We start from the raw sequence: 56,778 nt of genomic DNA, 5'->3' as shown, positions 1-56,778 counted from the left end.
GATTATTTTTCTAGCAGTTCTGGAAAAGTTTTAAATTTGTGGTCAATGTAGTTTATCTCAAAATGAAAAATAATTATTTGGTCAAATCTCTTTTCATTAATATTATGTGTTTATATAAAATTATGTGACTTGGTACAACATACCAAAATCGTTGAACATATAATTTTTGAAATTCTGGCCCTCATTTTAAAAATGATTGCATACATGTTTTCTTATCGCTGAAATAATATTCCTTTTTAAGAAATCAGACATTATTGAAAGATTTTTTTATCGACGATTGATTCTATTTCTTTTTCAAATAAAAAAAATCATTCATTTAATTGCATGATTAGATATGTTGAAGTTATACATAAAATATAATAATACCTCGGGTTATTCTTGTAATATCTCACAATTTTCTACTCTTATATCCGTTGTCGTAAGAATATCAACTTAGGCCCGGTGATATAATACTTGTTCGTATTTATTAAGGCCCATTCTTAAGTAGTAGAAGTGTTTTAGATTTGAGTTAAAGTCATAATGAATCTTTAGCACAAAGTCGAGTTGAAAGGTTCCGTAACGACTAATTTTTTTAAAATTACTAAATTATTCAAAATAGTAAAATGAAAATAGTTCAATAAAAAAAATTCTTACATGTTTCCAATTGTCCTCTAGAAAAATAAAATTTTAAGTCACTATCCTATTAAAGTAATACATTTTTATTAAAAAGGTGAATTTTTTTATAAATTTTATTTTCGGAAAAGGGTCAAAGTACCCTTTGGACTATTTGAAAATGTTTAAATATACCCTTTCTCCATTTATTGGGATAAATATACCTCTCCGTCTTACTCCACCTATTTGGTCCATTTCTACCTTAAAACTAACCCCTTTTTTTATTAAAAAAATTTATTATTATTATTATTATTTATTATGTGTTAATTTCTTATTAGATAAATTAGGAAACAAACCATTTAATTGTCTCGACCCGCTCCGACCTATTCCAATACCCACAACCCCAAACCCAATTAAAGACCCATGAATTGATCGCTCTTTCTTTCTCCCTTTAATCCGAATAATAGCCATTTCTTCTTCCCTCTTTTCTTCTTTAACAATTTCAACACTAATATCAATAAATGATAAATTTTCTAGTGCAACACTAACGGTAAGGCAGCAATGACTTCGAATAAGTTGGTTGTAGAGAAGAAACAAAGAGTTGGAAAATTAAAGGCTAAGATGGGCAAGCATTAGACAAATAACTTATCTCGAAATAACTTGTTCATATCCAAATGAATCTCATCAAACAATAGTTTAATTTCATTTTTTAGAAGAGATCAAACCATATGACACAAAGGTCAAGCTTTAGCATATTTGAGTATCATGTTGATAAGATAAAGACCATTCGAGTTAATATCTCAGATTGTTACTAAACTATGCACTATTCTTTCAGAAAGTCACTCAACTTTCAATTTTAACTCAAAAGTCACTCAATTATGCATTTCTCTTTCAGATTGTCACTCAATTTTGAATTTTAACTCAAAAGTCGCTCAACTATCTCCTCTTTCCTCAAAATATACTTAATCTATTTAATTATTTCTTTTAATTAAAATTGGTTGATATTAATTGTTTATATAACAAATCAAAATTTTAAAAAAACAAAAATATCATTTAAACCATTTAGTGATCCACCCACCTAACCCGACCAATTAAAAAAAATATGACCTATTTTATTCTGCCTTTAATCCTAAATTATTTCCCTCTTTGTAATGCGGAGAGGATACAGAGATAGAGATTTTCTCAATCTGAACTTCCTTTTACTCCTTTGCAACTATATCTTTTGTGCTTTTGTTATCCGACCCACAATCACTTCACTTCCTATTACTTGTGTGCCTATATCCCTTGCTTCCAAAACTGCAACCAACTAATCACATTGGCTAATCACAATGCATTAACACGACCAAAACAGTATTGATACAATGGAAAAGTGTACTTGAACTTAGCTTAAGTGTGGATTTTAGGCATATAAATATGCACAATATCATGACCTATGGGAAAAGGGGGAGGAAAAGACAACAAATAAATAACTGACTAATTTATAATCCTTGAAGGACTTATTCACGATTTACTTTTCATTGTTTCATGTAGTTAAAAGTGTTGGGTTTTATTTGCCCTGATTTCTTACCATAAATAGGTTTTCTTTTTAGGAAAAGGTTTTGAATTGACTATTCTTTTTTGGTAGGAAAAGGTTTAGGACTCTATAAATAGAGGCATGTTCCTTCTAACTTAATTAGCATTTACAATGTAGTTTTAAGGGCTTTGAGAGTTTTGGTTAGAGGGAGAATTTGTGAACCTCTCATGTATTCCGAGTGAATTGGTTGAGGTTGTTTCCCTCTGTATTTTGTAATCTCATGTTTATAGTGGATTGCTCATCTCCTTTGTGGACGTAGGTCGATTGACCGAACCACGTTAAATCTTTGTGTCTTTTGGTATATTTCTCGTTGTCTTCTTACTCATGGTCTTTCGAGGTTTGCTTTGCTAGCTTCCGCGTTTACACCTGCTTATTTCCGGTCCTAACAAGTGGTATCAGAGCCAGATTCAATGACGGAGTCAGGTTCAGTGGTTCGATAATCGAAGATTGAACAAAGTTAGAAAGTGGTGTTCATCTTGACGGGTGTAGTTCTAGCCGCAACCTTTTTGACAGTAATGAAGATTTTGTTGGAGAAATTGTTTCAGAGAGGTTCTCTGTGTTGAGACATAAATTTTGTAAAGGAGATTATGGAGAGGAGAAGCAAGTTGTTGAAGATTAAGTAAAGAAGGTGGACAAATTTATTATGTCAGAAATTCAGGCCAAGGGGGAGATTTGTTGGGTTTTATTTGCCCTGATTTCTTACCATAAATAGGTTTTCCTTTTAGGAAAAGGTTTTGAATTGACTATTCTTTTTTTGGTAGGAAAAGGTTTAGGACTCTATAAATAGAGGCATGTTCCTTCTAACTTAATTAGCATTCACAATGTAGTTTTAAGGGCTTTGAGAGTTTTGGTTAGAGGGAGAATTTGTGAACCTCTCATGTATTCCGAGTGAATTGGTTGAGGTTGTTTCCCTCTGTATTTTGTACTCTCATGTTTATAGTGGATTGCTCATCTCCTTTGTGGACGTAGGTCGATTGACCGAACCACGTTAAATCTTTGTGTCTTTTGGTATATTTCTCGTTGTCTTCTTACTCGTGGTCTTTCGAGGTTTGCTTCGCTAGCTTCCGCGTTTACACCTGCTTATTTCCGGTCCTAACAAAAAGATAGGTAAAATAATATATTTATTCCTTTTTTGTCCACCTTTGGAAGGATTATCAAGGCAATATTGGAGAAATTTTATATTGCTAACTCTATTACAAGTTTTAGCACTAATGAAATTAGATGTGCTTTTTGAGGAATCACAACTCCATTACGTGTTCTAAGTTTCATATAAGTTGAGATACAAAGGAAATTGAGTGTTGGAAAATGTTAAATATGAGAATTAAAAGGGATAGACACATTGCAAGAAGCATCAGCATTAGCAAAAAAAATATTTTGTGGCTAGCGATTTAGTGTCATCGGCGGTGAATGATTTTGAATAAGAGGTCTTGCTGATCAGACAACATCTAATCCAAATAATTTTTTATACATATGTTATTTTATCAAACTTCAAGATATGTGTTTTTGAGTTTTTATTAAATTTATCAAGTAAACAACGAATTCAATAAAATGCACGACATTTATTGTACGCAAAAATCTTATAAAAGAAACACTCGAAAATGATGAAAAAAATGTTTATTTTTCTTTTTGGAAAGAGAAATAAAAGCTTATATCCGAGGATTCACATCTAAGGTGATGAAAAATCTAGAGTAAAATTAAGGATTAATGATAAAGTGTATTGAGACTTAGAATTAAATATTTTTAGTTGTAGGACTACAAAAATATCTTTGGATAAAATATTGTTGATAATTTAGTGTACTCACTTGAAAATAAAATCAATATGATCATCGATAAGCTTATTGAGATAGTTTATCACTGGGTGAAGCGCGGATAATTTACCTAGTATATAAATAATTACTAATGAAATTATTTTCTTATAACTATATATAAGAAGGAAAACAAAGGATGAAAGATTTTTTTCTTGATTTGGTAGAAGTGAAGATAATAATATTCAAGAAACCATTTAACAGTGTTTATTGCTAATAAAAACTAAAATCTCTACTCATTAAAAATAGGACAAAGAACTCCAAACAACCAACCAATATCCCTAATAGTTCTTCAAGAATGATACAAAGCTTTAGTCATGACAGTAGCATTATTATAACGAACTAAAGAAGATGGTTAATTCATGGAGATAAAGCTTAAGCATTGGGAATGAAGACTCTGGCAGATATTTTGTGAAATCTTCAAGTAAATCTGGATGATCATTGAGACATATGGCAACCTACACATAAAAGAAAAAGATAGTCACAAATTAAAACATCAAGACCATCTAATAATATTTGTGTATCCAAATTAAAAATGACTTATCACCTCATGATAGACATCATTGATGTTCTTGTTGTGCTCCTCTTTATACATCTTCAAAATGTCTAAGAAGGATTTGTACACATGATCGTCATTTTGAAAACGCTCCTACACAAAGTTATGACCGCAATATTCTTAATACTCCATATTCACATTCAAAACTAGAAAATATTTCAAAATACACACTCTTTGATGTTCTTTTAGTCTTTAATTTAGCTTTATAAGATGCAGCGGAGAAGTTTCAAATTTTGTCAAGGGTGTTTAGAAGTTTGGTATATATCTTTAAAAAGGTACTTTAACTCGTCTAGATCGTATTATTTTTTATATTAACAATAGACCAACCTTGGGTAATGTAGCTAAATCATCGATAAAACAAGTGCTTAAAATACAAATTTTTTATACCACTAATTGTTGTGAGATATACTTACAACGCATGTACAAGTACATGATAAAAGAAGTGAGAAGATAGAATAATAACCTTTACTTTCTTCGCAAAGGTGACAACTTGTTCAAGATTAATTCTCTGTGGAGAAGCCTCATCTTGATCTTTGTCTTGCTCTTCATCCCACTTTGCAAGAAATCCAACTACAAAAGCAATTATCAATAATAATGAAAATTAATTTTCACAATTAAATTTACTATCATGACTTACCAACTCGTTCATAACGCTCTATAAATTCATTGAAACCCTCCATAAGCTCAGGATATTTTGCAAGTGTATTAGCAACCTGAAATAAGTATCTTTCATGCTTTCAAATCTATCATATCACAATTTGTTATTTAGTATACCGCTTGTCTAGCCTATGATTTGCAATCAAACCATTGATAGAAGAAATTGTAAACAAAGATTATTGTCGTAAAGGATGAAAAAATGATAGGTTAGATGCATGATCAACATACCAATCTTTGTAACTGCTCTCTTGTAATTATTTCTTTGCTATAAATATAAAGACATTTTAGGAATGCCTGATAATCCGCCCGACTTCTTACTCTTTCCTTTACCTTTTCACAAAAAGTGAACTCTTTGACATGTGTGTCTGAAAAAATTAAACAATTATATTAAAAATCATACTAATCAAATAGAAATTTTCAAAAAGTGCTAATCATGAACTGACGTTTCAGTGCATCTTCAACTTGTTCTTCATAATCCTCAATGTGAGTTCTTTTACCCATATTCTCTTTTTCAGCACGCGTCGTTTTTTGCTCTTTATGCAACCTCATCAATGTTTTGTTGTTGTCCAAATTAGTACTTGAATTCAACAAGAACATAGTGCACTCATCTAGCAAATCTGGATGTTCATTGAGAATTATGGCAACCTAAATAGCCAAAAAAAAAAGTATGAAGGTCGTCGTTTATATAACATCTGTAAATCCAAATTGCAAATGATTTATTACCTCATGGTACACCTCTTTGATGTCCTTGTTCTCCTTTCTATACACGCTCAAAATATTTATGAAGGATTTGTAGTCATGGTCTTCTAAACGTTTCTGCAAGAAGTTATACTTGACTAAGTTAAGATTAAAATACAACCTTTATTATTAAAATTATAATATAACACATATCTAACCTTTATTTTGTTCACTAAATTGATTGCGTGTTCAAAGTCAAATTTACTAGCACTAGAACCTCCTTCATCTTTGCTAGCTCTGCGAGTGTCACCTCCTCTAATAATAAAAGAAAAGGCATATATACCAAATTAAATGGTCAATGTAATTATGTAATTATAGGTATGATCTAATAATAAATTAAGTGGGTGAAATTATGGAAGATTGCAAATCAAATGCTTGAATTTTTACACCTTATTGACGTCAAAGTATATAACTAAATGAGGTAACATTTTAATTTGTTACAATATCAATACAATTGCTACTTGGAAAACAATGTTGGAAGGTTTTCTAAATATCGAACTAAAAGTCTTAAATAAGGCTACTTTATCATGTGTTCAATTGAAACAAGTTGTAATTTGAGTGGCTAAATGAATTAAATTGATTTACAACTTCTGTATAACTAAAGGAGTACACATGTTTAAATGATTAACATATCTACATAATTAACACTTAAAAATACATACAAAAATGTTTATCAATTTTAAATTGAAACTTTGTGATAGAAATAATCATTCATGTGTTTCTAAGCTCATGAAGTGGAACAAGTTGTTATTCGAGTATCTACACAAATTAAGCCAACTTGTATTGTTCTCAAATTCAAGTACTGGTTAATATACGTTTTCATTCACTTTAATCAAGGTTTAACTTGGGCAGAACCAAAACATTATGATAGTCATGTACATAAATTAAAAATCACTACAGAGATACTTTACGATTCTCTAGGGAAGAATCAACTGACCTCTTAAGTCGAGGATAATCATGTGCATCATCTCCAAATCGCTTCATCCTACAAAAATAGAACAACAACAATATTTTACAATAAAAACGATACAAAAAAGGAATAAAAATGCATGCTCCATTCTCTAAAAGATTTCACCTAGTAAAGAAGAAAAAATGAAAATCTCAGTAGATCTATGAACAAAAAAGAAGCTAAATAAATGATCTAAATTAGAATAAGAAAAAGAAAATTCTTTTTAGATTCATTTTTCTTCTCTACCTTTTTCCTTTCCCCTCAAATGAAGTACAACACACACAAAAGGTGAGGCCAAAAAATGAATTTAGAAAGAAAAAAAGTGTAGTTGTATATGTAATGTAAAGAGTCTCAATAAAATAAATTATGGACTATGCACATTATATATAGTTCCAAAAATTTGGTTGATGTGACAAAAAAAAAGAAGATAAAATTTTGAAATTAACTCAAAATTAGGATAAGGCGTGAACATTTTTAATTTCAAATTGGAGCTCAAATTTTGAATTTAAATTTCAAAATCATACTTACTTATTTTCATAATAATAAATTGGACTATTTTGGATTATACTTTATAACTCTAGATTGCATTTACTTACGATTAAAAATTTATAAATATTCCAAAAAAGAACAATTGATTATTTTTCTAGCAGTTCTGGAAAAGTTTTAAATTTGTGGTCAATGTAGTTTATCTCAAAATGAAAAAAAATTATTTGGTCAAATCTCTTTTCATTAATATTATGTGTTGATATAAAATTATGTGACTTGGTACAACATACCAAAATCGTTGAACATATAATTTTTGAAATTCTGGCCCTCATTTTAAAAATGATTGCATACATGTTTTCTTATCGCTGAAATAATATTCCTTTTTAAGAAATCAGACATTATTGATAGATTTTTTTATCGACGATTGATTCTATTTCTTTTTCAAATAAAAAAAATCTATCATTTAATTGCATGATTAGATATGTTGAAGTTATACATAAAATATAATAATACCTCGGGTTATTCTTGTAATATCTCACAATTTTCTACTCTTATATCCGTAGTCGTAAGAATATCAACTTAGGCCCGGTGATATAATACTTCTTCATATTTATTAAGGCCCATTCTTAAGTAGTAGAAGTGCTTTATATTTGAGTTAAAGTCATAATGAATCTTTAGCACAAAGTCGAGTTGAAAGGTTCCCTAACGACTAATTTTTTTAAAATTACTAAATTATTCAAAATAGTAAAATGAAAATAGTTCAATAAAAAAAAATTCTTACATGTTTCCAATTGTCCTCTAGAAAAATAAAATTTTAAGTCACTATCCTATTAAAGTAATACATTTTTATTAAAAAGGTGAATTTTTTTATAAATTTTATTTTTGGAAAAGGGTCAAAGTACCCTTTGGACTATTTGAAAATGTTTAAATATAACCTTTCTCCATTTATGGGGATAAATATACCTCCCCGTCTTACTCCACCTATTTGGTCCATTTCTACCTTAAAACTAACCCCTTTTTTTTATTAAAAAAATTTATTATTATTATTATTATTTATTATGTGTTAATTTCTTATTAGATAAATTAGGAAACAAACCATTTAATTGTCTCGACCCGCTCCGACCTATTCCAATACCCACAACCCCAAACCCAATTAAAGACCCATGAATTGATCGCTCTTTCTTTCTCCCTTTAACCCTAATAATAGCCTTTTCTTCTTTCCTCTTTTCTTCTTTAACAATTTCAACACTAATATCAATAAATGATAAATTTTCCAGTGCAACACTAATGGTAAGGAAGCAATGACTTCGAACAAGTTGGTTGTAGAGAAGAAACAAAGAGTTGGAAAATTAAAGGCTAAGATGGGCAAGCATTAGACAAATAACTTATCTCGAAATAACTTGTTCATAGCAAAATGAATCTCATCAAACAATAGTTTAATTTCATTTTTTAGAAGAGATCAAACCATATGACACAAAGGTCAAGCTTTAGCATATTTGAGTATCATGTCGATAGGATAAAGACCATTCGAGTTAATATCTCAGATTGTTACTAAACTATGCACTATTCTTTCGGAAAGTCACTCAACTTTCAATTTTAACTCAAAAGTCACTCAATTATGCATTTCTCTTTCAGATTGTCACTCAATTTTAAATTTTAACTCAAAAATCGCTCAACTATCTCCTCTTTCCTCAAAATATCACTTAATCTATTTAATTATTTCTTTTATTTAAAATTTGTTGATATTAATTGTTTATATAACAAATCAAAATTTTAAAAAAACAAAAATATCATTTAAACCATTTAGTGATCCACCCACCTAACCCGACCAATTAAAAAAAATATGACCTATTTTATTCTACCCTTAATCCTAAATTATTTCCCTCTTTCTAAGCTCATGAAGTGGAACAAGTTGTTATTCGAGTATCTACACAAATTAAGCCAACTTGTATTGTTCTCAAATTCAAGTACTGGTTAATATACGTTTTCATTCACTTTAATCAAGGTTTAACTTGGGCAGAACCAAAACATTATGATAGTCATGTACATAAATTAAAAATCACTACAGAGATACTTTACGATTCTCTAGGGAAGAATCAACTGACCTCTTAAGTCGAGGATAATCATGTGCATCATCTCCAAATCGCTTCATCCTACAAAAATAGAACAACAACAATATTTTACAATAAAAATGATACAAAAAAGGAATAAAAAGGCATGCTCCATTCTCTAAAGATTTCACCTAGTAAAGAAGAAAAAATGAAAATCTCAGTAGATCTATGAACTAAAAAGAAGCTAAATCAATGATCTAGATTAGAATAAGAAAAAGAAAATTCTTTTTAGATTCATTTTTCTTTCTCTACCTTTTTCCTTTCCCCTCAAATAAAGTACAACACACACAAAAGGTGAGGCCAAAAAATGAATTTAGAAAGAAAAAAAGTGTAGTTGTATATGTAATGTAAAGAGTCTCAATAAAATAAATTTTGGACTATGCACATTATATATAGTTCCAAAAATTTGGTTGATGTGAAAAAAAAAAAGATAAAATTTTGAAATTAACTCAAAATTAGGGTAAGGCGTATGATTTTTAATTTCAAATTGGAGCTCAAATTTTGAATTTAAATTTCAAAATCATACTTACTAATTTTCATAATAATAAATTGGACTATTTTGGATTTATACTTTATAACTCTAGATCGCATTTTCTTACGATTAAAAATTTATTAATATTCCAAAAAAGAACAATTGATTATTTTTCTAGCATTTTTGGAAAAGTTCTAAATTTGTGGTCAATGTAGTTTATCTCAAAATGAAAAATAATTATTTGGTCAAATCTCTTTTCATTAATATTATGTGTTGATATAAAATTATGCGACTTGGTACAACATACCAAAATCGTTGAACATTTATTTTTTGAAATTTTGGCCCTCATTTTAAAAATGATTGCATACATGTTTTCTTATCGCTGAAATAATATTCCTTTTTAAGAAATCAGACATTATTGAAAGATTTTTCAATCGACGATTGACTGTATTTCTTTTTGAAATAAAAAAAGCTTTTATTTAATTGCATGATTAGATATATTGAAGTTATACATAAAATAAAATAATACAGTATAAAATATTTGAATTTTAAAATTATATGTCACCCATTTTTCCTCGGGTTATTCTTGTAAAACCTCACAATTTTCTACTCTTATATCCGTAGTCGTAAGAGTATCAACTTAGGCCCGGTGATATAATACTTGTTCATATTTATTAAGGCCCATTCTTAATTATTAGAAGTGCTTTAGATTTGAGTTAAAGTCATAATGAATCTTTAGCACAAAGTCGAGTTGAAAGGTTCCCTAACGACTAATTTCTTTAAAATTACTAAATTATTCAAAATAGTAAAATGAAAATAGTTCAATAAAAAAAATTAATTTCTAACATGTTCCCAATTGTCCTCTAGAAAAATAAAATTTTAAGTTACTATCCTATTAAATTAATACATTTTCATTAAAAAAGTGAATTTTTTATTAATTTTATTTTCGGAAAAGAGTCAAAGTACCCTTTGTACTATTTGAAAAGGTTGTTAATATACCCTTCCTCCATTTGTTGGGATAAATATACCCCTCAGTCTCACTCCACCTATTTGGTCCATTTCTACCTTAAAACTAAACCCCTTTTTTTAAAAAAAAAATTTATTATTATTTATTATGTGTTAGTTTCTTATTAGATAAATTAGAAAACAAATCATTTAATTGGCTCGACCCGCTCCGATCCATTCCAATACCCACAACCCCAAATCCAATTAAAGACCCATGAATTGATCGCTCTTTCTTTCTCCCTTTAACCCTAATAATAGCCTTTTCTTCTTCCCTCTTTTCTTCTTTAACAATTTCAATACTAATATCAATAAATGATAAATTTTCCAGTTCAACACTAACGGTAAGGCAACAATGACTTTGAACAAGTTGGTTGTAGAGAAGAAACAAAGAGTTGGAAAATTAAAGGCTAAGATGGGCAAGCATTAGACAAATAACTTATCTCGAAATAACTTGTTTATAGCCAAATGAATCTCATCAAACAATAGTTTAATTTCATTATCCAGAAGAGATCAAACCATATGACACAAAGGTCAAGCTTTAGCATATTTGAGTATCATGTTGATAAGATAAAGATCATTCGAGTTAATATCTCTGATGGTCACTCAACTATGTACTATTCTCTCTGAAAGTCACTCAACTTTCAATTTTAACTCAAAAGTCATTCAACTATGCATTTCTCTTTCATATTGTCATTCATGACTCAACTTTGAATTTTAACTCAAAAGTCACTCAACTATCTCTTCTTCCCTCAAAATATCACTCAATCTATTTAATTATTTCTTTAGTTAAAATTTGTTGATATTAATTGTTTATATAACAAATCAAAATTTTAAAAAATAAAAATACCATTTAAACCATTTAGTGATCCATCCACCTAATCCGACCCATTAAAAAATATAACATGACACATTTTATTCTTCCTTTAATCCTAAATTATAACCAGTGGTGGAGAAGGAAAAATAAAAATGTAGAGGAGCAGAGAGAAAGAGAGGGAATGATTTAGGATTAAGGACAAAATAAAATGGGTAATATCATATTTTTAATGAGTCGGATTAGGTGGATGGATCATTAAATGGTTTAAATGATATTTTTTATTTTTTTAAAATTTTGATTTGTTATATAAACAATTAATATCAATAAATTTTATTAAAAAATAATAAAATAGATTGAGTGACTTTCTGAGGAAAGAGGGGATTGTTGAATGACTTTCTGAGAGAGAAATTCATAGTTGAGCGACTTTCTGAGAGAGAAATGTGTAGTTGAGTTACTTTAGAGTTAAAATTGAAATTTGAGTGACTTTCTGAGAGAAGAGTGTATAGTTGAGTGACCATATAAGGTAATAACTCAAACTATTCTATTAAACTATAAGAGCAGTGAAGAATAGCAAAACACCATTCTACCAAACTATACCAAAACAGCAGAAAAACACATCTAAATTCTACCAAAAAACATCAAAACTGATATTTTAAAAAAAAGACTCTACCAGCAAAACTACACAAAGCTATACCAAAATTGCACCAAAACATAAGCATAACTGCACCTAGATTCTGCCAAAAACTAAACCAAAATTGTAGGGGAAAAAAATTAGTGGCACAAAGGTAACAAATGTGCATTATAAGGAGATAAAAGAATTGAACCAAAATTTAATACTAAACTGCACCAAACCTAGTCCAAAAGTGAATAAAATTGGTTCAAATTTACTTCACTTACAATGGAAATACATTCCAATGAAAGTTATGAACTGTACTAAGTCATAAAAACGCACTAGCATTAACCAAACTAAATTACTGTGGATAAACATTGTCTCATAAAGTAAAAATGTTTTTTTATCTTGTCATTCCCAATAACGACAACCATTCGTTTAATATCGCCAACATTTGTAGGTGTCGCAGCCGTAGAAAAAGAAATTGACGTCCATTCTGCAATGACATATGTGGGGCTCTCCTTCGTCACGACAAGGAGTAGAAGAAGATTCAAACATTTGAATGGAGAAAAGACTTGCAAAATCAGTACTCCTTAGTATTTGTACTAAAAAAAATTTAAACTAATTTGATTTGAAATAAGATTGAAGAAGAAAGAGTCACTGGAATTAAAGGAGAAAGAAAGAGCATTAATCTAGGGCAACTTTCACATATAGCAAACAAAAAATTCATATTTGTATAATATAGCAACCTTTGCATAATTGCGCTCCATAGTAAACATTAAAACTGTATAATTCGCTATACATATACAAGTGTATAATTCGCTGGCCTAAATTGTATAATTCGCTGGCCTATTTCGCTGCAATTGTATAATTTGTTTTGCATATAGTTGAATCGAATTAAAATGTATGTATATTGCATAATTATAAGTTTATAGCAAAAAGATATATGTTTTTCTCGCTTTATACAAAAACAGAAACACAATATATATACTTCTGTTGTATAAAGCTAGAGAAAATTGTATTTCACTGCAATTGTATAATTCGCAATTGTATAATTCGTTGGCCTTTTTCTCTGCAATTTTTGAAGTAAAATGTTTGTAAATTGTATAATTAAGTGTACAACACGAAGATATACATTTTTGCATGTGTATATACAATTTTCTCTCGCTTTATACAAAACAGAAACGGAATTATACACTTCTGTGTATAAAGCGAGAGAGGCGAGCGAGACTGGAGAGTGGCGAGCGAGATTCCTAGGAGAGAGACGCTGGCAAATTTTAGATAATGTTTGCTATGGAGCATAATTAAATCAAACCCTAGCTATTCTATTTAATTTAGGTTATTAGTTGCTATTTTATACAATTTTCCCATTAATCTATGGGTCTTTTAATTGGGTTTGGAGTTGTCGGTATTGGAATGGATCGAGCGGGTCGGGGAAGTTAAATGATTTATTTTTTAATTTATCCAATAATAACTTGACACGTAATAAATACTAATAATAATAATTTCTTTTGAAAAAAAAGGTTAGTTTTAAGGGTAGAAATGGACCAAATAGGTGGAGTGAAGGGTATTTTTAGCCTAATAGATGAAGGAAGGGTATATTTAAACATTTTCAAATAGTCGAAGGGTATTTTTGGCTCTTTTCCATTTATTTTTACTATCAAACTTAACTATAAATGAAAATGTTAAAAAAATATGCGGGACGGATTCATGTAGAGCGGGTCTATGCGGGGTGGACTGGGGGCGGGTTGAAAATGAAAAAATATTATGCGGGGCAGATTAAAAATTTTGTGGTTTAATGTCAGCCCGCCCTACATCGCCCCACCCCTTTATCATCCCCACCTGCACCAAGCAAATTTATATAACTCACATCTTTAATTTACAACAAGCATCAATTTTACAGATCCGAAGATCCAATAACGGAAAACAGAACAAGTAGGCCAGATCAGAAAAATGTGCTATGTATATCATCTGCTCAAGCAATGTTACATGTTTATAAAATCAATTACAAGCACTTGATGCATACAATAGAACTATGATATAAGGTGAACATGCTTATAATCTCAATTACAATATAATGATTGGGTCGCATATCATCTGATTCACTGCACTCGTTCAATATTCGAACTCTCCATCCTCTTGTTGTTTAATTGTCATTAAGCTCTCCTTATAAAAAAGAACACCATAACCATCATAAAGTGATATTCGATAAATTTTAGTTGCCAAAATGAGAGAGTTTCATAACACGACGTAATCTTAGAAAAGCATTGAAAGGTAACAAGTTTGTTCTAGACCCCTAATTGGATCATTACCCATATATCATAAGCAAAATTTTCATCTATGTTCAAGTTCAAGATGGCAATGGAATCATTAAGCAACATCATGCCCAACATAGAATTATGAACAAAGTGACAATCTGGCCCTTCAATCTCTTCATATATTTAACTCCCAAAGTCGAATGAAAGAATGGAGTAATCAGTAAGGGACAATCTGGCCCTTCAATCTCTTCAAATATTTCACTCCCAAAGTCGAATGAAAGAATGGAGTAGTCAGTAAGGTTCCTTCATTTAGCAACCAGTAATAAGCTCCATTCAAATAGCAGTACCAAATGTATGTTTCTCGTCTATAATTAAGATAAGTGGTTCCTTAGGTTTGAAAATTCTTCATGAATCCCTAGAATAGGAATAGATCACTGCTGCATTTTCATGCAAATAGCAAATCACTTTATAGTCATTAGTCAAGGGATCCAATCCCAACCCAAACACAGGGTAATGATTGATTATGGGTGGACAGAGATGGAGGGGGTCTCACCTTCCTAGTAGCAGGATTTCATAATGCACACGAACACACATGATCAATTACCCCAGTCTTAAGAAACAAGTCGTTCACACACCCTGAAAGGTATGTCATACCTTTGATGACTTGGGGATTATCTTCATAAAGTAAATTTAGGGAACGGGAGTCATCAAGAAGGTTACCAAAATTATAAAGCAGAAGTTGTGGGGGTTTATTCTTGCTACAGTTCAAGTGTTGTTTAACGAATTCAAAGGTTTTGATAAGAGCATACAAATTCTTGCGGATACATTTGAATCTCAACAATGACTTCACAGGACACCTCAACATAATCTCCTTCACTACATCTTCAGGCAAAATAGCCATAAATTCATCTATGTTTAGGTTTCAACAAAAGCAATTTGTTTCTTTAAATAGACAAAGGAGAAATTGTCTCATTCTTATCCTTCATTTCTGTTACCATCATTAAATTTGTTCAAAATTTAGGCATGGATTTCTAGTTACAACGTTCCTTCTTTATCATATTAAATTTTGTTATATATTCAAGTATGGAAATATAAAAACTTTGACTACTTTCTCATATTACGCTGACTTCGTTGTTGTTAGGATTAGTTACTACTCTTTTTTTTAATATTAAATTTTATTATACATTTAATGATGGAAATCTAAACACTTTGACTACTTTCTCATATTAACTTGACTATTTCCCTATCACGGACCGAAATCTAAAGTCATAATGGCATCTGCTATAACCAACCAGTAGGTAAGACAACCCGAATTCGAAACTACAGGTAACATGCAAAATGGGAGAATCAACAATCAATCAAACAATTTAATGGAAAAACAACGGAAAGAAGGGAAAAATAACAATATATACAACTACAACTAAAAGTAAGAGATTCATTCCCACGATCTGATAGTCACAAATACAGAGCTACTAAAAGAGTAGTAGCCCCAAAAGTGGACCAATAATACAAACATGTCTCGTATACAAAAGACTAGCCAAAAACAATATACAGAAGCAAATAGAGCGAAATGGAATGCCATAAGCTTAACTTAGTTTCCGAAGATCACACAACAAGACAAAACTTAAAGCTGACAACTGGCGCTCAGATCTGCATCAAGAATCCCATTAGGCGTCATAGGCCAATTTTCTAGGAAATTAAAGATAATAATCAAAGCAAAAACATAACAGCAAATAGAGGTACAAAACAAAACGTTAATGAAAAAACCTATCTATAAAGCACACAAGTCTATGAAAGGACAAACAATAAGATATTTAGATAACTATAACCTAATTGGATACCCCATCAACCCGTTAGGTACATAGAAGAGCTAAGAAACTACTAGCTAAGAAAAAGAGTATTCCAGAACTGCAACAACCATCCACATACTCCAACCACGGTAAAGGAATCTTAAAGAACCCAAATAAATCACCAACTTAGGACTCGAACCCGACTAATAGAAGTGATGCCCAAACTTGAATCAAGCTGGTGGAGATGTTTTGGGCCTCAAACAACATCTAACATGATAATATAGGTCCTCGAGCCGTGGCTAAGGAAAGTATACATGGGCCTTGAACCCAAGATATTGGTATGCACACAAACCTTGAACAACGACTCATAGTCAAGAGTATTGACCTCGAATCGTAGATAAAGAACTCTAAATGCCTCTAAATCCTCCGTCCTTACTCATCCAGGACGATACCATAGAGCGCAACTATCTTCAGAGCCACCAAGGACCCATTTTCTAGCTTCAAACCCCAAGAAATATTACAACAACAACCTACAAGATTTGAAACCACCAAAGAACCCTCCCAGGTCAAATTAGAAGGGAAAATATGGATGAATAGTCATATGAGGTGAGTAGTCGCCTAACTAAGGATCATGTTGACCCAATTCTGCTATATCAATCTATACGTAATTAAGACGTCCCAGCGACATCAAAGACACTCTAAGGCCTATCAGCTTCAAAATGCAAGTCAAAGACAATCACTATCCTACACCTAGGCTAAGGAAAATAACAAGTTACCGTAGAAATCAAAACACGCCAAAGAAATTATGAGACAAAATATATTCGACACAACAAAACCAGGATGTTGAACTCCCTAAAACTACCAAAAATACACCTAAAACATGAATTCTAAGAATTAAACATGATTCAACTATAAACATATCCAAATTATAGCTATTCCATATGTATTAATATTTACAAGCTCAATCTAAAGATCAATTAGTCATAGCCTACCTCAAAGTAGACCGTATACGCTCCCAAATCACAATTTCAGAACTCTATCCTTCTGAACAACCTCTGATTGTTGCCATACTATCAAAAACATGATCACCACGTCAATACAAATGTTTAGACACCAAAATCACAACAATTGGAGATGAGCTCAAAATTGAGTCAAAAACATATTATGGGACCCTCACTAGGAATTTCAAAATTGACTCTGTCAATGGGTGATCAATGAACATGTGCTACGAATTTGGGCATAATCCAAGCTTGAAAACAATCAAAATCAGATCATGCACTAAAAAGATAACAAAAACATCATTAAAGGTCCTCAAAAGGCCTTCGGGAGTGGAAAATATCTCCTCAATGAGTCTGCCGCACCTTCCTGATAATCCCAACCCATAGTTCTGCTAATTATCAACAATATGCAACTAAAATCACCTAAATTAGAGCTGCAAAGCTCAACTTTACGAGTTTTCAAATGTTGATCAAGAGCTAAAATGAGATTGGTCTTTATTATAAAGACCTGTTAAATGACCTTTGCGATGTAGGACCCAATCCACGATCATAGATTTTCAGGTCTTGAAAGCATCGCAAATGCAGCACCTAGCCCGTGAACGCTAAGGACCAGCCTTCTTGGCCTATGCAAATGCGACGCAAGGCCCACGAACGCGATGACTAACTCAACATGCCTCCACGAACGCGTCACTAGGCTCATGAATACAAAGACCATAATAATTGGTCATCGCAAACGTGTCCTAAGGCGTGCAAAAACAAAGAGATAACATAGGTTGCACTGCTGAACATCAATTGGTTCCCCAAAATCCAAAATCCCCAACGGGGTGCATGTGATTCTTGTGGAAACCCCTACATGCAAACGAATTACGCTACCCCACTGAATACATAGTTCTAGACTCAATGGAGATGTCAAACATCCAACCGAGGTAGTCTCGACAAAAAGTGGTCCCACACTTACACTCCATTTTAAGCCAAATTTCCTAGGGTCTTTCTAGAGCAAACTCAATGTTTCGAACCTAATAACTATCAAAAGAGCATTTGAGGCCGTCTACGTGAGGTTGTGACCAGAATCAAATGATCAAGTTTCAAAATCTTTAAAACACAGAAACTTGCATAAAAATTAAATGAATGACCAAGTGACCAAACTGTTAGTCTAGCACGTCATAAATGGATTTAAGTCGCTATAGGAATGACGTGAACTCCAAACAAAAGCTTTTGCATTCAATTATCTTCTATTGTTGAATTCTATTATCTTAGTGCCATGACATGCCATGAGGTTATCTTGGGGTCACTTATGGTTCTAAGTACCGTGTCACGTCTATGTGGAGGGGGAGGGGGGGGGGGGTAGTCTCAGAGCGTGACATTATCTGCTTGTGATTTTGATATGCGATTTACCTTCCTTGCTACTTGGGGAAGGTACTGCACATGCTTGAGAATGCACAATGTCTTAATTTTCATTTTGTCACATGATAATTTTAAATTATATTCCAACTAATTTCAACAGTTTACATCTCATGTCCTTATAATAATTTGTGTCAAAAATATTGTTTTTCTAGTAGATAAATATTATGTTGTTCGTGTTGATTTTCGAAACATGAAAGGATTTTTATGCAAGTTATAAAGGAAGTGAAAGAAAGCCTCAGAGTACCAAAAAATTGTTTTACTATAGACATTCATTTCTACGTAATAAGATTGAAAAGGTAGATTAAAAAAACTAAAACAAGACATGAACCATTATGATATTGACATGCAAGTGATAATTGTCAAAATTAGTATTACATAATATTTTGCGAGAACATCAAATAAATGGTGAAATATTTACCATCTATGGACATGAAGCTAGTTACTCATAATTTTACCAATAAATGACTGAAATTTACAATGCTGATTCGTCTTTCATTAAATATGATTCACAAATACAAATTTAACTTAAAAAATTCTCCGTACTAAATGCACGAAAACTTCAACTTCAACTTAATTAATGGATTCTTACACTATACAACGGGCAAAAGAGGAACGTAACATAAACACCCCTTTCCCCCTTACCTACCCAGACACCCTCAAGCCGCAGCGGCCCACTTTATCCATCATTGAGTTCGACACCTTTTTCCCCTTCTCTCTGATCATTGGAGGACGATTTTTGACATTTTCTCAGACATATAGTATACCCACTTCACAAGCCTGCTCAATATAGTGAAATCAAGAACCCCATTTTGTGGGTTGATTTTAACTTAGAAAATGATCTTTGCTTGTTGATTTTCTTGAACTTTTGCCATTCTTAAATGACAAGTGATCAAAAAACTTTCTGTTCTTTACTGGGTTTTCACTTCAGGTGCATCCTTATCATTTTCTTTTGACTACCCAAATGGATTTTCTTATATTGGTTTAGCTCTTGAGATCTTACTGATTTTAGCTACATTTTTCTTTTTTTTTGTTTGGGATTTTCTGGTTGTTTAGCTCTTGGGTTTTGAAGTTTGTGTTTGACAAAGTGTTCTCTGTGTGATTTTTTCCAGATGTATGTGGAAAGAAAGATTAGGGTTTATTGCTGTTTCTTTTTAGTTTCTATCTGTAACTTTTTTTTATGAAAAGCAATTCTTTTTCTTGTTAAGGAAGAATGAATAAGTTTAATGTATGAAATGCCTTTTATCCTCTACTCAGTTCATGATCCTACACTTTGATTAGGATAATTAAGACAGTAGGATATCTCAATAAATTATTGGAGGATGCTATATGTAAATATGAAATGTTTCTGTATCATTATTATCTTTCCAATTGTGAGGTAGAAAATTTGAAGGTTTGGGAATGAGTAGATTTGAAGCTCCATTTCTTTTCAGTTCTTTCAAGTGGCAACCTAGGGTGTGACAAGTATGAAAGAGAGGCAATTTAGGACATCTTACTGCAATTTTTTCCTTTGATTCTATGGATGAGAGTTGCTTAGGTTATAAGAAGCAAGATCCTGCATTTAATCTGCTAAGGTCCCTTACGACCTTACCCTAGAATACCTTGCAAGATTATCAGTTGTCTACTTTGCAAATGGTTATTAAGCTTGCATTTTTCTTGATTTATGAGTTGTACCTAGCTCTATGTTTACTTAGTGCTTCTCCAACAAGAGATGATGCATTTGGACTGCCTTCTGGATGATACAAAGGATGTTATGCCCCTGTCTGTTGTAGTACCTCTTTCTTAGAAATAAGATCCGATCTTATATATGAATTTCCGTTTGCTTTATAAGGCGGTTTTGGATTTTATAGTGTTGCATTATCTGTTCTGTGTTAACCCATGGTTTGATCTGGTGTAGGTATTGGCACGTCTTAGTACTTATGTGATCAGCTCAATTGCTGTACCATCAGTGTTCCTGTTGCAAGTCCCCATGTTGCCGGAGGGTTAGTGGAGTCATGACTTGTGTAAAGATTGTCAGTCGTCTCAAGGGTAAAGCACTGGGTTCATGAAAGTTCTTATGCTAGACTTTCCTTTATCTGGTAGGAGATTGGGAAACATAAAATTTTGCACTTTGATCTCCACCTCTCACCTAAAAGCCACCTGGCTTGCTTTTCTTGGGATTTCTGTTTATTTCCTAAAAAATGGCACCGTAGGTGTTTTAGTTTTATAAGTTCATGGTTAAATAAACAGCTGTAGAGAAAGTTACTCGGTGGTCTACAACTTGTTAGTTCCTTGTTTTCTGCCTGATGGTACCTTTGTATTTTTTTTCTGGATATGGTAACGACCCCTGGTTGTTTGGAGGTGGGCCTACACCATTCCTCCAGTGTCAGCCAGTATATTTTCTGTTACTGCATAGCAAATGACAAAGTTAATTTTCTTTGCCTCGTATCAAAATCACATATTTCATTGTCATGATCTTTACCCAAGTTTTAAGCTACTTGGTATTAACCTGCATTTACTGCCTGAAATAACCACTTACAAGTATTAGTTGATATTGCTGAACTCTTGTACAGTTATGTGCATTTAGCCATCTCCATCCAGACCATAAATTGTGAGTGTTTGCTGAGATGCAGACTTTTCTTATTTGCAGGTTCTTTTTGCCACCTGCTGCTAGTAATTGCTCTCTGGTTGTGTAGCTATCAGAATGTAGTGGCTCTTCCTCTGTTACCTAAACCAGGGCATATTTCTTCCACATCTGAACTACCTAGCTCACCTAATAGTGCAAATTTTCAGCCAATTGAAATATCACCAACTATGATCCCTCATTATCCTTTTCATGGAGAACCAATGCCACCAATGTACCCTTCCTTCCCAAAGACATATGACCCTGTCTTGACTGGAAGATGCCCTGTAAATTTTTCATTCATTTCAAGCATCACAACGAAAACAGCATCTGATTGTACTCAATCTTTGTCAACAGTTGTAGGGAACGTAATATGCTGCCCACAGTTTAATAGCTTACTCCACATATTCCAGGGATTTTACAGCAACAATTCCGATACTTTAGTTTTACAAAATGCGGTGGCTGATGATTGTTTTAAAGATATCATCAGTATACTAGCCAGCAGAGGAGCAAACAGCTCATTATCTAGCATGTGTTCTGTAAAGTCTTCTAATCTGACTGGTGGGTCTTGCCCCGTGAAGGACATCAGTACTTTTGAGAAAGCTGTAAATACAAGCAAACTGTTAGATTCTTGCAGCACAGTTGATCCGCTGAAAGAGTGCTGCAGACCTTTTTGCCAGCCTGCAATTTCAGAGGCTGCACTTCAGATATCAGGGATAAAAATGACTCTCAGTGATAACAAAAACATAGTTGAAGCACCTAGTGAAATTGATACCCTTAATGATTGTAAGGGAGTGGTCTATTCATGGATTGCTAGGAAACTAAGGTTTGAGGATGCCAATAATGCATTTCGGTTGTTGTCTTCCTGCAAAGTCAACAAAGGTAAGTATTTTAGCATAATAAGGAACTTTTTACTAAGAATTGCTTATGTTTCTTTTAGTTTCATAAAGCACCTTTCTCCCATTGCTACTCTTCTGTTCTCCATGCTACATAAAACCTTCACTGTTCTCTTATTTGTTTTCTTCACGACTGCAGTGAAGGTCAGAAAGGGATTTGAACTCAAATCTTGTGGTCTTTATCCAGAGTATTGTAAACTTTTCTTCTTGCTTTTGTTTGCCAAATGGCCCAAATCAAAGTCTTGTGCTTAATTTAGGATGGTGAAAATGATCAATTTTAGAGTTAGTTTGCTCAATTTACGATGGTGAAGATGGTCAATTTTATAGTTAGCTTGCTTAATTTATAGTACTGGGAGATCCAGGTCATTCCGCCTTATCTTATTTTATAATAAAAATTCTTTCTTCTATTATATTTGTTTTTTTTTTTTTTTGTTTTTGTGAAGGTAATATAAAGTAAAATTTAACTCACATGTTATTTTAGAAAATCTTATATTCATAAGTTAATTTATATGCACCAACTTTAAGATCTAAAATTAATACTATGGAATAGTACATAAAAAATTATTAAGTATGCAAGGGACTTAATTAAAAATATACAATTTATAAAATGTTAAATCAAAAGTTTTAATTTTCATTCTCAAAAATTAAGAGTTCTGTATAATGAAAATGATATTAAAATATTGAAAAAGTGATTTAGTGTGGATGAATAGTGTAACACCATATTTGGTGTGACACTATTCACACAGTAAAATAGTGTAAAAAATAGTATTTGGTTGGAGCCTTACAACACCAAATTTTAACTAAAATAAGTGTTGGGTAAATCTTTGGTTGACCAATTAAATGAAAATTGGGTGTCTTGATATTTGCATTATGGTTGCATTATCAAACATGTAATGTTTCGATAAGTTCTTGTGGTTACAATATCAAGCTTTTAATGTGTCTAGATTTGTTATGAAAATTATTCGACTATATATAATTTTGGAGACAGACCCTAGAATATGAAGGTTTCAGGTTAAGCAAGACTAAAACATAGTACCTACAGTGCAAGTTCAGTGACAACTTTTGGAGCAAAGGTGGAAGTGAAGATCGATACACAAGTCATACCTAAGAGAGGAAGTTTAAAGTATCTTGGAGCTAAAATCCAAGGAACGGGGAGATTGATGATGATGCCGCACATGGTATTTGAGTGGGGTGGGTAAAATGGAGGCTCGTGTTCGAGGTATTGTGTGATAAGAATGTGTTACCAAAACTTAAGGTAAGTTCTAAAGGTTAGGGGTTTAGACCTGCATTATTGTATGGGGTAGAGTCTTGGCCAGTCTAAACACACATGTTCAGAATATGAATGTAACAAAGATTGAGTTATGGGCATACTAGGAGATATATGGTAAGAACGAAGTTATACAAGGCAAGGTGAGAGTGACCTCCATGACAAACAAGATGAGGGAATCTAGGTGGAGATGATTCGGGCATGTGAGAGGTTCTCTAATGCACCAATAGGGAGGTGTGCGAGGTAGGTTATAACAAGTTTTAGCGGAGGTATAGGTAGGCCATAGAAGAATGGGAGGAAGAAGGTTAGAAAGACATGATGTATTTTCAGCTTATTGTGGACATGACCTTAGATATGAATGTCGAAGACTAGAGTAGAGGAGTTGTACGTAGTTGAGTGTTGTTGTGCTTTCATGTGGAAGAGGTAGATGATTAGAGTAGAAGGATAGTAGGTAGTAGAGGGTTGTCATACTTATGTGGGAGAGGTAAAGGCTAGTCTCATCTTCTCATTATTCAGCAGTATTAGTTGGTATTCACGTAACACGTTATTCTTATTTCTTGTTACCACCTTCTGCTTCATTTGCTTTGTTTATCCTATTATTTTCTTTACAATCTTTCTTTGATTACACTTTTATCAAGTTGAGGGCCTGCCGGAAACATCTACACTTCTTTGTGCCAATGTCGTGTAGAGTCGACAATGGTCGCCAGTGGATCATAATCTGCTCATGCCTCAATAGTTGGTGAGAAGTGAGAGAAAATAAAAGATATTGGGGGTTTAAATAACTATGTTTACAATAACAAATATCCTGTGTAATACCACTAAGTGAGGTCTGTAGAGGATATGAGAGTACAAAGATTTTACCCTGCCTTGGAAGTAGAAATGATGTTTTCAATAAATATTTATGCCAACATGTTCTAGAAACAAAAGAAAATCAATGCATAATTACGTGAAGAGTTAATTAAACCACCTACTATATTGACATATATTTTAGAATATTCATTAGGATTTTAGGACTCCCCTTCAAGATGGTGCATATGAATTATATGTACCAAGCTTGTTGCATGTATAACTTGTTCTGTGATCGTCTATGAACTTAATGAATATGTTTGCAAACTAATCATTTGAATGCATGAACTTCGTGATGATGTCTCCTGAAAGTACCTTCTCTCTCTGCTCTGTCAATATAACTATCAATCTTTATGTGTTTGGTCCTCTTGTGAAATGGTGGATTCAATGCAATGTAAAGTGCAACCTCATTATCTCACATAAGTTTCATTTTTTGCTCCAAATGTTAACTCTTTAACTGTTCAACAGTTGCTTGATCCATACAAGTTCTCACATGTAGCCACTGCCACAGCTTGATATTCGGCCTCTACATTAGATCAAGCAGTCACATTTTTTTTTCTTTTCTAAAGACCAAATTTCTCCAAACTAGAACACATTATCCGGAAGTCAATCGTTTGGCAGAGGGATTCTGCCTAATCTGCATTTGTATATTCAATAATTTTCTCATGTCCTTGGTCTTCGCAAAGTAATCCGTTCCGGGAAGCAGATTTTTAATTGCATTCTAATGACTGTCACAAGGAGAATCTTAATCCAAGAACTGACTTACAACACCAACAGAAGTCAATTTCAGGTCAAGTCATAGTGATATATCTATGTTTTCTACCAACTTCCTATATATATATCTTCCAGGATCAATAGGCTACCTTGACCTGGTAAGAGCTTAGCATTTTGGATCCATCAGAGTATCAGTAAGTCTACAATTTGTCTTCCCATTCTTAAGTATATTAAGTGCCATACTTTGTGAATTGAAAATCCTAAGTTTGGATTGAGCAACCTCATCGCCCAAGATGTCCCTCAGTTGACCAGAATACTGAAAAAATTGGAAGCATTCATCGGAAAAACAACTTTGGTTACCAAAAAGTGATCGGAATCAGGAGTTACTTATATAGGTAGCCTCGGAAAGACCAGGAAACCCACTGCAAAACGAAGCAAGTTGAAAATGGTCGGAGCTTGAACGCGTAGGCGCATGGAGCAGATGTGCTCGCCGGGCAGATTGTTTTGACAGTGTGTCAAGTCAACTGCTGGAGTGATCGACTAGGGTTTGCTCGCCCAGGGGTGGAGAACACTAATGGTATTAGTTTTCACTCAACATTGAAGAAAAAGGGTGTGACGCAAAACAACCCTAGAAAGTCAATGGAAAAATTACGTCAATGGAATTTTCATTTTTTTATGTGTTACTGGCGTTAATCAGGCTTTGATATCATGTGAAGCAGAAGAGAAAATAAGAGAGAAATTGACTTCATTTACATCAAGCTATTGGGGCTTAAATAATCATATTTTACAACAACATACCCACTGAAATTCCACAAGTGGCTTTGGTGAGGGTAGAGTGTACACATACCTTATTACCTTGTGGAGGTAGAAAGGCTGTGTTGGGGGACCCTTGGCTCGAGTACAAATAAATAACCATATTTACATTGTTTGAAAAATGTTTTAAATAGGAAATGAAATCAATATGTATTACAATAGGAGTAGTAAATTAAGCCACCTACTATATTTATTTGCATATGCTGTAGAATATTCACAAGGTTTCTAATAGTTACCATCTGCCATTCATAAGTTAGTTTTGCTTTTTGTGCCGCCGGGGTTTTGGTTCAATGATAAGAGTCGGCCTGGTTATTAAGAGGGAGTCATACTTTAGATTTAGACTACTTTTTTCATAAGAAACTATATGGAAAACCCCTATTATTTGCTGCTTCCAAACCTGGTCGACAGGATGTGGAATGTAATTAGTTTCTTTTTCTGGGCAACCACATTAATGCTTGAGGGCTAAAAATGGTGGATTGGAAATAGAGCCAGCGCAGAGTTCTAGTTCCATGAGCACAACCACGTGGTTTTCCGCTCTTCATGATTTCAAACCCTGCAGTGGTCGAAAAGTTTGTATTTAAGTAAAGAAGGGTATTTTTGGAGCCCCATTATTATCTGACTTCCACAATATGAGCCAGTTGGCCTTCAAATATTTCTAGATTATAAAAAAGTGTCAGTTTTCTTTCCTTGTCTATTCTCTATCTTAAGTTTTAAGCTTTAGTAGATGTGTTTGTTGTTTTTCTATTCTAAGTTTGAGCTTTATTTGCTACGATATGATCCAATTATGCTGGATACACTGAAAAATCCAGTTAGATTGTTAAGACGTAAAGCGCTAAATGCATCTGATAGATGCATCTTTTATTAGTGTATTGAAGTTGTATGTAGTCCTTGAATTGGAATTATCCTTGAGATAGAAATCTGAAGCTGTCAACTTTTATGATATTTTCATCTCTTCCCTAAGTAAAGTGAGAAGGATAAACTCAGCAGTGTGTTCCTTTATTATGCCCAAGAGCTATACATTCTAAAGTATGTTTACCAAACTTTAGAGGCTTATTCTTAAGCTGTTGTCTTTTGGATGTAGCTTGTCCCCTGGACTTCAAGCAGCCATCAGAAGTGATCAATGCATGCAGAAATTTAGCTGCTCCCAGTCCTTCATGTTGTAGCTCGTTAAATGGCTACATCACGGGGATACAGAAGCAAATGTTGATCACTAATAGGCAAGCAATTATATGTGCTGCTGTATTTGGTTATATGTTACAGAAGGCTGGAGTCATGACAAATGTTTATGAGCTTTGTGATGTTGACCTGAAGGATTTTAGTCTTCAAGGTGATTATTCATTTTGTGATTTGTCCATTTATCCATGTTTCTTGTTTCTTGGAGCTGACATTTGTGTTCCTTTTGCCTGGCTTTTGTATGCCGTGGTGGAGCAGCGTATGGGCAAGAAGGTACAGATTCTCTTTCAGAGACTGAATTTGGAAGTTGATTCACGTTGTGTAATTATACAGTACTGAGCTATAGTTGAATTTTAACTGCAATTTATTGTTAAGAAGTATTGTCTGGGTATTACCAATTGAAAAAAAAAACAAACTTGTTGGCAGGGTGTCCATCAAGCTTAAATCTTGCTTCAGAATTGTCTGCAATAACATGCAATTTTAGGTTGAGAAATAGTAGTTTCAAGTACTGGATGCATAATCTGCCCTTTCATCTTTCTTATTGGTATTGAAAATATCTTATGAAATCTCGTGTCTCGTACAGTTTGATAATACTTCCTCTCATGTTTTCGTCTAACATTAGCAAAGACAGTTGACATGCACTACTGATAAATTCTATGAAATGTTTGCTTATTGTTCTCATCTATTCTGTTTGGCGGGAGGGGGTGGGGGTGGGAACAAGTGACCAGATTGAATTGGCCTAACAGAATGAATTCTACTCTAATCAGATCAATAAGTTTTTTAAGTGTCTTATTCATGATATCAAAATGTCGTTTTCCTTATCTGAACGATGGCCATGAAATCAGCAGAGCCATTTCCTTATCTATTCTATGCTTAGTTGTGTACATGCCCCTTGGTATCAGAAGTTCCATTTATGCAATGATTGCATATATGTGGTCAGGAGAACTTAAAAGGTTATGTAACTATGTTTATATCTGTGGTTAATGACTAATGAGAACAATTTGAAGTTTCTCTGTTGGCTTAAGATTTATGCAGAACGGGCATGTTACTACACATAGCATTTTGTTGATGGAAAGTGTTTACCATGACCAAAAAATATTGTGTTCCCATAGTGAGAACGTTTTAGATATTCTTGGTCTAGTTTATACTAATTAAGTTGTTCAAATTAATGAAGCAGGTTGCTTGCTTCGAAGCTTACCTGCAGATCTGGTATATGACAATTCAACCGGGTTCAGTTTTACTTGCGACTTAAATGACAATATTGCTGCTCCGTGGCCTTCATCATCGTCCGTCACATCCTTGTCTCTTTGTGCTCCTGGTAACTTACTGACAGTTGTCCATCTTTAAATTGATTCTAGAGATTCTGTATAAGTTTTAGAATAATTCTTTGGTGTACTGGCTAAATACTATCTTTTACTGATTTTCATTAATTTGCAGAGATGTCTTTGCCAGCTTTACCAACATCACAAACATTGAGTAGTTCTGGTGAGTATCTTTCAGTTCCTATCTTTTTCTTATGCTTTTCGTTGTTGATTGCTTCTTCATTTTACTTCTCTCGCATGTGCGTGTGTTAAGGGAGGAAGGGTGGTATTGGTGGTGGGGTGGGGAGTTCTTCCTGTTCGACACCATGACCGTAGTTCTCATATTTCCTTGGAGAGTGAGTACTAGCCATTGGATACCCTAGTATCCTATTGCGAGGGAGGGAAGGAGGGGTTTGCAGATGGTGTGTAACTATTTCATTATCTTATGGTGGCTCGAAGATTGACTAGAGAGTTTTTTTTAACCTCTTTGTAGGAACCAATCTCTTTATTTTGAGTTGAAATATGATACATGTGTTGTTCATGATTGCAGGCTGTCACCTGGATGGAGTTCATGTCCTTTTGTCCACTATTTTGATTTTTGTTTCAACATTGTTGTACTGAATAGAGTCCATAGGAAGACAGACACTAAATGACCAGATCACATGTATATGTTTTGAGCTTCCTTATGTATAGCTGCTGGTTTTTGCTTACCGATTCATGCTTTTTGACTACAATTGCCTAAAAATTGCATGCACCGTGCAATTTATTCTTCTGCCATTGCATTCTTTTCCACTAAACTCTAAACAAAATCTCTCGTATCCCCGAATTCTTCCCCCAAGTGTAGCTGTGTTGGTTGTCTTTCAGGAAATTTCATGTATAGTATGAAACTGCGTGGAATATATTGGTAATTGAATGACTGATGTCAAGAACCATCAAGATATGTAAGGTGAAAGCTGAAAAGCAATGAGATGTAGAAGTAAGACAACCATTCAGTAGGTGTGTAGATATAGTAAGTGTTGCGATTGCGGAATAGGTTCAACTTTAACCAATAAAGTCTGAACCTGCACATGGTGATGGGATATGCTATGCCAGGGTTCTCCAACGGACATTAGGCAGCCATTACCTGAGATACGAGACGGACCTATAAACCTATGAACAGAGTCTATGAAGATTACACCAGCAGAAAGAAATTAATCAAGAAGGGATTAACAAACCGAGTCTATTAATATTTTAGTATCAAATAACAGAAATGTAAATTGATACTTTGTTGATTACTAGAAATACTAGTTACTATTCAAGATGCTAAAAAACTAATTTAATTTTAATAATACATTTCAGAATTGAGACTTTTGAGTGTTAATCACCTGTTGTTTTGGCTTATACTTGTTTCCATTAGTTATACCCAAGACACAGATGGAACATTTTTCATTATTTTTAAATATAAACACAAAATATACTCAATGCAGTTTATTTTTAGGGAAAAGGGTCAAAATTACCCATCAATTTTGTTTTATTGGTTAATTATACTCCTATCATTAAAAACAAGTTATTTTTACCCATGCCGTCAATAAACTTAACAAATATTCCCCTCCTTGGATGGAAAGCCTCAAATCAATTAAAATTATCCTATTTTACTTTAAGTACCCAATTTAATTTGATCCTAACCACTTAATAATATAACCTATTGTTTTACCCAAATCAAATTTTTCCACCACCACCAAAACCACCGCCCTCTCCGAAATCTCCTTTCCCACCATCGCCGAAAAAAGCAAACATCATTTTTCTTATTGTTCATCAAATCTCAAGATTTGAAACAAGTAACTCAACGAACATTCAACATGAAAGGTAGAACGTGTAACGAAGCTCTTTCAACAAATGTATTACTCCCTCTGTTTTACAAAGAATGACCTGGTTTGACTTAACACGAAGTTTAAGAATATAAAGAAGACTTTTAAATTTTGTGGTCCTAAATTAAAGTTAGATCAAACGTACAAAATCGCCCCTTTGATCTTTTGGCCTTATACATGCCACGTGGAAGTTGAAATTAAAATGTTTCCAAAAAAAAAATAGGTCACTCTTTTAAAGCGGAGGGAGTAGTTTGTTATTTGTGCAGGACGAATCAAAGTAAGACACAAATCAAAATCATGTAAAATCAAGAATTGGCAAACAGTAATGGAAAAAATCATGTAAGATAAAAAATTGGCAATTAGTAATGGAAGAAATTGAGAAGTTAACATGTTACGAAGCAAAAAAAAAAAAAGGGGAAGAATTAAAGTACGACACACTGCCCACAACGCCATTCCTAAAGGTCAACTTGGTCTTAATTCGATTCTAAGACGTTATGCCAAAGTTTCCGCCGGAGACTTTGTATTTGTTAGCAGGTTCAACGGCAATGGTGATGGGAAAACAAAATTTATTTGGGTAAAAAAAAAAGGGTTTGATTAAGTGGATCAGGTCGGGTTAAAATTGAATAATTTAATTAAAATTGGGTAATATAATTGATTTGAGACTTTTAATCCAAGAAGGGGTATATTTGTTAAGTTAATTAAGGATAGGAGTAAAAATAACTTGCTTTTTAATGATAGGGGTATAATCAATCAATACAACAAAGTTGAGGGGTAATTTTGACCTTTCCCCCCTATTTTTAAACAAAAACACAGATTGAGTGTTTGATAACACATATTTATTTAGGAATTACATTACTATTGTAACGACACTTGTGGTCGTTTTGAGTATCAAGCGTGTTTATTCTATTTTGATCCTTCCTATAGATTTTGTATGTCATTTGTGACTTATGGAATTGGTTGTGTGATTCTCAAGGTGATCATACTAGTAAGATTCCACTTTGACCCTAGTTAACATGCTAGGATAATGAGGTTGAATTTGAGTAGATTTGGAGTATGATCTATCACTTAGTTGGAAAGTTTGCATGGATTAGAGGAGCTTGAGAGTAAATCTAGTCATTGGTTGAATTTCTAGTTTCTTTAGAAAGTTATGTTTGTCAATGGTCAATTTTTTTATCACGACAACCTTGAATTGATGATTTCAACAAGTCCAAATATTAACTATGTTCATTAAAATTATTATAAATTCACTCATTAAAAAATGACTATGTTCAATAATTATTTCTGCTTTATTTTGTTTCAATTTTAGAAAGTTATGTTTGTCAATAATCAATTTTTGATCACGACAACCTTGAATTGGTGAATTGATGATTTCAACAAGTCCAAATATTGACTATGTTCATTAAAATTATTATATATTCACTCATTAAAAATTGACTATGTTAAACAATTATTTCTGCTTTATTTTGTTTCAATTTTCTCCAACTCATTAATTCATCTAATAATGGAAGTATGTAAAAAGATTTAACTTATTATCGTTGTCTAACTAGTTTAGATACACGAAGATTCTTAGTTTGCTAACTATAGAATTTTAATTCTCTCGTTTTTCATTATTTTGATTTTCTCAATTAATTTTATGAAAATAAAGTACAAGAAAATCACAAAGAGTAATTATTTATTACCAAGTTATCAATTTAAATCTATATATGCACCAAGTTCAACATTAATTCAAAAGTTTTTTACATTTCTTTTAAGAAAAACATTAGTTGCATACTCTCTCTTAGTCACAATAAGATTTCTAACTAAGTAATGTCAAAAATCCTATTCTTTAACTTTATCAAGCTTACTGTATTTGCTAGAAGGAAAGACACAAATTTTTTGTACCTATAAAAAGTTATTGAGGAAGTAAACATCACAATCAAAAATTGTTTTTAGTTATTATTTGACAAGTCATCTTTTTAATATTTTCAAATAACTAAAAATGACTCTCATAGTATCTACATGATTACCTTTATTTAAAAAATTAACTATCAAATATTAAACCTCTAAATAATAATTAATATAATTTAATTATTTGTTATATAAGATCAAGAGCCTATTTAGAATGAATTCAAATTATATTCATCTCATTAAAATTGAGCAATAAAATCAAATTCTGACTATTTTCTACCCTATGTTAATCTCATAAAATTTATTACTTTCCAAAATATTGATATTCAAATATTATATTTTTATAAAACATTATGAAATTATTATAAACAAACCATAGTAAAGATATTCATTCCATAATTTTTAAATATGCTTGCAATTGGATATAATGTAGTTGGATAATCTTACACTTGAATAAATTTACAGTTTGGTAATCTTGCACAAATATACAACTATCTATAAATAGGAAACACATTCAATTCGTTTGTACATCAATTACTCTCTTTATTCATAAGTTTCTCAAAATATCAATTACCAATGAATTCTCCTAAACTAGAGCTTCTCAGGTGAGTTTCTATTTGATGTCCTTTTCATTTCTTCTTTTTTATCCTTTGTTTTATAACCACCTTCACGTGTTGTGCTATTTTAAATTTTTAGTAAGATCAAGAAAGCAGGAAAAATAGTGGATTTTAAAAGGAAAAAGATCTTCTTAGAATATGATTTGCAGAGTGAATTGATGAAGAGAACAACTAGCTGTGATACTATCAAAGAACGTCATGAACTTCAAAAAAAAAATCTTGCAGACTATGACCAATTGATGGCATAGGTTAATTTAAATTTAATTTACCATGTATGAATTCAAGAAATGTTCTAGTAAATTGATTATTAACTTTATCCAACCTTTTTCTTTTGCAGTGTCAAAAGTGGTTAAACTTAATTGAAATTTCCAAGACAATGGAAGCTTAAAAATAGTCTTGGCAATGAATTGCTTATTACAAGATTATTGATTTGGTAGTCAATCTAGGAGAAACATCATAGTTTAGTCTGTGAATATTCTAGATGTACTACAATGCTTTGTATTGAAATATTTTTTACATGATTTAATTCGTAGCTACATTAGTATTATACTTATAGTCAATCAAACAAAGAAAATGATCTTGCGTTCAGTAAATTTATCACTTACCTAAAACACTAAAAATGATTAAGACGTTTTTATTACATATTTTACTATTAAATCAAATAAACTACGCATTAAAAATTAGTCAATCTCCTCTGCAACCAATGGCGCCATAACTATTTCATGATCAATTTTTACGCATTTTCAAAAATCAAGTCAATATTAGTAGTGACGTAGCCAGAAATTTCATTAAGGGTGTCCAAACTTTTAATAGTATTTTTTTAAAAAATAAAACGATAATTTAAACTACCAAAACAAATAATCGTGTTAACAATATTTAATTAAATATAACAATATTTTTAATAGAATTATAAGTGTATAATTCAAAACTAACATAAAGAAAATAAACTACTATTGAAAACATAATTCAAAAATATTTTTACAATTGTACTCGACGAGGTTTCATATCCTGAAATATTTTTACAATAGACTCATTAGAAATAGTACGAAATACTTTCTTTTCTACATAAGGCACTATACAACCGTCTAAAAACTCAACATCCATTCGATTTCACAAGTCATTTTTAATATACTTCATTGCCGATAAAACTCTTTCGACGGTTGCAATAGCAACTTGAAAAAGCAAAGCAATTTTCACTAAGCTAAATATAAATGAATAAGTTTAAGTTTTACTTTGTCTCTACCAATTTTCTTCAAAGTTCACCATGTCCATCTAAATTAGAGAATCTATTATCAATATCGCGTACATCGATAATGTAACTGGTAAGCTGATTTTGAATCAATACTATGTTTTTTAGAAGAATGTGATAACATCTCTAATTGATCTATGTTTCTTTATTTGGTTGAGTTAGAGAAGTCGAACTTTTTTTTGGTACTCTATTATAATAATTCCTCATGTCCATTGAAACTTGAAACTAAAATATTAAGTTGGTTATTTTGTTATAAAATAAAAGAATGAGAGGAAAAAAAAAGAGAAAATTATTGAGATTCAATTAATAATATGGTGGTTTAATTTGGGTAATTGCGTCTCCTAATTATAGAGAAAGAAAAACCCTTTTCCATAAGAATTTTTTAATTTTTTTTAGGAAAATCTTATTCTACAAGAAAAAGGTATTAAAATTTGAGGAATTAATTTAATTTAAACTGAAAAAAGAAAATATAAAAGGAAAAAGTATTAAATTTTAATTGGAAAAAATAATTAGTGTTGGAGGGGATTTGACCTTGGGTCTCCACAGGAATTCATGACATAATTGACCAACACGCTACAAAATGTTTATGCTAAAACTAAGTATTTCTATTTTAATAATTAAATTCAAGAAGTAAAAAATAATTAAAGAAAAATGAAACGCCCTGCGAAAATCGAACCTGGGCAAAGCATAGGGATGCACCAACTATTGCCAACTCCACCGCGTCTTACTTAGTTATTTTAGGGGGTCCAACTTTGATATATACCAATATTAAATAAAAAATTTATGTATATATATAACATTTTTTTTTCGACGAAGAGTGTCCAATTGGACACTTTGGAGCCTACGTGGCTCCTCCCCTGCATATTAGTACTAGAACAAAGGAGACATGTTCATAAAAAATCATTTAACGGTCACTGTAATTGCAAATTTAACTAATAAAGTCAATAATATTTAACACACAATTTTAGGTAAATGCATATGAAAATAATTAGCAGAATCTAATTATTTTTTCGCGCTGCAGATTTATCCTGACAAAATATTTTTCATTATTAGGATTGATATTTTTGTACAATTTTGAATGTACCTCTTATTATTGATACAAAATACAAAAGAAAAGTAAACCACAAGCTCATATTTGAAATATATGTCTTTAACCTAATTGATGTTTCCACCAATTTGATACAACAAACACTAGACCGCCTTCCAAATAATTTAAAAAAAATAACGTCCTAAAATATATAGTTGAAAAATTTTCAATTGGGAGACTTAAATATTATGATAATTTAAAGTGATTCCTTAATTATATTGATGAGTAGTTTTAGGCCTATATGTTTTAGAAAAGATAGAAATTTAATTCTCGATTAAATATTTAATGTTTCATAACTATTAGATTATGGAATTGTAAGAAAGAAAAATTGGAAAGACTTGAAAAATTTAATCAAGATCTCGTACACTTCAAAAGTAAAATCTGCTTGAGTTAGTCATATTAAGAAGATCATCATGATTTTTAAAATAAGTACATTCATGAAAGAACTTCAAAATTAAAAGATTTTTTTTTACTTTATGCCTATCTTTCAATTATTATTTCTAACCCCCCCCCCCCAACCCCATTTACTATCTTTTTTGTTTCTTTTTTTCCTTTTCAATTAATTTTGGGCTGAAACCTTGATAATTATTATATGTTCGTTCATTAAATATTTACTATGTTCAATAGTTATTTCTTTTTTTCAATCTTGTTTTAGTTTTCTCCGATTCATTAATTCATCTAACAATGAAAGTATTGGATCTCATTATTGCCAAGAGTGTGTTTGATTTATTATCTTTGTCTAACTAGATTAGATACACAAAGATTATTAATTTGCTAGTAATATTTATTTTCTTTGTTAATTTTATGATAATAAAGTAGAAAGATTGATACAAGTAAGAAAACCACGAACACTAATTATTTATTACAAAGTTACAATTTAAATCTATATATTCACCATGTTCAACATTAATTCAAATGTTTTTTTACCTTTCTTTTAAGAAAAATATTAGTTGTATACTCTCTCATAGTCACAATAAGATTTCTAATGGAGAAATGTTTAAAATCCTATTTTTTTTAATTTTATCAAGTTTATCTTTCTTGCTACATGCTTGAAGGAAAGACCCAAATTTTTTGTAACTATGAAAAGTTATTGAGGAAGCAAACATCACAATAAAAAATTGTTTTTATTTATTATTTGATAAGTCTTTTTTAATCTAATACTTTGATTTTCAAATAACTAAAAATGACTCTCGTAGTATCTATGTGATTACCTTTATTTAGAAAATTAAATATTAAATTAAATCTCTAAATAATAATTCATATAATTTAATTATTTGTATGTAAGATCAATAACCTATTTAGAATGAATTCAAATTCTATTAATCTCTTTAAAATTGAGCAATAAAATCAATTTCTTACCATTTTCTACCCTATGATAATCTCATAAATTTTATTAACTTTCAAAAAAATTGTGATATTAAAATATTACTTTTTATAAAACATTATGAAATTACTACAGATATACCATAGTGAGGATATTCATTATATAGTTTCTTAGATAATCTTGCAATTGGATAAAAATGTAATTGGATAATCTTAAACTTGAATAAACTTACAGTTTGGTAAGCTGGCACAAAAAAAACTATCTATAATTAGGAAACACATTCACTTCATTTGCATCACTTACTCTCTTTATTCATAAATTTCTCAAAATATTATTTAACAATAAATTTTTCAAAACAATAGCTCTCAGGTGAGCTTTTATTCAATGTCTTTTTATTTCTTCTTTTTTTGTCTTTTTTTTTTTAACAATCTTGACATCTTATGCTATTTTCAATTTTTAGCGAGATTAAAAAAGTAGGAAAAGAAGTGGATTTTAAAAGGAAAAGAATCTTCTTAGAATATGATTTGCAGAGTAAATTGATGGAGATAACAACTAGCTTTTCTACTATCAAAGAACATCATGAACTTCACAAAAAATTTCTTGCAGATTGTGACCAATTGACGATAGAGGTTAATTTAAATTTTACCACGTATGAATTCATGAAATGTTCTAATAAACTGATTATTAACTTTATCCAACCTTTTTCTTTTGTAGTGTCAAAAGTGGTTAAACTTTTGAAGACAATCAAAGCTTAAAGGTAGTCTTGGCAATGAAGATTTCTATGGAGATTGCATATTGCAAGATTATTGATTTAGTAGTCATGCTAGGAGAAACATCATAGTTTTATCTGTGAAAATTCTAATTGTACTCCAATGTTCTTTATTGAAATATTGTTTTTACATGATTTTAATTTGTAGCTACATTAGTTAAAAATTTAAAGTCAATCAAACAAAGAAAATGATCTTTGTTCAGTAAATTTATCACTTACCTAAAATACTAAAAAAAATTAAGATATTTTAATTACATATATAACTATTGTATCAAATGAACTACGAATTAAAAATTAGTCAATCTCCTCCACAACTAATGGTGCCAAAAATATTTCATAATTAATTTTCACGCATCTTCATAAATCAAGTCACATAATAGTACTAGAACAAAGGAGGATGTTCAATTTTTTTAATGGTTACAGTAATTGCAAATTTAACTAATAAAATCAACAATATCGATCACACAATTTTTGGTAAATACAAACGAAAAGAAAATTAGCAAAGTCTATTTTTTTTCATGCTGTAGATTTATCCGAACAGAATATTTTTCATTATTAGAATTGTATTTAGGTAAAATTATGAATCTACCTCTTATTATTGATAGAACAAAAAGTAAACCACAAGCTTATATTTGAAATGTATGTTTTCAACATTTTGATTTTTCTATCAATTTGATTCAACAAATCACTACACCTCCTTTCAAATAATTAAAAAAATAGTGGCCAAAAAAGATAGTAGAAAATTTATCAATGGGGAGACTTAAATATTATGATGATTTAAAGTGATTTCTTAGTCATATTTACAAGTTCTTTTAGGCCTATATGTTTAGGAAAGATAGAAACTTAATTCTTGATCAAATACTTAACGACTCCTAACTATTAGATTATGGAACTGTAAAAAAGGAAAATGGAAAGACCTGAAAATTCTAATAAAAACTCGTACACTTCAAAATTAAAATCTTCTTGAATCAGTCATATTACGAAGATCATCATGTTTTTTTTAAAAAATAAGTACATTAACGAATGAACTTACAAATTAACAAATTTTTTTTTCTTTATGTCAATCTTTCAATTATTATTTTTAACCCTCCCACCCCCACCCTCCATTTGCTATAGTTTGATTCTTTTTCCATTCTTAGATTTATTTTGGGCTCAAACCCTGGTATCAATAGTTATTCATGGATGAGATTTCATTTAAATAAAAAAGGAATGATACTTATTATATGTTCGCTCATTAAAAACTGACTATGATCAATAATTATTTCTGTTTTATCTTTTTTTAGTTTTCTCCTACTCATTAATGCATCTAATAATGGAAGTATTGGATCTCATTATTGTCAAGAGATATAAAAATATTTAAGTTAATATCTTTGTCTAACTAATTGGATACACAAATATTATTAGTTTGCTATTGAAGAATATTAATGCTCTCATTTTGGTAATTTTGATTTTCTCGGTTAATTTTATGAAAAATAAAGTAGAAAGTTTGATACAAGTAAGAAAATATAATTTTTCGGAATCTAAATAGTGGACTAAACTAGAGCCAAGATTTAGGGTTCTAGAATGTGTTGTTCAAGATTTAAGTAGCAAATGAGACTTTTCATGTTTAGAATGAGGGGTTAGTGGTTGAACGTGAAGGTGTGTGTTAGAACTTGTTGCTTAGAAAACTTTTTTGAGTATTGGCTATGTTTTGGAAGGGCATGTGCCAAGAAAAAAAAGCGAGCCTAAGCCAAAGGGCCAAGGACGCCCCACCTTGGTAGCACATTGCCCAGGGACCACGACCACTTTCACGACAAGTGGTGATGAACACAAACCGTGAAAGGGTCCGTGAAGTTCCCTTATTCTCATATAGTTTGGTCCATGAATGCTAAATACTATCCAAGGAGACATAGACAACTTCACGAACCGTGGTTAAGTCCACGACTCGTAGGAAGGCCCGTGGTCTTGCCTTAGGAGCTTGGGAGGGTGAGGTAGCACACTGGTCAAGGGACCACAGGCACCTTCACGGGCCGTGGTTCCCTTGACGGTTCGTAGAGAGGGGCGTGGTGCCTGGCACCACCATTCTGCCTAGTCGAGGACTTATTTGTAATTTTCTAAAAGTGTAGATAAATTATGGGGTCGTTTTTATATGAGCTTTGTTTACTTACTAAAACGATTTAAAGTTATTAAATCCCAATTTTAAGAGTCACTTTGCATTAGACCCAAATCAAAAACCCCAAAATCCTCTCAACTCAAATATTTCTATTTCTAATAAGAACCTCTATTAAAGAATAAGCTAGGGTTGAAGCTAAGGTAATGAACAAAGGATTACTGCTAAAGGCTTGTGCTACGGCTTTTATTAAGGTATGTTAAGATTTTCATACATGGGTTCTTCCACCCATAGAGTCTCCTAGATTTCCCCCTAATTTTTGAAGTAGAATCGCAATCAAGCTATGTTTACTTCCAACGCATTGGGTTTTAGATGGGTATGACACCAAATGGTTGGATATCACTCATATATTGATTTAGTGTTAATTCATGATATTATGAAGTATTTATGTGTGTTCCTTGGTTGACCTTAATTTTCGAAGTATGTCGGTTTGTGCTTTTGGATGAGAACTGATGATTCTTGCTAGATTCTATTGAGTTGTTATCATATGTAGAACTTATCCAAGCATGAGAATACGAAATCATGAATTGAACTAGGCTTATGCATGTATGGAACATGAATTGAGATGATTGGAATTAGGACCTTTGATGAATTATGCTTAGAATTGTTTAAGACTAAGGCTTAGGGCTAATGAGTCTTGTGATCTAGACTAGCATGATGATTGTGGAGTAAATCTTGAATGTAGGGCTTGAAGTTATAATTTTAATCACTAGTTCTTAAAGAGCAAGTCAAATATGATGAGATATCTTTCATATATGTAGAATGTGAAAGGTTAATTACCTAAAAGGAATCATGTTTGTTAGAATAATAGCATGATTGCTTGAAGTTGAGTCTTATGATTCCTTCATGGATAGTTGAATTATTTATCTTGGAATGGTAGATCTCATGTTAGCTTGGGATTCAGGAATCAAGCTCTGCTAAGTTAACTTGAATTCACATTGATAGGGTTCTTTTCATGGTAACTTGCATTAGTATAAACATCGTAGCCTAGGACTGATGACCTATACTCTTGCATGGGTAGCTTGAAGTAGCATGCTAGAATGCCTTCATGGTAGCTTGAATTGGTTAGGCTAAAATCATTTCATGGTAGCTTAGGATTGAGACACCATACTCTCCTAAGGATAACTTGAAGTGGAGGATGCATACCCACTAAGTATGCTTGCATGGTGGCTAGGTTTGTACACCTGTATCCTTCTTTTGATAACTTGAATTGTATAATATGATGTTTTTCCATGGTAGTTAGGTCTAGCATGGTAGTATTTTATTCTTTGATAGACTAGAACTAATGGTAGTTAACATTGAGTAGGTTAGCCTAAATAAATACTTAGGGTGAGTGGTAGTATGAGATGTCACTCATACATTGCACAAGTATGACTTGAATCTACTTATGAACTGTCCTCTTATGTGATGTATGCCTAGCTTGGATTGTTTCTATAATTCCCTTCCATGAAATGAATGACTTAAGATGATAGTTCCTTGTCAATATGAAAATAGGCCGATAGTATAAATGATGAATAGGAATATAGTGACTTTAAGGATATGCTTAGTGTGAGTCACATGCATTGCACAAGTGTTCCTTGAGGTTACTCAGGGTTATAGAAATCTTATGACATGATAACCTAGGACTTGACTATGAAGGTGGGGTATGACTAATAATGACCAAAAAGGAGTACTTAGCTTGGATAGTATTATGTGATGCTATCTTTGCCTTGCACAAGTATACTTAGAGGTGACTTGTGAAGTAGTTCTCTTGAATATGAAATGGTTGAAGTATCCAATTATGAATATCGTATGTTGAATTGCTATGATATGATGCTTATGTTGGAATTATGCTATGAATATGTTATTGTCTCTTATGTTTACGTCTTATGTTGACTAACCATTTGAAATACTTTTATAATGTTGTGGTAGCTTTTATACTTGGTACATTTTGTACTTCTTCATATTGCCTACATTCTAATAAAATGTAGGGAGTTGGGAGATTGAGTTGCTTGGAGGCTAGTTTCCTAAGTGCAAGAAGACTTGAAGATTTGGTGAGTCCTCATTGTTTTGGAGTACAAACCCCTTTATATTCCTTTAAATCATTTGATTTTATGTTTAAGACTTTGTATAGGGGTGCTTCCCAAAGAAATTTATTCATGTTATTCATAGATGGTTTGAAACAAAGATTTAGTAAAGACTTCCCCTTTTGTGAAATATTTTCACTCGTACGGTTTTAATTTTTTTAAATTTTTTTCCCTATTTTACTATTGTCTTATGTTATGATTATGATAAGGGCTTGTACGAGACCCCTTAGATGTCAAGTACTCCATGTCACGTCTAGGTCGGGGTGGTGGTGGTGCTCTCAGGGCCTGAAAGAAAATCACGAAGACTAATTATTTATTACGAAGTTATCGATTTAAATCTATATATGCACTATGTTCAACATTAATTCAATTGTTTTTTTTACCTTTCTTTTAAGAAAAATATTAGTTGCATACTCTCTCTTAGTCACAATAAGATATCTAACTAAGTAATGTCCTATTTTGTAACTTGATTAAGCTTACCTTTTTTACTAGATGCTTGAAGGAAAGACATAAAATTTTTGTAACTATCAAAAACTTAATGAGGAAACAAATCTCTTAATCAAAAATTGTTTTGATGTATTATTGTCAAATTCATCTTTTTAATCTAATACTTGATTTTCAAATAACTAAAAATGATTGTCATACTATATGCGTGATTACCCTTATTTAGAAAATTAAGTATTAAATAATAAAACTATAAATAAGAATTAATATAATTTAATTATTTGTTATGTAAGATCAAGATTTTATTTAGAATAAATTCAAATTCTATTCATCTCATTAAAATTGAGCAATGAAATCAATTTCTTACCATTTTCTACCCTATGATAATCTCATAAAATTTATTAATTTTTCCAAAAAATTGTGATATTAACTTATTAATTTTTATAAAACATTATGAAATTACTACAAATATATCATAATGAGGATAATCATTCAATAATTTCTTAGATAATCTTGCAATTGGATAAAAATGTAGTTGGATAATCTTACACTTGCATAAATTTACAGTTTGGTAAGCTCACACACACACACAAAAAAAAGCTATCTATAAATAGGAAGCACATTCCCTTTATTTGAACATCAATTACTCTCTTTTTTCATAAATTTCTCAAAATATTATTTACCAATGAATTCTTCTAAACAAGAGCTTCTCAGGTGAGTTTCTATTCGATGTCTTTTTCATTTCTTCTTTTTGTCTTTTCTTTTATAACAATCTTGACATGTTATGCTATTTTCAGTTTTTAGAGAGATTAAGAAAGCAGGAAAAGAAGTGGATTTTAAAAGGAAAAAGATCTTCTTAGAATATGATTTGCAGAGTAAATTGATGGAGAGAACAACTAGCTCTTCTACTATCAAAGAACGTCATGAACTTCACAAAAAATTTCTTGCAGACTGTGACCAATTGACGACAGAGGTAAATTTATATTTTACCATGTATGAATTCATGAAATGTTGGAATAAACTGATTATTAACTTTATCCAACCTTTTTCTTTTATAGTGTCAAAAGTGGTTAAACTTGATTGAAATTTTGAAGACAATCAAAGCTTAAAGGTAGTCTTGGCAATGAAGATTTCTATGGAAATTGCATATTGCAAGATTATTGATTTAGTAGCAAGCTAGGAGAAACATCATAGTTTTATCTGTGAAAATTCTAATTGTACTCCAACGTTCTTTATTGAAATAATTTTTTTTACATGATTTAATCGTAGCTACATTAGTTATAAATTTAATGTCAATCAAACAAAGAAAATGATCTTTGTTCAGTAAATTTATCTCTTACCTAAAATACTCATAAAGATTAAGATATTTTAATTATATATTTAACTATTGAATCAAATGAACTAAGAATTAAAAATTAAACAATCTCCTCCACAATTAATGGTGCCATAAATATTTCATAACTAATTTTCACGCATCTTCATAAATCAAGTCAAATAATAGTACTAGAACAAAGGAGGATGATCATAAAAAATAATTAAATGGTTACAGTAATTGCAAATTTAACTAATAAATTCAACAATATGTACCACACAATTTTTGGTAAATAAAAATGAAAAGAAAATTAACAGAATCTATTTTTTTTTCATGCTGCAGATTTATCCGAACAAAATATTTTCCATTATTAGAATTGATATTTAGGTAAAATTATGAATCTACCTCTTTTATTGATAGAACAAAAAGTAAACCACAAGCTTATATTTGAAATATATGTATTCAACATTTTGCTTTTTCTATCAATTTATTCAACAAATCACTATACCTACTTTTAAATAATTAAAAAAATAGCGGCCCAAAAAGATAGTAGAAAATTTATCAATGGGGAGACTTAAATATTATGATGATTTAAAGTTATTTCTTAGTTATATTTACGAGTTGTTTAAGGCCTATATGTTTTAGGAAAGATAAAAACTTAATTCTCGATCAAATACATAATGACTCCTAACTATTAGATTATGAAATTGTAAAAAAGAAAAATGGAAAGACCTGAAAAGTCTAATCAAAATCTCGTACACTTCAAAATTAAAATCTTCTTAAATCAATCATATTAAAAAGATCATCATGATTTTTTTAAAGAATAAGTACATTCACGAATGAACTTATAAATTAAAAGATTTGTTTTTCTTTATGCCTATCTGTCAATTATTATTTTTAACCCCACTCCACCCTCCGTTTACTATCTTTTGATTCTTTTTCCTTTCTTAGATTTATTTTTGTAATACCTATATTAAAATAAGGGCATATATGTCATTTATTTTTAATAAAAAAATAGAAAATTTGTCAACATGCTAAAGCAGAGCATCAACGTTCTGCAGGTTTACTACAAGAGATCCAAATTCCAGAGTGGAAATGGGAGAGAGTCAGTATGGATTTTGTGGTTGATCTACCCCGAACTCTTAGAGATTTTAACTTTGTATGGGTAATTGTAGATCGACTAACAAAATCAGCACACTTCTTGCTGGTAAAGACAACATATGGTGGAGTGAGATATGCCCACATATTGATGAATGAAATTGTTCGACTTCATGTAGCACATATATCCATCATATCTTATAGAGGGTCTCAATTCACTTCACGCTTTTGGAGATCCTTTCAAGAAGCTTTGGGTACGTGAGTATACCTTAGTAGTGCATTCCATACACAGACAGATCGACAATCTGAGGGTACTGTACAAATCTTAGAAGATATGTTTAGAGTTTGCATTCTTGATTTTGGAGGTAGTTGGGATGCTTACTTGCCTTTAGCTGAATTTGCCTACAACAATAACTTTAAATCCAACATTCAGATGGATCGTTATGAAGCTTTGTATGGAAGGCAATACCTCTCTCCTATAGGGTGGTTTGAAATTGGAGAGGCTAATGTGTTGCGACCACACTTTGTTCTAGAAGCCATGGATAAGCTCATGTTGACTAGGCAAAGATTGCTCACAGCTCAAAGCATACAGAAGTCTTATGCGGATAAAAGAAGAAGAGAAGTAGTGTTCACGGTTGAAGACAAAGTTTTTCTACCAGTTTCTCCCATGAAAGGTGTGATGCAGTTCGGCAAAAGAGGTAAATTGAGTCCACGATATATAGGACCATATGAGATACTGGACCGGGTAGGAGGAGGGGTATCGTTTAGCACTTCCTCACGTTATATCTTTCATACATCTAGTGTTCCATGTTTCTATGTTGAGGAAGTATCTCAGACTCATCTCATGTACTTGAAATACCGACTATACCAATTTATGATAACTTAACATATGAAGAGGAACCTGTGGCTATTGTGGACAAACAAGTAAGAAGGTTGAAGTCAAAAGAAATTGTATCGGTAAAGGTCTTACAGATGAACCATACCACTGAAGAAGCTACTTGGGAGTTGGAAAAGGAGATGCGAGACAAGTATCCTCTCTTGTTTCAGTCCACAGGTATACATCTACTTTAAATTCAGGGATCAAATTTCTTAAGGTGGGGAGAATATAGTACCCTATATTAAAATAAGGACATATATATCATTTAGCTTTACTAAAAAAATCAGAATATATATTTTTTTAAAAAGGGCTGAAAGCCCTAACAGAAGCACTGGATTTTTTTGCAAGTTCAACGATTAAAAAAATAAAAAAATATAGGACTCTTCTGGTTCAACAGTGAGCAAGGAGAAAATAAATTAAAAAGTTAAAGCCTCAATTCTCAAACTAAAGAGAGAAGTGGAAGAAGAAATAGAAGAAAGAGAAGAAGGTAAGTTTCTTAACTTAGTTTAAAGGTTTAATTCTTATCTTCCATAACTATAAGATTAAAAATTGGGAAGTTGAGAAACACGGGTTAAGAAGAAATAGAGGAAATTTATTTCATTCTTATGAACCAAGTGAATATTGCTAATGATTTGAACAAGAAATTTTGGTATTGGGCTCATACGCAATAAAAGTAATTAGGCAGTAAAGTTAGATTGATCTTTTTACATTCAGAATTGACTAAAAAGAGACTATTTTGTGTGATTTAAGCACTAATTAAGTGATTGGGAAGATTCTGAATCAATCATGAAACCTCTAGGCCTGAGTTTTCTTGATGTAGTATGAATTGCCTAAACGAAGGAGTTAACATAAAATTGTTATGAATGTGTTTATATTTTTACCAAAGGAATTCATACGAACTATTCGAGTGAAGATCTTGGTGTTTTAACACAAGAACTGTTAGTAGTAATCTTACCACAATTGATGTTTTATAATTTGCATGATTTTTACATGGTTTATAAAGTAAACGTGTTACTGAACGTTTGAACTTGTATGTGGGACAAGTCTCTTACTGGATATGATATTGAAAAGATTATTTGATTTGAGATAGTCTCATTTTTTACAACATATGATTTCTGTTATAAAAAGGTTTTACACTTATTTGAGAAATAGAATTTTGACAGGCGATGGTTGAACTTTGAAATGATATGATTTGATAAGATTTAAGTGCTCTATTTGATTTTGAAATGCTTTTACTGATTACAAGAAGAATATAAATTGGCGTAGACCTTGATGAATGCCGTCGCTAACGGTGGGATCAATAGACCTGGTGCACCTTGTAGTTACTGATTTCTAATAAAGCCCTTGCTAGTGGGATGTGGAACTAGTATTCTGTTATCGATATTCCTTGAGTAGGGATCTACTGATATGAATGTTTAACTCCATTACGAGGAGTTCACTGTTTATTGATTACTTCTTATAGAGAAGGCCACTCTTATTACATGAATAATCCTTGGAAAACTCCCAGAAATAAGATTTGATATGAAAATGTTCTTTTATTGAGTTTTCTATTGATAGCACATTGCCCAGGGACCACGACCACTTTCACGACCAGTGGTGATGAACCCAGACTGTGAAAGGGTCCGTGAAGTTCCCTTATTCTCATATAGTTTTGTCTATGAATGCTAAATGCTGTCCAAGGAGACACAAGCAACTTCACGAACCCTGGTCAAGACCACGAATTGTGGGAAGGCCCGTGGTCTTGCCTTAGGAGCTTGGGAGGGTGAGGTAGCACACTGGTCAAGGGACAACAGGCACCTTCACGACCATGGTTCCCTTGACGGTCCGTAGAGAAAAGAGTGGTGCCTTGAACCATTCTGCCTAGTCGAGGACTTATTAGTAATTTCCTAAAAGTGTAGATAAATCATGGGGTCGTTTTTATATGAGCTTGTTTTTACCTATTAAGACTATTTTAAGTCATTAAACCCCAATTTTAAGAGTTACTTCGCATTAGACCCCAATCAAAACCCCAAAATCCTCTCAACTCAAATATTTCTCTTTCTAATAAGAACCTCTATTGAAGAAAAAGCTAGGGTTGAAGCTAAGGTAAAGAACAAAGGATTACTTCTAAAGGCTTTTTCTAGGGCTTTGATTATGGAATGTTAAGCTTTTGATACATGGGTTCTTCCATCCATAGAGTCCCCTAGAATTTCCCCTAATTTGTGAAGAAGAATCGCAATCAAGCTAGGTTTACTTCCAATGCATGGGTTTTTAGATGGGTATGATTCCAAATGTTTGGATTTACTCCTATACTTTTTTAGTGTTAATTCATGATAATTTGAAGCGTTTATGTGAATTCCTTGGTTGACCTTATTTTTCAAAGTACGTATGTTTATGTTTTTGGATGAGAAATTGATGATTCTTCCTAGATTCTATTGAGTTGTTATCATATGTAGAACTTATCCAAGCATGAGAATATGAAATCATGAATTGAACTAGGGTTATGCATGTATGGAACATGAATTGAGATGATTGGAATTAGGACTTTTGATGAATTGTGCTTAGAATTGTTTAAGACTAAGGCTTAGGGCTAATGTGTCTTGTGATCTAGACTAGTGTGATGATTGTGGAGTAAATATTAAATATAAGGTTTTAAGTCATAATGTTAATCACTAGTTATTAATGAGTAAGTCGTATATGATGAGATATCTTGCATATATGTAGAATGTGAAAGGTTAATCACCTAAAATAAATCATGCTTGATATAATAGAATAGCTTGACTACTTGAAGTCGAGTCTTATTGTTCCTTCATGGATAGTTGAATTATTTATCTTGGAATGGTAGATCTCATGGTAGCATCGGATTGAGGAATCAAGATCTCCTAAGGTTAGCTATAATTCACATTGATAGGGTGCTTTTCATGGTAGCTTGCATTAGTATAGTCATGGTAGCCTAGGACTGATGACCTATACTGTTGCATGGGTAGCTTGAAGTATCATGTTAGAATGCCTTCATGGTAACTTGAATTGGTTAGGCCAAAATCAATTCATGGTAGCTTAGGATTGAGACACCATACTCTCCTAAGAATAGCTTAAAGTGGAGGATGCCTACCCCATAACTATTCTTGCACCTTATTGAATGATTGCATGGTGGCTAGGTTGGTACACTTGTATCCTTACTTTGATATCTTGAATTGTATAATATGATATTTTTCCATGGTAGTTAGGTCTAGCATGGTAGTATTTTATTTTTTGATAGACTAGAATGAATGTAATTAACAATGAGTAAGTTAGCCTAAAGAAGTACTTAGTGTGAGTGGTAGTATGAGATGTCATTTATGCATGGCACAAGTATGACTTGAAACTACTTATGAAGTGTCCTCTTATGTGATGTATGGCTAGCTTGGTTGTTTCTATAATTGCCTTCCATGATATGAATTGACTTAAGATGATAGTTCCCTGTCAATATGAAAGTAGGCCGATTGTATAAATGATGAATAGGAATATATTGACTTTAAGGCTATTCTTAGTGTGCCTTGAGGTTACTTAGGGGTATAGGACTCTTATGACATGATAACCTAGGACTTGACTATGAAGGTGGGGTATGACTAATAATGACCAAAGAGGATTAATTAGCTTGGATAGTATTATGGGATGCTATCGTTGCCTTGCACAAGTATACTTGGAGTGACTAGTGAAGTAGTTCTCTTAAATATGAAATGGTTGAAGTATACAATTATGAATATTGTATGTTGAATTGCTATGATATGATGCTTATGTTGGAATTATGCTATGAATATGTTATTGTCTCTTATGTTTACGTCTTATGTTGACTAACCATTTGAAATACTTTTATAATGTTGTGGTAGCTTTTATACTTGGTACATTTTGTACTTCTTCATATTGCCTACATTCTAATAAAATGTAGGGAGTTGGGAGATTGAGTTGCTTGGAGGCTAGTTTCCTAAGTGCAGGAAGACTTGAAGATTTGGTGAGTCCTCATTGTTTTGGAGTACAAACCCCTTTATGTTCCTTTAAATCATTTGATTTTATGTTTAAGACTTTGTATAGGGGTGCTTCCCAAAGAATTTTATTCATGTTATTCATAGATGGTTTGAAACAAAGATTTAGTAAAAGACTTCCCCTTTTGTGAAATATTTTCACTCGTACGGTTTTAATTTTTTTAAATTTTTCCCCTATTTTACTATTGTCTTATGTTATGATTATGATATGGGCTTGGACGAGACCCCTTAGATGTTAAGTACTCCATGTCACGTCTAGGTCGGGGTGGTGGTGGTGCTCTCAGGGCGTGAAAGAAAATCACGAAGACTAATTATTTATTACGAAGTTATCGATTTAAATCTATATATGCACTATGTTCAACATTAATTCAATTGTTTTTTTTACCTTTCTTTTAAGAAAAATATTAGTTGCATACTCTCTCTTAGTCACAATAAGATATCTAACTAAGTAATGTCCTATTTTGTAACTTGATTAAGCTTACCTTTTTTACTAGATGCTTGAAGGAAAGACATAAAATTTTTGTAACTATCAAAAACTTAATGAGGAAACAAATCTCTTAATCAAAAATTGTTTTGATGTATTATTGTCAAATTCATCTTTTTAATCTAATACTTTGATTTTCAAATAACTAAAAATGATTGTCATACTATATGCGTGATTACCCTTATTTAGAAAATTAAGTATTAAATAATAAAACTATAAATAAGAATTAATATAATTTAATTATTTGTTATGTAAGATCAAGATTTTATTTAGAATAAATTCAAATTCTATTCATCTCATTAAAATTGAGCAATGAAATCAATTTCTTACCATTTTCTACCCTATGATAATCTCATAAAATTTATTAATTTTTCCAAAAAATTGTGATATTAACATATTACTTTTTATAAAACATTATGAAATTACTACAAATATATCATAATGTGGATAATAATTCAATAATTTCTTAGATAATCTTGTAATTGGATAAAAATGTAGTTGGATAATCTTACACTTGCATAAATTTACAGTTTGGTAAGCTCTCACACACACACACAAAAAAAAAAGCTATCTATAAATAGGAAGCACATTCACTTTATTTGAACATCAATTACTCTCTTTATTCATAAATTTCTCAAAATATTATTTACCAATGAATTCTTCTAAACAAGAGCTTCTCAGGTGATTTTCTATTCGATGTCTTTTTCATTTCTTCTTTTTGTCTTTTTTTTTATAACAATCTTGACATGTTATGCTATTTTCAATTTTTAGCGAGATTAAGAAAGCAGGAAAAGAAGTGGATTTTAAAAGGAAAAAGATCTTCTTAGAATATGATTTGCAGAGTGAATTGATGGAGAGAACAACTAGCTCTTCTACTATCAAAGAACGTCATGAACTTCACAAAAAATTTCTTGCAAACTGTGACCAATTGACGGCAGAGGTAAATTTATATTTTACCATGTATGAATTCATGAAATGTTCGAATAAACTAATTATTAACTTTATCCAACCTTTTTCTTTTGTAGTGTCAAAAGTGGTTAAACTTGATTGAAATTTTGAAAACAATCAAAGCTTAAAGGTAGTCTTGGCAATGAAGATTTCTATGGAAATTGCATATTGCAAGATTATTGATTTAGTAGCAAGCTAGGAGAAACATCATAGTTTTATCTGTGAAAATTCTAATTGTACTCCAACGTTCTTAATTGAAATAATTTTTTTACATGATTTAATCATAGCTACATTAGATATAAATTTAATGTCAATCAAACAAAGAAAATGATCTTTGTTCAGTAAATTTATCTCTTACCTAAAATACTTATAAAGATTAAGATATTTTAATTACATATTTATCTATTGTATCAAATGAACTACGAATTAAAAATTAAACAATCTCCTCCACAATTAATGGTGCCATAAATATTTCATAATTAATTTTCACGCATCTTCATAAATCAAGTCAAATAATAGTACTAGAACAAAGGAGGATGATCATAAAAAATAATTAAATGGTTACAGTAATTGCAAATTTAACTAATAAATTCAACAATATCTATCACACAATTTTTGGTAAATAAAAATGAAAAGAAAATTAGCAGAATCTATATTTTTTCATGCTGCAGATTTATCCGAACAAAATATTTTTCATTATTAGAATTGATATTTAGGTAAAATTATGAATCTACCTCTTTTATTGATAGAACAAAAAGTAAACCACAAGCTTATATTTGAAATATATGTATTCAACATTTTGATTTTTCTATCAATTTAATTCAACAAATCACTAGACCTACTTTCAAATAATTAAAAAAATAGCGGCCTAAAAAGATAGTAGAAAATTTATCAATGGGGAAACTTAAATATTATGATGATTTAAAGTGATTTCTTAGTTATATTTATGAGTTCTTTTAGGCATATATGTTTTAGGAAAGATAAAAACTTAATTCTCGATCAAATACATAATGACTCCTAAGTTAGACCCTATGTATAAAGATTTCGGTTCATCAAGAATGGTTGAAAAAATATATTTTAACTTAGATATTAATGATGAATTAGAAGAAATTCCTAGCTGTCAAAAAGTTAAAGATAGCATAAAAATTTAAGCAAGAAAATTGTATGATTTATATAATGCTGATATAAATTTATCAAGTGAAAAGGAACCTGAAAGCTCTAGGGTTAGATTTGAAGAAAATAATATTAATAATTATTTAGAGGATTATCTTGAACTTTCTCACGATAATAGAAATGATTTTGATGCATATATTAATCAAATTACAGAACCTACTGAAGATGTTCTCAAATGGTGGAGAGATCGCACCAAAGGATTTCCAAAACTAGTACCGATGGTTCGAGATATATTAGCAATGCAAGCGTCGTCGGTAGCTTCGGAAGGCGTCTTTAGTGCAGCAAGGTTTCAACTTGGAGAACATAGGCATTCACTAGCAGCCGACAGCTTGGAGATATCGGTATTATTTCAAGATTGGATTAATGCCGAGAGAAGAAATTTGGGTCGTGAACCACTACCAACCAAATTTCAAGATGACGTTGATGAAGTAATGCAGGATTATAGTGACGACGGGATTGAAGCAATGGAAGATCTTTCTATTCAACCTATTCCTGAACATGTTAGTAAAGAAATGTTGAATGATTTACGAAGGGATTTATATGGTGGCACCAACTATTAATTCAAATTAAAATTTTTGTAAATGTAATTGTAATATCAAATATATATTAATAAAAATATAGGTTATTCACCTTAATTTGTTTTTTAATATTGTTGTATTAAATTTAATTTTTGATATAGTCAATTTTTAATTTTATAGATTTAAAGTTTAAATTCAAAAATTTTAAACTTTAAGAGTTTGAAACTTAAATTTTATAACTTTAAAATTTTAATCTAAAATTTTCAAACTTTAAAATTTAAAGTTTGAATATTTAAATTTGAAACTTTAAAATTTCGAAAATTTTAAAATTAAAACTTTAAAGTTTGAAATTTAAATTTAACTTTAAAATTTGAATTTAAAATTTTTAAACTTTAAAGTTTGAATTTAAAGTTTGAAAATTTAACATTATAACTTTAAAGTTTGAAATTAAAAATTTTAAATTGCTTAATTATTATAATAAAAAATAGATTCAATTAAATTTTTTTTTAATTCCGGTTCGTCCCGGATACCGGTCCGGTATACTACCTGTTTACTTCCGGACCGGAACGGAACAATATTAATTTTAATAATTTCTCGGACCGGTCCGGTTCCCGTTCCGGAACGTTACCGGTACACACAGTACCGGTTCTGGTAATTACCGGTCCGATTCTCCCGGTTCCGGTACCACTGCCAGCCATACTCCTAACTATTAGATTATTGAATTGTAAAAAAGATAAATGGAAAGACCTGAAAAGTCTAATCAAAATTTCGTACACTTCAAAATTAAGATCTTCTTAAATCAGTCATATTAAAAAGATCATCATGATTTTTTTAAAGAATAAGTACATTCATGAATGAACTTATAAATTAAAAGAATTTTTTTTATTTATGCCTATCTTTCAATTTTTTTTTTACCCCACTCCACCCTCCGTTTACTATCTTTTGATTCTTTTTCCTTTCTTAGATTTATTTTTGTCAACATGTTAAAGCAGGCATCAACGTCCTGCAGGTTTACTACAAGAGATCCAAATTCCAGAGTTGAAATGGGAGAGAGTCAGTATGGATTTTGTGGTTGGTCTACCCCGAACTCTTAGAGGTTTTAACTTTGTATGGGTAATTGTAGATCGACTAACAAAATCAGCACACTTCTTGCTGGTAAAGACAACATATGGTGGAGTGAGATATGCCTAGATATTTATGAATGAAATTTTTCGACTTCATGGAGCACATATATCCATCATATCTTGTAGAGGGTCTCAATTCACTTTACGCTTTAGGAGATCCTTTCAAGAAGCTTTGGGTACGTGAGTAGACCTTAGTAGTGCATTCCATACACAGACAGATGGACAATCTGAGGGTACTGTATAAATCTTAGAAGATATGTTTAGAGTTTGCATTCTTGATTTTGGAGGTAGTTGGGATGCATACTTGCCTTTAGCTGAATTTGCCTACAACAATAGCTTTAAATCCAACATTCAGATGGATCGTTATGAAGCTTTGTATGGAAGGAAATACCTCTCTCCTATAGGGTGGTTTGAAATGGAGAGGCTAATGTTTTGCGACCACACTTTGTTCTAGAAGCCAAGGATAAGATCAGGTTGACTAGGCAAAGATTGCTCACAGCTCAAAGCATACAGAAGTCTTATGCGGATAAAAGAAGAAGAGAACTAGTGTTCAAGGTTGGGGACAAAGTTTTTCTACGAGTTTCTCCCATGAAAGGTGTGATGCGGTTCGGCAAAAGAGGTAAATTGAGTCCACGATATATAGGACCATATGAGATACTGGACCGGGTAGGAGGAGGCGTATCGTTTGGCACTTCATCACGTTATATCTTTCATACATCCCGTGTTCCATGTTTCTATGTTGAGGAAGTATATCTCAGACTACTCTCATGTACTTGAAATACTGTCACGACCCAAATCGAGCCGTGAGTGGCACCCACATTTATCCTCCTATGTGAGCGAACCAACCAATCTAACCCCATCATTTCAAACATAATGAACTAAATACATTGCGGAAGACTTAAAAACTCATTAACAAAATAAATCAAATAACTTCTAAAAACTCAAACATTTATTATTATCCCCAAAATCTGGAAGTCATCATCACAAGAACATCTATCCTCAAATTACTAATCTAAGAGTATCTAAGAAGCTAAAATACATAAAAAGCTAGTCCATGCCGGAACTTCAAGGCATCAAGACATGAAGAGGAAGATCCAGTCCAAGCTAGAAGCATTAGCTCACCCTGAAATCCGGAGTAATGAAGACTGGCTAGAGTTGCGGTTGAGTTGAAGACGACGGCACGTTTACTGCACTCCACAATTTAACAAAAGAAACATACAAGTAGGGGTCAGTACAAAACACGGGTACTGAGTAGATATCATCGGCCAACTCAAAATAGAAAACAGTATATATCAGATAATATCATAAATCAACTAAAATACTCAATCTGTAGCAACAACAAGTACTATAATCGTTAATAAGTACCTCCAAATTCACACATGGGGACTCAAGCCTCAATACCATACTCATTTGGGAATTAGGTATATTAGATTGAGTATATTAACATGTTTCAAGATTCATCACCTTTATTCTTATGTCGGTACGTGACACTCCGCTCCCCTACTACTATGTGTCGGAACGTGAAACTCCGATCCCCTAGTTCTACGTGTCGGTTCGTGACACCCGATCCCTAATTCTACGTGTCGGTTCGTGACACCCGATCCCCTAATTATACGTGTCGGTCCGTGACACCCGATCCCCTAATTCTATGTGTCGGTTCGTGACAATCGATCCCCTAATTCTACGTGTCGGTTCGTGACACCCGATCCCCTAAGTCTACGTGTCGGTTCGTGACACCCGATCCCCTAATTCTACATGTCGGTTCGTGACACCCGATCCCCTAATTCTACGTGTCGGTTCGTGACACCCGCTCCACTAATCTCATTCTATTAATTCATCAAGCCTTCTTTTATACCAAGGCATCATCAATCTCATTACTTTAGTTCATCAAGCCTTCTTTTATACCAAGGCATCATCATTAACAAGGGGTTTTTCAAGATTTGGGATTCAATAACTTCATCATGCTTATTTCATCACAATTATATAATCACATTCATGCAAGCATACAATTAAGCATATAGAAGACTTTACAATACAACCCAACACATATCATTCGCTATTAAGAGTTAACTACGAATAGTATAAAAACCATAACCTACCTCCACCGAAGAATTCTGATCAAGCAAGCAATTTCCCAAAGCTTTGTTCTCTTCTTTCTCTTGATCGTACGTTTCTCCCTCTCTTTCTGTTCTTTTTCTTTTTCTTATTCAAACCCTCTTTCTTTTACCCTAATTAGCATATAATTAAGTATAAAAGATGGTGAATTAACCCATTAATTGATTTAAGGTTATCTCTTTTAACCCTCAAGTAGTTAAATTATTAACATTAACCCACTAAATTTATAATTATAGCAGGAATAGTCCAAAACGCCCCTTAAAACTTTTAAAGAAATTCGACCCCGCCTGGGATTACGCAGCCTGTGACGGGCCGTCGTGCCTGCGACGGTCCGTCCTGCTGCTCCGTCACAGAGTTCAGAGACTGAAATTTACTGAAGGATTTGTGACGGTCCGTCCTGCCATTCCGTCACGAAGTTTAGAGAGTCGATTTCAGTACCCAAATTTCAGAATTCTAAGTATTTTGGAACAAGACCCTCTCGACGGTCCGTCGTGCCCATGACGGTCCGTCGTGGGATCAGTCGTCTCAGCCAGTTTTTCCAGAAATAAAATCTGCTGCTCAAAACGACTAAACAGGTCGTTACAAATATCGACTATACCAATTTATGAGAACTTAACATATGAAGAGGAACCTATGGATATTGTGGACAAACAAGTAAGAAGGTTGAAGTCAAAAGAAATTGTATCGGTAAAGGTCTTATGGATGAACAATACCACTGAAGAAGCTACTTGGGAGTTGGAAAAGGAGATGCGAGACAAGTATCCTCTCTTGTTTCAGTCCACAGGTATACATCTACTTTAAATTCGGGGATCAAATTTCTTAAGGTGGGCAGAATGTAGTACCCTATATTAAAATAAGGACATATATGCCATTTAGCTTTAATAAAAAATCAGAATTTTTTTTTAAAAAGGGCTGAAAGCCCTAGCAGAAGCACTAGATTTTTTTGCAAGTTCAACGATTAAAATAAAAATAAAAATATAGGACTCTTCTGGTTCAACATTGAGCAAGGAGAAAATAAATTAAAAAGTTAAAGCCTCAATTCTCAAACTAAAGAGGGAAGTGGAAGAAGAAATAGAAGAAAGAGAAGAACGTAAGTTTCTTAACTTAGTTTAACGGTTGAATTCTTATCTTCCATAACTATAAGATTAAAAATTGGGAAGTTGAGAAACATGGGTTAAGCAGGAATAGAGGAAATTTATTTCATTATTATGAACCAAGTGAATATTGCCAATGATTTGAACAAGAAATTTTGGTATTAGGCTC

At 31.9% G+C, this 56,778-nt stretch overlaps 2 protein-coding genes across 5 annotated transcripts; one reads left to right on the top strand and one right to left on the bottom strand.

The window, feature by feature from the left end:
• Positions 1 to 4,160: 4,160 nt before the first annotated feature.
• Positions 4,161 to 10,766, bottom strand: LOC112940264 (paired amphipathic helix protein Sin3-like 2). The gene is made up of 10 exons (XM_069291359.1): positions 9,461 to 10,766; positions 6,858 to 6,905; positions 6,079 to 6,175; positions 5,906 to 5,998; positions 5,626 to 5,827; positions 5,411 to 5,547; positions 5,163 to 5,238; positions 4,989 to 5,095; positions 4,517 to 4,618; positions 4,161 to 4,427 (listed from the first exon to the last, which is right to left on the bottom strand). The coding sequence occupies exons 1-10, from the start codon at positions 9,505 to 9,507 to the stop codon at positions 4,302 to 4,304; spliced, it is 1,035 nt and encodes a 344-aa protein (XP_069147460.1). The 5' UTR covers positions 9,508 to 10,766; the 3' UTR covers positions 4,161 to 4,301.
• Positions 10,767 to 19,389: 8,623 nt separating this feature from the next.
• Positions 19,390 to 29,136, top strand: LOC101260104 (uncharacterized GPI-anchored protein At1g61900-like). 4 transcript variants are annotated; one of them, XM_004250727.5, is made up of 8 exons: positions 19,390 to 19,745; positions 20,712 to 20,842; positions 21,444 to 22,298; positions 27,034 to 27,279; positions 27,384 to 27,398; positions 28,303 to 28,443; positions 28,563 to 28,610; positions 28,977 to 29,136. In XM_004250727.5, the coding sequence occupies exons 2-8, from the start codon at positions 20,809 to 20,811 to the stop codon at positions 29,045 to 29,047; spliced, it is 1,410 nt and encodes a 469-aa protein (XP_004250775.2). In that variant the 5' UTR covers positions 19,390 to 19,745; positions 20,712 to 20,808; the 3' UTR covers positions 29,048 to 29,136. The 4 variants fall into 4 exon arrangements, with proteins under 4 accessions (XP_004250775.2, XP_010313112.2, XP_069147294.1 ...); XM_010314810.4 differs by having other exon boundaries at positions 28,300 to 28,443; XM_069291193.1 differs by having other exon boundaries at positions 19,425 to 19,745; positions 20,712 to 20,892; positions 28,300 to 28,443.
• Positions 29,137 to 56,778: the final 27,642 nt, after the last annotated feature.

Source organism: Solanum lycopersicum, chromosome 11 (genome assembly GCF_036512215.1).
Source record: "Solanum lycopersicum chromosome 11, SLM_r2.1".
NCBI classification, from domain to species: domain Eukaryota; kingdom Viridiplantae; phylum Streptophyta; class Magnoliopsida; order Solanales; family Solanaceae; genus Solanum; species Solanum lycopersicum.
The sequence above is the reverse complement of the archived record's forward strand: the minus strand, read 5'-3'. Positions and strand labels throughout refer to the sequence as shown.

Excerpts from the sequence above, each read along its gene's own strand:
- LOC101260104 (XM_010314810.4), top strand. The coding sequence starts at position 20,809 with ATGACTTGTGTAAAGATTGTCAGTCGTCTCAAGG. Across the intron at positions 20,843-21,443 it reads GATTGTCAGTCGTCTCAAGG|GTTCTTTTTGCCACCTGCTG; the intron begins GTAAAGCACTGG and ends TCTTATTTGCAG. Across the intron at positions 28,611-28,976 it reads ACAAACATTGAGTAGTTCTG|GCTGTCACCTGGATGGAGTT; the intron begins GTGAGTATCTTT and ends TCATGATTGCAG.
- LOC112940264 (XM_069291359.1), bottom strand. The coding sequence starts at position 9,507 with ATGAAGCGATTTGGAGATGATGCACATGATTATCCTCGACTTAAGAG. Across the intron at positions 6,906-9,460 it reads GATTATCCTCGACTTAAGAG|GATGAAGCGATTTGGAGATG; the intron begins GTCAGTTGATTC and ends CTATTTTTGTAG. Across the intron at positions 6,176-6,857 it reads GATTATCCTCGACTTAAGAG|AGGAGGTGACACTCGCAGAG; the intron begins GTCAGTTGATTC and ends TTTTATTATTAG.